Raw genomic sequence first — 50,612 nt, 5'->3', positions numbered from 1 at the left:
CCATCTCTTCTAACTGTTTAGAAATGAGTGTAAAAATGTAAGCTTCTATATTTTTAGCCTGAATTTAAGAAGTTACAAACTTCAAACAACTAATATATTGCCTCTTCCATAAAACTTTGTATTTAAAAAATAAATTTATCCAATGCTCGAGATCCTGCTTGTATACTTAGGCCCTATATAAATCCATCCGGTATCAATGTATTAAGTAGCAATAACCCTGCAAAAAAAATTAAATGAAAGAAGATTGAGATATACATATATTTTTGTCAATGTCGAGAAAAATTATTACTTTTCTTGTCTTTCAACGTTAATTGTTAATTTATTAGTAGTTGAAAGTTAGGCAATCTATCACTGAGTACCGGCACCTATTTTTTTTTTTTTTTTACAAAAAAAAAACAACACTTTATATACTTTTAGCCGACATGCCTTATTATTAACACCTCTATGTGCAAGTCTCAATCATCTAGAGTCTAGAGTCCGAGACAGTCATTGTTTTAGACTAGATTTAAGTAGAGTCTAGACCTAGATCTAGTAGGCCTATTAATATTTAAACAAAAAAATAATCAGTCATTAGACATCATTCGCAATTTTATTATTAGGCCCCCACCTCCGTTACATAGATGTAATAAAACGTGACCTCAAATCAGTGAACATCACTACTGACAATTGGGAAGACATGGCTCTAGACCGCATCAGATGGAGAGAGACAGTGACCAAGAAAACTATGGACAGTGAAAGTACATGGGCTCAGGAAGAAAAACGTACAATCCTAAAAACTACCAGCTCCTCTACCACCGAAGCAAAAGCCACCTTAACCTGCGCTATCTGTGGGCGGGAGTGTCTCTCCAAAATAGGGCTCCACAGCCACATGAGGAAGAGTGCTCTGAGATGAACCATTATCGTTCTACGACTGAAGGAGGCCAATGGAATGGAATAGTAAAACAGCACCTACCTAAATAAATCGTAACCAGAAATCAAAAACCTATATTTATTGTAGTATATATAGGTCTGTGGTCGTAACTTCTTCTATAGAGAAATGAGTTTTGTAATTTCTTTTACTGAAAAATTGGGCTATTCGCGTCTGACACGTATATATAATTTTTATCTTCAGCAACAAAGCCCATTGCGTATCTCCCCTTCACTATCAGTAATATTTAGAGTTTAGTTAACTTCACGGCCATGTTGACCTATCCACATTCCCAGCCATTCGCATTTTTGTTTAGTATCTCACTATCTGCACCTGAGATGAAAAATCAGAGCAGGAAGGACTCAATCCTCCCGTAGTGCTCTGGCAAGAAACTGGGCCGTTCGGCATAATGCCTCATAGTTACCATTATAGTTCGTCCATCGTGGTTCGATGATGACCACTTTGTCATCCAGGGGGCTGAGGGCTTTGCACTGGGGTTTTATGCCTCCTCATGTGGCTGGTGAGACCTATGTGAGCCCGGAATGTTCGGCCGCACACTGGGCAGGTTATTCCAGCTGGAGCTAGTGTCGTTTGTCTTGCTTTTCTGGCGTTTTTCTTCTGCCAGCGTTGTTCTTTTTTCCTCAGCAACCTGTGCGCCAGTTTTTACAGCGCGACGCCATGATGCTCTGTCATGTGCCTCTGTCTCCCAGATGCCTGGGTCTATGCTGAACGCCTTCAGAGAAGCTTTGAGGGTGTCCCTAAAGCGCTTTCTTTGCCCACCTTGCGAGCGCTTTCCTTCGCTTAGTTGGCCATACAAGAGTCGTTTAGGGATGCGGTGGTCTTCCATTCTGTAAACGTGACCTGCCCATCGCAGCTGGGACTGCATCAGGATTGTGTGGATGCTTTGCAGACACGCTCTTCGAAGGACTTCTGTATATGGTATTTTGTCTTGCCATTTGACATTTAGTATTTTTCTCAGACATGTCATGTGGAAGTGGTTTAGTTTCTTTGCATGTTTACTGTACACTGTCCACGTTTCTGAGGCATAGAGCAATGTAGGGAGGATGACGGCTCTATAGACCCCTAGCTTGGTGTTTGTGGTGATACCACGTCTGTTCCAGACATTTGTAGACAGTCTGCCATAGGATGCACTGGCCTTGGCGATACGCAGGTCGATTTCACTATCGATTTTTCCATTTCTGGAGAGTGTGCTGCCAAGATATGTGAATTTGTCCACTGCGTTTATATCCTGTCCATTTATAGTAATGCTTGGATCCGAGTAGGCTTTCCCAGGAGCAGGTAGATATAAGACTTCAGTCTTGTTCGTATTGATGGTAAGGCCAAAGTCTGAGCATGCTCTTGAGAAGTCACTGACGAAGCTCTGCAGATCGTTTTCAGAGCAGGCATTTAGGGCACAGTCGTCAGCAAATAGCAAGTCTCTGATTACTGATGCATTTGTTTTTGATTTTGCTTTAAGCCGCCTCGGGTTGAATAGGCCACCATCAAATCTGTATGATATATTTATCCCGTTGTTTTCTCTATTTGTAAATGCATCTGTCAGCATAGCGGAGAACATGATACTGAACAGTGTAGGTGCTAGGACACAGCCTTGTTTTACCCCGTTTGATACTTCGAATGACTCTGATGGTTCTCCACTTTCTTGGACACGAGCCTTCATGCCATCATGAAATAGTCTCATCATGATTATGAATTTTTGTGGACAGCCATACTTTGACATGATCTTCCAGAGTCCTTCTCTGCTAACAGTGTCGAATGCCTTTGTTAAGTCGATATATATTAAGAACAGGTTTTGTTCTTGGCATTTTTTTCTGGAGCTGCCTTGCTGCAAAGATCATGTCAATGGTTCCACGCTCTTTTCTGAAGCCGCACTGGCTTTCTGGTAGTAGACCATATTCTATGTGTTGCATGAGCCGATTTAGTAGGATGCTTGCAAGGATTTTCCCAGCAATAGAGAGAAGAGATATTAATCTGTGTTTGTCGCAGATCTGGCGGTTTCCTTTTCGCTTGTATAAATGAACAATTGTGGCATCTTTAAAGTCTTGTGGTATTGACGCTTTTTCCCACATAATTAAGAAGAGCTTATGAACTCTTTCAATCAGGGCTAATCCACCTTTTTTGTATACCTCTGCGGGAATGGAGTCAGCTCCTGGGGCTTTTCCGCTTGCGAGCTGTTGAATGGCAAGATCGGTTTCCTTTAGCGTAGGGGGGTCATCCATTTTTTCATTTTTGGTAATTGCTGTAGCCTGTCTATGGCCGCTTCATTTATGATGGAAGGTATATTGAGAACCTTTTCGAAGTGCTCTGCCCAGCGTTTTAGGATTTCTTCCTTATCTGTCAATAGGATTGTCCCATCAGCATTTAATAGAGGGGATGAGCCTGACTTTGTGGGTCCATAGATTTCGTTTATGGCATGGTAGAAGTTCTTCATATCGTGCTTGTCAGCAAAGTCCTGTATTGTTTCCACTATCTTGCATTTGGCGTAGCTGTTTTTTGCACATTTTTGCGGATGTTTGTGAATGCATCTTTAGTGGATTGGGAGTTTGGGTTGTTCAGACACAATTTGTGGAGCTTGTGCTTTTCGTCTAATAGTTTTCTGATCTCAGTACTGTTTTCATCAAACCAGTCCTGATGCTTTCTCTCCATAGGACCGAGTATGTTTAATGTTGTGCCATAGATAGCTTCTTTGACGCATTCCCAGCTTTTATCTACATTTGATTCAGTTAGAACGGTGGACTTGAGGCAGTTCTCTATCGCATCTGCAAGCGACTTTTCAGTTTTGTCATCTGCTAAGCTGGCCGTGTTTAGCCTTTTTAGGGGTTTTGATTTTTGCGGACGTCTCTTTGGTTGGATACGAATGTTTAGTTTTGTGATGATGAGGCGGTGGTCTGTTCCACATTCTGCCCCACAGCAAGATTTGGTGACACGAATGTCCTGACGGTCAGATTGTCTGGTGATGACGTAATCTATGAGGTGCCAGTGTCTTGAGCGGGGATGCATCCAGGAAGTTCGCTTTCTCATTGGGAGACTGAATATTGTGTTCGATATGAGCAGCTTGTGTTCAGCACAGGTCTGGAGTAGTAATAATCCGTTGCTGTTGCATTGACCTATCCCAAATTTGCCTAAGACTCCTTTCCAGATGTGATGGTCAGAGCCGACTCTTGCGTTGAAGTCACCGAGAATGAGTAGCTTTTCTGTTTTTGGAATATCAAGTAAGGTGGAGTTTAGTTCTTCGTAAAACTTTGCTATGACATCATCTGGGTTGGTCATGGTGGGTGCGTAACAGCTAACAATGGAAATATGTTTCTTTCCATTTTGTAAAGGCAGCTTTAGGGTCATGAGCCTATCACTAATTCCTTTGGTAGGCCTGAATAGTTTAAATACTATTGATGTTTTTATGGCAAAGCCGACTCCAGATTCACGTCGTACTTCAGTGCTTCTACCTCTCCAGAAGAAAGTATATCCAGCTCCTCTTTCGCAGAGTTCACCTTCATCTGCAAGCCGAGTCTCGCTTAGTGCTGCTATGTCCATGTTGTATCTGTGGAGCTCCCTGGCTACTAGTGCAGTTCGTCTTTGTGGTCTATCAGATGTGTCGTTGTCAAGTAGTGTGCGCACATTCCATGCGCCTATGGTAAGAGGAACTATCCTCGTCTTTTTCTTTGAATTTCGACCGCCAACTGCGGTAGGCTGGCTAGGGTAGTTTTGAGCAGGCAATTTTTGGGGCACCTTTTCTAGCCCTGTCCTCATGCTATGGAGGTGAGCAGTGCACTCCTAAATAGGGCTGCTCAGCCACTCAGGGGGCTGCCGGACTCCACTGCTGCTCTATGTCAGTGGTGAACGACCATATGGCCTGAGCCGCCTGTGTGCAGGGTTGCAGCTACGGCTTCCAGTGTGCCCACACCTACCGCTTCACTGCTTGCCTGTCGCCACAGGACTTTGGTTTGGTTGTGTTGGGGGGGGGATGACAAGTGACTTGCGCTGGGATTTGGATTAAAGTGAGGAGGATTCGCGCAACACGTCGACCTCACTCTCTCGCCCTAAAGCCCGTCCTTTTCCGGAAGCAAGATTTGGTCAAGACGTCCGGGGACAAGTTTGGGTGCAGTGGATGACCAGAGACTTTCTGTGTGTCTTGTCCTGCTATTGAGTACTCAACAGCACTGTGCTGGTACTTGCCATTCTGTCCGATTAGTCTAGTTTTGTGACGTTACGCACAGGCCGCCAAGTCCAGACTTCACATGCTAGGTTTGACAGAACCTCAATGTACTGAGTGCCATGGACACGTCAGATACCCTCTACCTGGTTTAGCCGGCCAGTCAAAGCCGTTTCCGGGGTGTGGCCGCTGCGCATGCTACAGCTTCTGGGAGCCACAGGTGAGAGTTGGGTACCGAGTGGGGACCAAGAGTGAGCCAAGCTACCCTCAAAAAGAGGGTACGACTGCCTGTCCACTAGAGGTGCTACCCCTCCTAGATACCCCATACACCCCTAGTTACCATACAAATAGAGTGACTGCTGAGACACGCCCCCCCCCCCCCAATAGCTCTCGGAGCTGGGGACACTCGTACAAGATATGCGACACTTTTTCGACGCTCTCTCCACAGTGACGGCATCGGGAGTCATAGTTGGGGCGGAACCGGGCAAAGTATACCCCAACAATGGAGAGCCCAGCTGTTTTAGACAAATTGACCGCAATGTGTAGGAACGATCGCATTTTAATGCGGTTCCTCTCTCTCCACTGGTTTACTAAGATTGTGGTAAGTAGCTTAGAGTTGCCCCTTTTATAACGCTTATAAGCCGTGAGTACCGCCCTCTCCCTCCTTAAGTTTAATGGGGCCACGTTAGTTAAGATTTCAGCAGCGTTTGTTGGGCTTGTCCGAAAGGTGCCACAAATGAACCTAAGTGCCTGTGCCTGTACTCGATCGAGTGATTCGAGGGTTGTTTTACTAGCATATACCTGAACTGTATAGCTGTACACAATTTGCGATTTAACTGCCCCTAAGTACAGTGTGCGTAGCATGTCAGCTTTGGCACCCCACTTTTGTGCTGGCCAGCTTTCTTAGTAACGCTAACTTCTCCGAGGCTTTTCTTTCGACTTCCTGAACGTGCTGGAGCATTGACAGTTTTCTATCCAGGGTCACCCCTAGATATCTTGGCGTGTTTTCACGTTGGAGTCGCAGCCCACCGAGTTGAAGCTCGAATGGAGCCTTAAGAATGTCGATTCCCAGGCTGAACAGGGACCAGGTCGTTTTAGCAGCATTGATTTGTATCTGCCATTTTTCGCAATACGAGGAGTTGGTTTGGAGGACTGCTTGCATTGCCGCCTGCATTTGGTCGGCTTTCTTCCCGGTTGACCAGAGGACAATGTCATCCACATAAAGCAGTTTCTTTGACCGCAGTGAGCTGGGCAAATCATTAAGATAGGCCATGAAAAGTGTGTAGAAGAGGACAGAGCCCTGGGGCAGGCCATTAAGTTGTTGTTTTGGCTTGCTAAGGGAGTGCTGGTATTTTGTACGTGTGCTCCTCCCAGACAGAAAGGATTGTATCCAATTGTATATCTTTCCCCGTACACCCATGACTCTAAGTTTAAGATAGAGACCTTGTTTCCACACGTGATCATAAGCTTATTTTATGTCTATGAATAGTGTATATGTGCTCTCGGACCTCTTTAACCCATCAGCCACCTCCTGTGCGAATATTGTGACCTGGTCGATCGGGCTCAAGCCTGTCCTAAAACCGGCCTGTTTTGGCGCCAGGATACCGGCAATCTCAAAGGACCAAACTAGCCGCTCGTTAACCATGCGTTCGGCAATTTTGCCAAGAGTTGAGGTTAGTGAAATGGGTCTGTAGGACTCCACGTTAGTCGCGTCTTTGCCCTTCTTAAGGACTGGTACAATGATAGCACTCTTCCAGGCCCCGGGCAGTTTGGACTCTGCCCAGGTTCGATTCATAAACTCTATGAGTTTACCTCTTGCTATTCCCCCGAACCGAGATGTTTTACCATCTCAGGGGTAACCTTGTCTGGCCCAGGAGCTTTTCGGTTTTTACACTTAGCTATCGCTCTGTCCAGCTCAGCACGACAGAAGGGCGCGTTGCACGTTGCTTGGCTTTCAGGCTAATCTGGCTAATCTCGAGTCTTTTACGTTTTTTATTGAGGGCTTTGGACATGGCTGTCTTCTTTTCGGACTCGCTAATTTAAGCAAAGTGTCGATTTAGCAAGTCGGCCATTTTGGTTAACGTTGAGACTGACCCTCCGGGCGTGAATAAAGGGGCAGCCGTTCGCGCTGTGTCTTTGGCCTCAAGGTTTCGTAGAAGACGCCATGCTTTCGATGAGTCCCGAAGATGCATCCCGGCACAGGCAGCGTTCCAATGGTCCGACCGGACGCGTCGGGCCAGTTCACTCGTTGCTCTACAGAGCCTATTGTATTCCCGCCGGTCTCCGGGCCTGCTTGCGTCTCAGGACCAGCTTGTTCAAATCCTGAGACCACACACGCTTCTGCCTGACACCAGGGTGCGTCCGTTGGAAAAACCTCTTGGCCGCACCCAACATTGCCGCTGTTATTTCGCCATATAATGTCCACGTCTTTTTCCTCCACCGCTAAGTTCATTAGGACAGTGTCGACTGCTGCCTCATATGCTAGCTAGTTCGCCTTGGTGTAACTCCACTTCCGTGGTACTTTTGGGGCTACACCCCTGGCCTCTGAGAGGGGCAATTGTGATTAATAAGGGCCTATGATCGCTGTCTATGTCGTCCAGAACCTAAAATTGAGTATTGGATTCTGAATTCGAAGTTATAAGAGTAAGGTCAGGTTTGGATTGGCTGCCGTTACCAGTATGAAATAATGTTGGGGGAGTATGTTTATTTTGTAAGCAAAAGAGATTTGTGCTCATAGACGTAAAAAAATATAGACTGGCCGAAGGAAGTAACTTCATGTAACTTGAAAACATGTATATCTATTGTATTCGGATTTCCGAATTATGAAAAGTTGCATGATCTTCATTCTTAGAGATTAAACAAAACTATTGTAATACTTATATAGGTTATGGCTGAAATAGATATGAATGCTTAACTTTTATACTGCTCATAAATGCTGTATAATAAAGTACACAAAATTGCAAGTCACAAATTTTTGTTTCATAAAACTCTTTAATCGGCCAGTCTATTTATTTATGTCTATGTTTGTGCTATTGAGGAGTGTCGTGCGCGTGAAGTTTTCTTTGCATTTAATATTGGTGTTTTAGCGTATAGGAAGTAGTTTTTTTAAAGTGCGTTTTGTTGTCTAGAATATTGTGTGTGTGTGTGTGTTTACGCCATCCTTAGTTCCCGCAAGAGAGAGAGAGAGAGAGAGAGAGAGATCTTCTTTGGTTAGCTGGGTAGCTGGTTTTGTTGGTTCCCCGTTGTAAGGGGTGTTAGGCTTGGGCTGTGGGAAAGTGTGTCGCCTTTCCGCCCTTGGAGCCGATCTTAGCTATCGTTGAGGAGATGGAGGAAGTGGTTGGTCTGTAAGGGCGTTGCGAACCCTATTTAACTGTGTATTTTAAGGTGTGTTGGAACTATTGTAAATTGTTTTATTATGTGTACTTACTGTTGTAACTACCATTCAGACTTCATCAATTTTATCATAATATGTGATCTGTTCATTAAATTGTTAAATTTCCGCTTGGGTTGTTAACTATTGTCAGTTCACTTATTGTTACATTAACAGTGTTCTTGTTGAACAATTGGCTTTTAGTAACTACCGTTTAGTTGACTAACGGTTATTTGGTGCTTGTATTCCTGTATGTTATTACCTGTTGGGTTGGGTCTTGCATTACACTGTTCAGGGTGGGGTTCCGGGACCGTACTATCATACCCTATCTAAGCGACTAAACCCACCTGACAAGCAGTTCATGTAATTTATGTCCTGACGAGTCAGTTACGTCATAGCCCTACTGTGGAGACTTTGCATTGAAATCGTCCGCGATGACATTTTGAGAATTGATATTTGTGCTGTCAATTTCTAGGCCGATTTCATGCTTGGGGGGGGGGGGATTATACAAATTACTTACCGTAAATTTTTGCCCTTGTTTGTGAATCTCGAGGGTGATGGCGTCGGCACGCCCGTGGACCGGGGAGTTGTAGGTAGGTTATCAGTCCCCAGCAGTCTGTGCACTTGCATTTCAATGCTGTATAGCCATTGATACTTTCGCTTGTTAGTCTCTTGTAGTGCTACTACGTCAATTGGACCTCTCGTGTGGAGGAGTTTAGAGATTTGCTCTAACAACTTGGGGATTACCCCACTGATGTTGAGTTGTAGAATCAAAAGGGACCTATCAAAAGGGACCTAGTGTTAATGGGCTTAGTCACTGGGGTGGGTTGAATCCCACTAGTGTCTAAATGATTATTTTGAGAGCTGTGGGCTCTCGTCACTAAATCGCTTCCAGTCAGTTCGGCCTGGCGCATAACATTATCGACAGGAGGTTGTGACTGACGTCCAACAACCTTGTTCGTATCGGACCTCCGAAGGAGGTACGAATGCAGTGTAGGCTGAGAAGAGGACTTTTGTGGAGGAATTTTAATCCATTTTTCGCGACCTGACAAATTCCCCCTCATCGAGGTCGCGGGACGACTAGTAGTGGACTTTTCGTGCCCAGGCCTGTCGCCCACTACCCGGAACGCGGAGCCTGTTCGGGTCTGCTTGTGCCCGCTTTTATTCATGTCTGTACTTGTCATTGATGTATGGTTAAGGCCGTTGGCGGTCTTAGTTACTTCTCCTATGCAGCAGGGTGCATGGCCTATACTCATGTCACCATGGAGGACAAGGAAGAACCTGCCTAAGCTATGACCATCACAGTTTGGCAAAAATAGTTTCTTGACATTCCCAGTATTGGAATTACCATTTATCGCGGCGAATTCCTCCACTAGCACACCAGGGAACGGGCTAGATAGAGCCTAGCTCTTGGACGCCAACTAGACCGCCCGACACAACCCGCTAAGGTCGCGCCAGTCAGTCCAGTCTTTGCTCAAAGACAGACCCGCGAATCAGCCAGGACCCAGGAGATCCCGGTTAACCCTCAATTTGGTTCCAGCGCTATCCGCTTTTCGGAGAACCCGTAAGTCTCTTACTCACCGTTGCACAGGGGCCCCACGAAGGGGGGGGGGGCTGGACATTACCCTTTGATTGCACTTTTACACTTGCTGACTGCTCATCCATCAGTAGCTAGCAACCGATTTAGAAACCCCATTAGTAACGAACCATACTGAGAATTACTCCCTTAGAGCACATGAGAGGTAGGGAGCAGTGAGTTTTAAGGTCGCCTTGACCCCGTACAAGAACAGCCTCTGTGTCGGACATGTACCAGTTATCTCTCTATCCAATCCTTGTCCCCGTACAAGGACAGCCTCTGTGTCGGACATGTACCAGTTATCTCTCTATCAAATCCTTGTCCCAATCGTCCTTCGTGCAGAACTCTGCATTCGTAAAGAATGTGCTCTATTGTTTCATCGTCCTCCATGCAGTGGCGACACCGTGTGTTGTAGTTTTCCCTCCACCGTCCGAGGTAAGCACCAATTGGACAGTGTCCGACCCAGAACTGGGCTAGGACCGCCTGTTCCGCACGATTAAGTTGCCACCATGCATCTCTTTTGTCTTTGTCTACTCATTGCTCACGTCCCTTGTTCGAAGAATCCCAGCCATCGTACCAAAGTGCCAACAAACGTTTGTCGGCCAGGGATCGTACACTTTGGTATGTGCACGGCTCATCATGCTCGAGCGCAGTTGCGACCGCGGTTTTTTGCGAGGTGGTCAGTCAAGTCGTGGCTGACCACTCCACAAAGGGCGGGCACCCATTGTAAAATAATGTAGTGGAACTGGTTTTTGATTACAGGTTTTAAAGGCCAGGTAATCAATGTAAAATTAAAACAGCCACGTCTCCGCCTCCCACAGAGTGGAGGAACATGGCTAACCTAGTAATCACTGTATCTGACTTGCAAGGTTAGGTACGGGGACGAAAAGAACGGAGCCCAGCGTTCTACGATACAGCGCGCCGTTAACGTTGGGGGACCTCGGGGCCAGTGTTTCCGGAAACACCGGCATTGCACTAAGTCGCCACGCCGATGGCATTGGTAACGAACGTTGAAAAAAACGGTCTCTAAAATTTCTCCTCTCTCTCTCTCTCTCTCGGGAAAGCAGGTAGCAAGCAACCTGTAGGCCTACCCTTGGCCACACCCCTGAAGAGCTGGGTGTTCACTCGACGACCACGATGAGGTGGTACTGGAACGCCGGGCACTATCTGCACCAGCTAACGGTCCTTTGAAACAAAAGCTCACCTGCTGTTGAAATCTTCAAAACTCTTGATATAGATCTTTTGCATTCCAATTCAAGATTGATTGCTCAAAAAAAAAAGAAGCCATTATTTTTATAGACAGCTTTTTAAAGCTTTACTCTGGCACTGTGGCACCATGTTGTGTTTTATAAATATTAAACAAGTGTTAAAGAGGAAGCGACATATTAGGAACTCCATTTATTGCGTAAACACAAGCGGCGTTGAACTGACGCGCTAGTGCACATCTAGGCCTAATACCAAGGTTAAACTAAGACATCGACTCTAAGTATAAGACCAAGAGTAAGGGCAATGGAAATTTTTTTTTATTATTGCCAATGTCAATGAATAATAACCTAGATCAAGATTATAGATCTAGATTCTAAATCTAGTTTGGTTGATCTGGACTCGCTAGTTAGTAGGCCTAGTTGATAGAGGCCGGGATCTATCTAACAGTGCACAAGCTAGAGCCCAGCACTTCAGCACTAACTTGAATGGCGATGTGCAAGGAAAAGTTATAGCACACAAATTGGATAAGATGAGGGCAACTCCATTCTCGTTGTCTTTCTTATCTTATATACGTCATGCATGGTAACCAATGACTTCAATTCTGACAATTTAAGTCACTGATTTTTCTGGGTGGCTCAGGCATGCTCTAATAGCACTAGGGAAAAAGGAGAATTTGTACAAATTTGTCCTTGCATATGTAACGAGAAATGTGCCTTTATCCTTGTGTCTTTCTGGGTATTTTATTAGATATTGTTTTTGAAGGTTATATATGGCTCAGTGTTTTAATTGGTAGGTCTTTAATTGCTACTTTACTTTTAAGTTCTCTCCTGAAGGCTTTCTAAATTTAGTGATTTTACTAAAGGTGTTACTCTAGTCAAATGTGAATATCCGTTAGTTATGAATCTCACTGCTCTATTTTGAGTCTGTTCCAGTTTCTTAATATTTTCTTGAATTGAGGGGGGTCCCAAACAGAGGATGCATATTCTATTATTGGCCTAACCAAGGTTAAATAACATTTTAGTTTTATGTTCTTATTTGATTTTTTAAAATAAACCCTAATGCTTTGTTTGACTTTTTAAGTTTTATCAATATGGTGATTCCATGATATTTTTTTATTTATTATAACACCTAGGTATTTTTGCGTTTTTAGTCTGTTACTTGTTTGCCATGAATAAGATAAGTGGAATTTATTTGTTTTAGTTTTTTTTGGTTACTCTTAATAACTGACATTTTTTCTGGGTGGAAAGACAAGCTCCAATTTGATTCCCATTTCTGTAATTCCTCTAATTCTCTTTGCCAAATGTCTGTGTCTGGTCCAACGAGCTAATAAGACTTCTCTTTGCCAAATGTCTGTGTCTGTAATAAGACTTCTCTCAGCGATGCACATCAACTGTTACATTTCTAGAAAAATCGTTATAGCCGTATTTGAGATCTGTGTCCAGGTTCCACCCTCCGCGAAGTTGTGACTTGAATAAAGGTAGTGTAAAATTACTTCTTTACTACTGTCATTTTCATTGGGGCCTCATTTAGTCGCTCGTTTTTCATGTGACTGTTGTGCAGTAGCATTAGATTTGGTGGTAGATGAAACAGCTTTCTTTTCTTCCATTTGATTTGGTGGTAGATGAAACAGCTTTCTTTTCTTCCATTTGATTTGGTGGTAGATGAAACAGCTTTCTTTTCTTCCATTTGATTTGGTGGTAGATGAAACAGCTTTCTTTTCTTCATTTGATTTGGTGGTAGATGAAACAGCTTTCTTTTCTTCATTTGATTTGGTGGTAGATGAAACAGCTTTCTTTTCTTCCATTTGATTTGGTGGTAGATGAAACAGATTTCTTTTCTTCATTTGATTTGGTGGTAGATGAAACAGCTTTCTTTTCTTCCATTTGATTTGGTGGTAGATGAAACAGCTTTCTTTTCTTCATTTGATTTGGTGGTAGATAAAACAGCTTTCTTTTCTTCCATTTGATTTGGAGGTAGATGAAACAGCTTTCTTTTCTTCCATTTGATTTGGAGGTAGATGAAACAGCTTTCTTTTCTTCCATTTGATTTGGAGGTAGATGAAACAGCTTTCTTTTCTTCCATTTGATTTGGTGGTAGATGAAACAGCTTTCTTTTCTTCCATTTGATTTGGAGGTAGATGAAACAGCTTTCTTTTCTTCCATTTGATTTGGTGGTAGATGAAACAGCTTTCTTTTCTTCATTTGATTTGGTGGTAGATGAAACAGCTTTCTTTTCTTCCGTTTGATTTGGTGGTAGATGAAGCAGCTTTCTTTTCTTCCAGAGCTCAACTCATTACTCTACTGCCTCTCTCCAGAGAGATCGGGCTAGGGCTAGATCTTCATTGATGTGACAAATTGATGTCCACTGTTTTAAGCTCCCGTTTGATTACGTAATGGAGGTTGGGCGACCAATTTTTCTTGTGCCACATGCAAGTTGCCTACAGAAGATGTCTTTGGAAATTAGTTCGTCCTAAATATGGCTGGTGGCCTTGTATGCGTTAAATTTCATTTACTTGTCTGAGTGAGATTATACCGGTACAATGTTATCTGCTATGATCAGTTTCATTTAGTTCTTTTTGAACAGATATTATCAGCTGTGTGAGATGTGAGAAGTTTTCTTTAGCTGAAAGAAAGTAGACAATCTAAGCTGTGTGTGAAGTGAGAATATTTATTTAACTTACATGTGTTGTTTAATGGCTCTAATTTTGCCAGCATTACACAAAAAGTCTTTCTAGTAGTCTGTAGTACATATGGCTTTATCATTATAAGTGGGCTAGTTGCACCATGATTTTAGATAAGCATACTCTAAGAGTAGGGTCAAATGAATTCTAGAGGGTTAGGCTCAAGTGAATTCTAGGGAATTATGGCCAAGTGAGTGGTAGTGAATTAACCATAAGCAATACTAATATTCTTTGGGTTACGTAGCTTGCATCAAGTGGCCAGAAATGTGACCATAGAGCTGTCAACTTGTTTTGTGATGAGCCTCACTTTCAATCAATCAATAAAAAAACATTTCAAGATACTGATCAATAAATATTGTATTCAAATGTTGAAATACAAAATTCAGCACAACACATGAAAACAACATTGGCAGACAAACAATCCACAATCTAATCATACAAGCCAAAACAATGCAACAAACTTCAATCTAATCATACAAACCAAAACAATGCAATCTAATCATGCATATCAAACAATCCAGCAAATTATCACTACTTTTTCTAAATAATTAGAACTTCTAAAAAGAATGTGTTTTCTAACCAAATCACGCACACAGTGAACATCCAATGTTTTCAAACTACTAGGAGCTGCATCAACTTTGTATCAAGATGTTGGCATTGCACCTGTAGCTCCATCAATGTACTAGTATTTTTAAAAAAATAGCTTTGATCTAGTGCAACTTTCATGCTTATAGCATGTATGAACAAACTCCATTTTGTTTTAAACTGGGAAACTATCTAGCTATCATCATAACAAAACTGTCAATGCATGAACAAACTCCAGTTTGGAAACTAAGGGTCAGGGACATTCCACCTTCTTCATGATTGTCAACTTGATCTGTCACTTCAAATCCCAAGTGTCATACAGATAAGTACATATGTGTTGATTGATTCTGCTTGTCTATCAATATCTAGGCAATGAGATTGTACTGTTCAAAGTAGTTGTACTGTTCAAAGTAGTTGTACTGTTCAAAGTAGTTGTACTGTTCAATGTAGTTGTACTGTTCAAAGTTGTTGTACTGTTCAAAGTAGTTGTACTGTTCAAAGTAGTTGTACTGTTCAAAGTAGTCTTGCTTAAATAGGATTCAACAAGATTGCAGCTCACTATCCATGGCATGTTTCCTTGAAGGTTCATTAGTTCCAGCTCACTATCCATGGCATGTTTCCTTGTAGGTTCATTAGTTCCAGCTCACTATCCATGGCATATTTCCTTGTAGGTTCATTAGTTCCAGCTCACTATCCATGGCATGCTCCCTTGTAGGTTCATTAGGCTACATTAGTTCCAGCTCACTATCCATGGCATGTTTCCTTGTAGGTTCATTAGTTCCAGCTCACTATTCATGAATGCTCCCTTGTAGGTCCATTAGTTCCAGCTCACTATCCATGGCATGCTCCCTAGTAGGTCCATTAGTTCCAGCTCACTATCCATGGCATGTTTCCTTGAAGGTTCATTAGGCTACATTAGTTCCAGCACACTATCCATGGCATGTTTCCTTGAAGGTCCATTAGTCTACATTAGTTCCAGCTCACTACCCATGGCATGCTCCCTTGAAGGTCCATTATGCTATATTAGTTCCAGCTCACTATCCATGGCATGTTTCCTAGTAGGTCCATTAGGCTACATTAGTTCCAGCTCATTATCCATGGCATGTTTCATTGTAGGTCTATTATGCTACATTGGTTCCAGCTCACTATCCATGGCATGTTTCCTTGTAGGTCCATTAGGCTACATTGGTTCCAGCTCACTATCCATGGCATGTTTCATTGTAGGTCTATTATGCTACATTGGTTCCAGCTCACTATCCATGGCATGTTTCCTTGTAGGTCCATTAGTCTACATTAGTTCCAGCTCATTATCCATGGCATGTTTCCTTGTAGGTCCATTAGGCTACATTAGTTCCAGCTCACTATCCATGGCATGTTTCCTTGTAGGTCCATTAGGCTACATTAGTTCCAGCTCACTATCCATGGCATGTTTCCTTGTAGGTCCATTAGGCTACATTGGTTCCAGCTCACTATCGATGACATGTTTCCTAGTAGGTTCATTAAGCTAAATTTACAGAGCTTAGTGTCCTTATATGCCAAGTGTCTAATGCTGAGGCTATAAAATGTTTAGTTTAGACATGTGTATGATATAATTGTTTATATAAGACACAACTAATATATATATATAATTGAAAGTAAGGAGTATGTATGTACGTATGTATGTCCCAAATAAAAATCGAAACCGTTTGACCAATCTTGATAAAACTTGGCATGAATGTTCCTTAGATCATGGCAGAGACCATCTTGAATGTGGTTAATGTCCCTCCCACAACCGGAGGATCCTAAAAATAGACAGAAAGTACCTAAGTTTATCTCCATTAAAGAAATAAACTTTTATTTTAACAAAGCGGGTAAACTCGTTTTCACAATATTGTATACTTGATATGAATATGTCAGCTGAACAGGCAAACCCATTTTTACACCCTACTTTTATTTTTGTGGCAAAATAAAAAAATGTGAAAGGAATATTCTCCATGTTTGACATAGATCTAAATTCAATCTAGTAGATCAGTAATACCCAAACTAAGGCGTGCAGGTCATGGGTCATATCCACTTAGTGTATGATATAATTGTATTAAGGATATAGACATACATTAGGAAATAATATAAGTCATGTACTGAGAGAAGAAAACAAAACAAACTTGATATTTTTCTGTGAAATTCTGAGAGAAGAAAACAAAACAAACTTGATATTTTTCTGTGAAATTCTAACTAGAACTATGTATTGCACTAAACCAGCTAAGGGCCCCAACACTACTGAAATAGATTGTATAAAACACATTTACTACAAAATGTTTCTCTTAAAAAATGTATTGACCAAAAATCTCCATTTCAAGTCCATCATTGACCAAGATGTTTGTCCACTTTATGTCATGACAATTTGGTCACAACTAGAGACTTCAAGCCCCTCATCTCCTCTTTCTTTTGCTTCCTTTTTTGTTGTTCAACTTGTCTCTCAAGCCTTTCCAGGCGTTTTGTCTCTCGGATAGTCTCCTGCGCCTGGCCAGTTAAGTCTTCTGAGATCTCTTCAGTGTCCCATGCATTCGTTTCATCTTCCCAGGCTTCCAGTTCAGAGTTCTGAAACAAAACAAGATTAAAAGGCTAGGTTCTGAAACAAAAAGTTATCTGAAAAAATACAAAGTCAAAAATGTATGTTCTGATATAACAAGATAAAAATGTATGTTCTGATATAACAAGATAAAAATGTATGTTCTGATATAACAAGATAAAAATGTATGTTCTGATATAACAAGATAAAAATGTATGTTCTGATATAACAAGATAAAAATGTATGTTCTGATATAACAAGATAAAAATGTATGTTCTGATATAACAAGATAAAAAAAGTTATGTTCTGATATAACAAGATAAAAAAAGTTATGTTCTGATATAACAAGATAAAAAAGTTATGTTCTGAAACAGCAATATTAAAAAGTTATGTTCTGAAACAATAGAAGATCAAAAAGTTATGTTTGAAACAACAAGATCAAAAAGTTATGTTCTGAAAAAATACAAGTGTGAAGAAAAAAGTTCCTTTAATTGTCACGAATTTAATAGTAACGTATGTACAAGGCTAACATTTCTATTCAAGCAACTACCCTACAAGCAACTCCACTCAATGTTTTTTTCTTGTTTACAACACACCCGTGACTTCCCGCAAGACCCTAACTCCCCGGTACCTAAAACTTGACCGTGTGTCACGGTTGACCACACATAGTAACCGTGTCACAACAACAAGATCAAAAAGTTATGTTCTGAAACAGAACAAGATCAAAAAGTTATGCTCTGAAACAGAACAAGATCAAAAAGTTATGCTCTGAAACAGAACAAGATCAAAAAGTTACGCTCTGAAACAGAACAAGATCAAAAAGTTATGCTCTGAAACAGAACAAGATCAAAAAGTTATGTTCTGAAACAGAACAAGATCAAAAAATTATGCTCTGAAACAACAAGATCAAAAAGTTATGCTCTGAAACAGAACAAGATCAAAAAGTTATGTTCTGAAACAACAAGATTAAAAAGTTATGCTCTGAAACAACAAGATCAAAAAGTTATGTTCTGAAACAACAAGATCAAAAAGTTATGTTCTGAAACAACACAAGATTATTCATGGGGGGAAATGTTTTATTAAAATCAAACATATTGCATTCAAGCTGCAGATGAGCATACTCAGTGCCAATGAAATTGTGTTTTAAACACAAAAGTGCCAGCTTTCAGAAGGAGCAAAACACAACAAAACATAATGGACTTGTTTAACTCTTTGACTGCTGTGTTTTTTTTCAAAAAAATGCTACTTTTTAAAAAAAAAAAAAGAAAATGTTCCAAATATGGCTAAAACAAAAATTTATTGCTTAAGTACCAATGATGCTATAATAGCATATTTGGTATCAAAGTAAAGGTAAATGAATGGAGAATGTGAAAATGTAAACATCTTTCTATTTAAATATAAGATACAAATTATAATCTAAATAATATGACACTCAGAAAAAAAAATGGATGCCAACTTTAGATTTTTTGAGACCTAAATTTAGATTTTGTTCTTTGTATTACTGTTGAAACAGCATATTCAGACTATTTACAGCATTTTTAAAAAGAAATGTGATAAAACAGTCAATAAAAGATGATGAATCATTGATTATATTATTATTTTTACCTGTTTTTTTAGTCAGAAAAAAAGTGAAAATTATTGCGCTTTTCATTACTACCAATAACAATAGATACCAGTACTAAATCTATCAACCAAATGCACTCAAATATTATGTACATTTGAATCAATGGGATATAGATCTAGATTTGTCTTCTTTTTATTTGCCTAGAACATCTTTCATTCTAATACTAAATATAAGATACAAATTATAATCTAAATAATATGACACTCAGAAAAAAAATGGATGCCAACTTTTGATTTTTTGAGACCTAAATTTAGATTTTGTTCTTTGTATTACTGTTGAAACAGCATATTTAGACTATTTACAGCATTTTCAAAAAGAAATGTGATAAAACAGTCAATAAGAGATGATGAATCATTGATTATATTATTATTTTTACCTGTTTTTTTAGTCAGAAAAAAAGTGAAAATTATTGCGCTTTTCATTACTACCAATAACAATAGATACCAGTACTAAATCTATCAACCAAATGCACTCAAATATTATGTACATTTGAATCAATGGGATATAGATCTAGATTTGTCTTCTTTTTATTTGCCTAGAACATCTTTCATTCTAATACTAGACCAGTGCAAGACATAGGCTAGCGAGAGATCAAAGCCTAAATCTCTAACTAGATGAAGGACAATAAAAATCCTAATTCATTTTACCTAAGATTTAGACATCTAATAGATCATTTTTACTGTTCCTTTGAGATAAATTATGGATTTAGAATAGTTTTATATTTTACTTTTATTTAGTAGTAAACCTTTTGGAGTGCAACTTGAACCAGTATAGTGATGGTGATGATTTTTACCAAAAAATGATTCTAAAAAAAAATGCTAGAAAATATACCAAGAAAAGGCCCAGCATGGTGGATGAATACTGGATTTAGATCTGCCATTTCTGTTGTTTTCATTTATCTAAGGCTTAGATCTATAGGAATCTACAAAGGTGTAAAGATAAAAGCATAGATCTAGTCAACCTTGATCTACATTCAAGACCTAGCCCTAGTCCAAGGCTAAGGCCTAAGCATATAATAAGGTAATACTAGATCTAAATCTAAATGCTAATAATGTCCAAGTCTGCTTCATCCTACGCTAAATCTTGATCAAGATCTTCATTATTACAATTCATAGAAGTATAAATAAAACAATAATAAAGCTTCTTCAGTAGTAAACATTGTGGGTGTGTCTTGGACAAGTATAGCCATGATGTTGTAGATTTTTATAGATAAACAATACTAAAGAAAAAAAAGAAAATGGGGAAAAAATGCCCACAGTACAGTAGATGATTATTTGATGTAGATCTACCATTTCCTTTCTTTTTATTTACCAGAAGCTTAGATCTAAAGATATATCTAGATCTAGAGTCCAAGTCTAGAGATAAAAGCTTAGATCTAGTCAATCTCGATCTACAGACTACACCTAGCCTACTGACAATAATAGATTTAGATCTAAATACTAATAATATAGATATAATCATATAAATACGCTAAATTTAGACCTACCTGAATCTAATCTATACATCTAGATCAAATTCTTCATTATTACTTTTTATTTGTGATAAATTTTAGAATAATTATAAAGTCTCTTTGGTAGTCAACATTGTGGGTGTGTCTTGGACTAGCGTAGTCATGGCGACGTTTTTTTACATTGTAAAAAAAGTAATAAATAAATGTCTAAATAAAGCCAAAAGCTTCTAATTTCTATGTAAACAAAGGATGAAGAACTCTTTTATAAAGTAAAAATAGTTCCACTGTTGTTAGTTAAAAATTTTAATTTAAAAATGCAACGAAACAAAGGTAGGGTAAGAACGTCTATGGGATAGACGTTCCGTGCGTTTAGGGCAGACAGACCGTCTATGGGATAGACGCTCCGCACTCATTGAGTTAAATCTCTTGACCAATAACAAAACTTGAGATTTTCCAAATCTTTATGTGACAAAAAAGAGAATCAACCAATGTGTCACTTACCACTATAGGTAGATCTGAGAGAGCAGAGAATCTGTTGGAGAGACCAGAGAAATGCATTGTTTCTTCTGAGTTTTTCTTAACAACTAGAATCTGCAAGTAGTAAAAATATTTCTCTATCAATCTCTAGTGTTGACATTTCATTGAGCTCAAACAAACATTAGAGTAGACAACACAATATTTCAATTACTTTTTTTAAATGTATGTATACCATAGATGTATATCTATATAAACTATGTTCAAACTGGACACAACAGATTTGTATCTGTATCAACTATCTGGACACTACAGGTACAGATTTTTATCTATATAAGTAAAAAAAAATAAATGTAAAGTTCCCCTTTCGGAACTTGTAAAATGTTTTACATGTTTCGGATGTTCCTTCAGAGTTGAAGATAGTTTACTTCCTGGTCCAAACCTCCCAGGGGATAGGAGTGGGCAGGGTTTGAACCCGGAACCATCGATAAATCCAAACGACAGTCTAGGGCGCAAACCACATGACCAGGCAGCCATATGGGAGAGACCTTGTGGTCTATAGGGCAGATGATGTAAAGGTCATGTTTCTGTGGCCTACAGTTAACAAGGGTGTCATGTGGCCAACACAATAACAAACCGCCTTTACTTATCCCCAACTAATGTCAGGTAGCCATTAGAGCTGGGTAGACTATGTGGACTAACTATGTTTATATTGGACACTACAGATTTATATCTATATAAACTATGTTTAGACTGAACACTAAAGCCAATTTTCTTGTAAAAATTAATGATCATAACTTTTTCAATAATGAACCCCCCCCCCCCCCCCCAAAAAAAAAAAAAAAAAAAAAAAAAGGATGGCAGATTATTCTGAGAACTTCTCAACCCTGAGAAAAATTAATTAAGGTTTTAAGCTTTTGAACTATTCCAATATTTTTGGATTAGGCTTGAATTTGGAATAGAACTTGCCATCAATTACAGACCTAAATATTTATTGAATCAATCTATTTTTAAATTATCCAGTTGTTTTTTTTTGCTGCTCACCCACTTGAAAGAGATCTTCAGACCCCCCCCCCCCCCCCCCATTGTTTTAATTGGGGTTTTAATTCCATTCTTCTCACTTGTCTGGAATAAACAAACAAATAAAATAAGCAGAGAATGGACTGTGTAGACTGTGTAGTCAAGTGAACAGAGAGGACTGTGTAGTCAAGTGAACAGAGAGGACTGTGTAGTCAAGTGAACAGAGAGGACTGTGTAGTCAGGTGAACAGAGAGGACTGTGTAGTCAGGTGAACAGAGAGGACTGTGTAGTCAGGTGAACAGAGAGGACTGTGTAGTCAAGTGAACAGAGAGGACTGTGTAGTCAAGTGAACAGAGAGGACTGTGTAGTCAGGTGAACAGAGAGGACTGTGTAGTCAGGTGAACAGAGAGGACTGTGTAGTCAGGTGAACAGAGAGGACTGTGTAGTCAGGTGAACAGAGAGGACTGTGTAGTCAGGTGAACAGAGAGGACTGTGTAGTCAGGTGAACAGAGAGGACTGTGTAGTCAGGTGAACAGAGAGGACTGTGTAGTCAGGTGAACAGAGAGGACTGTGTAGTCAGGTGAACAGAGAGGACTGTGTAGTCAGGTGAACAGAGAGGACTGTGTAGTCAGGTGAACAGAGAGGACTGTGTAGTCAGGTGAACAGAGAGGACTGTGTAGTCAAGTGAACAGAGAGGACTGTGTAGTCAGGTGAACAGAGAGGACTGTGTAGTCAGGTGAACAGAGAGGACTGTGTATCCTTCAATCATTGTATTGGCAATCTTCTGGTCACCTGCTTATGTATTTACACAAATATTTCTTTCAACTCTCCCCATTTTTTGTCAGATCATTGCAGCCCTGTTGAGAGGACCTAGCACACCATAGTTTGAGAAACGCTGACTTAGCCCTTAACTTGATCAGGTACTCAGTAACCATGATGTAGAGTCGAGCATCACAATTCTGATGCTTGATTCCAAGGTTTTGATAGTCACTTAGATACCCTTGGACTAGTCAATCAAACACAAATGAGAGGATTTACCTTGGGCTGTTTTGTCACCTGCGGCGTCATGTCTTCAAAAAAATTAATTTCTGGTTCTGTCTCAGATTCTGAATACTTTCTGTAGTAGGCAGAGTTAGTCATGTGGCCAGAGATTCTGGATTGTAACTCTCTCGTGTGTCCATTGGCGTTTTCACTGTTTGTATCTGGTTTAACTTGGTCTTCCCAGACATCCCATGACACACACTGTTGAATAAACTAGAAGTTAGTTCCCAGACATCCCATGACACACACTGTTTGTATCTGGTTTAACTTGGTCTTCCCAGACATCCCATGACACACATTGTTGAATAAACTAGAAGTTAGTTCCCAGACATCCCATGACACACATTGTTGAATAAACTAGAAGTTAGTTCCCAGACATCCCATGACACACACTGTTTGTATCTGGTTTAACTTGGTCTTCCCAGACATCCCATGACACACATTGTTGAATAAACTAGAAGTTAGTTCCCAGACATCCCATGACACACATTGTTGAATAAACTAGAAGTTAGTTCCCAGACATCCCATGACACACATTGTTGAATAAACTAGAAGTTAGTTCCCAGACATCCCATGACACACATTGTTGAATAAACTAGAAGTTATCAGATATTCTATGATTCACACTGTTTAATAAACTAGGAAGTTAATTAGTTAGTTCCCGGAAATTCTATGATTCACACTGTTGAATAAACTACAAGTTAGTTCACAGACATTCTATGACTCACACTGTTGAATAAACCATTCTCACACAGTCATGATTCACTCAAATGCTCAGCTCTGAGACTCACTCAAATGCTCAGCTCTGAGACTTACTCTTTTATTTTTTCTATTATGGAAGAGTACTAAGAATAAATGATAAGAATAAAAGATTGAGCTCTACAGAGCATACACATCAAAACTCTAGTCTAAAATAGAGGGATGAACTAGATACATTTATATAGAGTAAAGAATGATTCTCTTTCCCCTCTAACTAATAACATAACTTTTTACAAATCTGTTCATTTGACTGTAAGAACAACTAAAAAGGTGACTCATTACCAAGGCACCACCTAATCTACACACACATCACAATGTAACTATCCAAAGGAAGACTTCCAAGCTCTAGTTTGAAGAGGACAACAACATATAGGGGGGGGGGGGGGTGTGACCTAAGGATTTGTTTTTACCTTTTTAAAAAATGTTTCAATGAAGTAAAAAAAAAATAGTGTCATAACAAGTAGATGAAAACAAACCGGTACATTAATCACACAAAATATTCATTTCAGATTTTTTTATTGGTTAATTTTCAAAAGTAGTTTTTAATATTCACAACATTTGTTTTATTATCTTTACCTATCTCTTAGCCTGTTGGACTGATGGGGCACCACTCAAGATTCGTCGATCCTCTTTCTATATTCCTCTCGGTCTTTTGCGTTAGTTAGAACCTCTTTCAATGGAAAGCCTTTCAATTCTTTTATGTTGTCCTCCAATCGCTTTCTCTGTCTGCCTCTTCTTCTTTTTCCTGGTACTGTTCCCCAAAGGAAGGTCTTTGTGAGCCCCCAAGATCTTGTAATATGGCCATACATTTTTAGCTAGCATTTTTTTTTTAACGATAGTTAGCAGGTCATCATGGGGTCCAATTGCTGAAGTAACCCTGTCTCTAATCTTTTGGTTTTTGATGCAGTCTTTGAATGTGATACCTAAGATCCTTCTGTAGCATCTCAATTCCATTACTAGGATCCTACTCTCTAGCTCTGCAGTCAGCGTCCAAGACTCACACGCATATAAAAATGTGGTCATGACTAGGGAGTGCATAGTCCAATTTTGGTGCCGAGGGCTAAGCCTTTGTCTTTCCATATAATATTAAGTTTTGAAAGGGCTGCTGAGGACTGCAATTCGGGCAAGCAGTACAGGTTTCGTTCCCTCATCTGAGACAATAGCTCTGAGGTATTTGAAGCTGTTAACACTTGTCAGCTTTTTACCTCCAATACTGATGCACCTTTTATAGCCCTGTTGGCTATTGGTCATAATTTGTTTTTGTTTTTTCAGCATTTATTTGCATACCATATGCTGTGGAAGTCTTGTCAATGCTCATCACCAAATTTGATAAATAAGTATGTTATTAAATTTCCAGGATAGTTTTCAAAAGTCTTCAATAAAATTCTAAAACAACAATATCAAATCTATAAACAAATGATTACTTTTATAACAATAAGATTTGGGAAAAAAAGATTGCTTTTGAAACATGAAGTCTAGGAACAAATGATTACTTTTAACATATCAAGTCCAGGAACAAATGATTACTTTTCTAATATAAAGTCCAGGAACAAATGATTACATTTCTAATATCAAGTGCAGGAACAAATGATTACATTTTAATAGAAGAAAAAACTGAGTAAAATACTTTCTCATTGTTTGCTTAAACATTTTAGTCCAAAGTGATTTCAAACTAATCGTTTCATCTTTTCACTTGCCAAAACTTGGAGAACGTTCATTACATATATTCATTTTATTGATCAATTGATCAAGCGACTCACACACCTACTCTAAGACTATTGATCAAGATATCAAGCGACTCACACACCTACTCTAAGACTATTGATCAAGATATCAAGCGACTCACACACCTACTCTAAGACTAAGAGACTATTAGATAACAACCTAACACTAAAACTTACTTCATTTTGGTCTTGGTTATTAGAATACTGGGTTGCTGATGATCCAGACCCAATAGATATCAGCTCTAGGTCCTCTGACACCTTTTGCCTGCGGCATACTAGTCGACGCAAAGGACGCAAGATGGCTAAAAAAACTCCAAATATAGATGAAACTAGTTTCCACAGATAGTGAATCATTGTCTAGTCATGGCCAACACAAAGAAATATAAGACATATGTATTTAGATCATAAATAAGGAATTTGTTTTAGGGCTATGACTGATGGTCCTCATAGACTGTTTCATGGAAGCAAGTCAACAAGATTATTTGATCATTTCCAACTGACAATAGTGCAAGGACTGGGGAAACCTACCCCCCTCCTTTCTTTTTTAAAACTCAAAGTTTCATCTCTATCTCTTTTGATGTTCATCTCAGAACTAGATTGGTCTATGTGTCTGTTCTCATGGGGAGTACAAGACCAAGCCTTCTGTGTTGAGTGGAACTGGCAGAGTGTCCATCTTTCTGAACAAACAACTTTCAAGTAGCATGAAATCACAGAGATAAGTTACAGCAAAGAATTCAAATATGGTACATGCTATTTAAAATAGGATGTTTTTAGAATACAAAATATGCACTAAGTTATATAAAGTGTTACTTTGGCATCATCATTAATAGTTGAAATAGGTATGGGGATGCATTAAAATACATTATTTATTGAGATCATTCACATCAATGGAGAGATTTGCCACCATTATTCATTGATAAAGTTATAGAATTTTTATTAAAAAGAAAACATCCGTTGATAGTTAGATTAGAGATTACATGTACTATAGTCCTATTGATTTTCTGCCATGATATATAGTGTTTATTATAGCCTGAACATCTAGTTAAATACTGTCTAAGTCTAGATTTGAGTCGCTCTTGATCTAATTTTAATAATCCTTATAAATTTAAAATGCAGAGATAAAAAAAAATTGAATCATAGAGATCTAGATGTTATCTAGAATTCTAATATAGATCTACTAGATCTATAATACTGTTATAACTCTGGATAGGGATAGTAGTGTGTGTTAGACAGCCGATGCAAATTGTCCCAAACCAGCGCTAGATGAGCGGTCAACCATGACAACTTGCAAGGGTCAGCCACGACAGGTGACAACATGGCAGTTCAGGAAGGATCTGTGCTGTGAATAGTATCCAGGCCGGTCACGTCGGATGTAGTCAGGTGATCAGCCAGAATGGTTAAGCGACTTTCCGTCAGTTTCTAGAAGGCCAGATGACTTGGTTCAGTAGTGTGTTTCTGTATGGTGCATTATAACATCGTCACAATTTTGGGCATTCAAAAAATTGATACAACATTGTGCAATTTGTCTCATAACTTGTGCAAGTTGTGTCAAACCTTGTGCAATGTGTCTCAAAGCTTGTCTCTAATGAAGGTTCAAGGAATAGGAAGACAAGGAGAGAAGCTCTAAGGACACACCACTTTCCATGCTGTACTTTATGCAATGGTGATGTTCATGTTCACGTATGGTCCAATACCCCCATTTGAATTTTCTTTAAAATGTTGGTGAAATGGACCATTTATAATATTCCGCATTCAGTTATTAAATCTGAACGATAAGTATCCACAAAAACCCGGTTCCCATTATCCGATAAGCACAGAACATGATGGTTTATGTTATTTTTAGAATCAGATTTTTCATTGTCCTTGTGCTAACATTTGTAGGATTATTATTAGAGGAATAGATTTCTTCTACAATATTGGCCTGAATTTTTTTCAAGAAAAAAATGTTGAAACCTGGATCAAATCTCAAACATAGAATGAGATCTGTGTACTAACCTCCTAGCTAGCTCTGTCTTTACTATAATTGGTGAATTAAGATCTACTAGTTAGACTATTTATGTTAGGAAAACTGTGTTGCTCCCTAGTAATAAAAAAAAGTTAAAATGTTATTTCGAGTCTAGTGCATCAAAACGCCAACAAAAAGTGGAGAGTGCAAAGAGGTGCTTTAATAAAATTTCAATGTCAGCATTGATTATTTTAATAAAACCGAACAATTGAAATTGTTTATGGTGTTAATTTTTCTTTTTATTTAGGGCCACAAAATTCATTTCACTTAGGGCCTCCAATTACCTAAGGCTGGCCCTGCCAGCACAAGACCAATCACCTATTTTTCTAACTAATGTCAGATACCAATTAGAGTTGGCTGGACTACTCAGAGGAAGTCCCGAATTTAAATATTCCAATCTTCAATAGTCTTAACTGATTCGGAAAAATAAGACTAGATCTAGTTTCTAGGAATGAGACTAGATCTAGATGATAGATATCTATCTATCTATAATAATCTATCTCTATTCTAGAGTCTACATCTAGAATAATCTGACTGTTACACCACTAGTGGATCCAGAACTTTGGAAAGGGGGGGGGGGCGATTTTGTTCCAAACCCTAACCCTAACTCCCAGTAAACCCTGACCCTATGCATAAACATGTGTACAGCATATATATATATGAGAATAAAAATGCAGTGTTTCTCAACCTTCAGCAAAAAAAACCCCAGTCATGTTGAGGCCTTTCTTTTGCAAGCTTGGGAGTCTGGGGAAGTGCTGTAAGCTTCCCCAGTGGGGTTCGGGGCAAAGCCCCAACGCCAAAACCATTTTCTTGCATTTTCATTGCAGAAACACATTCTCATGACATCTACAGCTAAATATTTATCATTCGGGTTCGGGGCGAAGCCCTGACTCCAAAAGAGTTTTCATGCATTCTTTACTGCAGAAATGCATTCTCCTGACCTGCAGCTCATTATTCATTCTATTAAAAAAGGACCTTTTGAATAATGTTTTACTTGAAAAATATTCTAATATAAATTTATAGGGCCTTAATACATTGCAAATAAAACCAATTTTTTCCTTGAAAAGATAAAGATACCCCAAATATTTAGATTAAGGCTTTGAGAATCGCCACCGAAAAAAAAAATTATTCGAAAAATAATATTTTTAAAAACTTGTAAGTGATACATTATGTTCATTGGGCATGTTGGTAACATTGTTTTGTTACAAAAATGTAATTCAAAGCTCTAAACAAAAAATTTCGGAAGTGGAAGGAGAAATTAAGTGGACCAATTAGATTCTACTCTAAATGTTTTTGCATTTTTAGGATTCAAGCATAAATTGTGAGTTATAGTCCCAAATTTATTTTACTACAAAAATATCAGATTGAGTAAAGGTTGGAAAAAGGCGACCAGGAAAAGAATATTTGGATTTAGAACTCCTCTAATTCGTTATTCTTATACTTCTAAATTTTCCAAAGCAAAGTCTTTAAATAAATATGATAAATTCATGTGAAATTACATAAACTCTGTCGCCATTTTTGACTATTCTGTTTTGAAAAGTCATGTTTTCATCTGAGAAGGGGTGGGGGCTTTAGAGTGAAAAGGATTAATCCTCGCTCCTTTTTATAATTTCTGCCAATGATTGCATTTGGCATTAAAGAATAGGGGTGGGGCAACTCGATATGGGAATTAAATTTATAGAATATATAAATTATATTAGTGAAAGTTTGTTTAATTTTGTAATTTCTTAACTTGTCCAATGGGCGGAAGGAGATTTCATGTATCGCCCCTCCCACCTGGTACAACCCTTTTTTATTTTATATTTACTAATGATAAAATTTGAGATTAGAGTGTGGTGCGACATAATATACAAATTTGTTCACATATCAATATGTAGCTTATATAATATAGATATTAAACTAATTTTGTTCACAAACTATGATTTCTCCATATAAGGGTTTAGGTGGGAAGGGTAGAAGAGGTATTCGCCCCCACCCTATCGGCTATCAGGGGAACGACATAATATAAAGATTGGTTAAAATATCAATAACAAGTTTTAATCATATAGATATTTAATTGATTCTGTTAGCAAGCTGTGATTTCTACAAATAAATTGGACCGCCTCCCACCAACTTGAAGGGTTATAGGAGGAGCGGGATTAATGCCATCGCCTCCTCTCGACCCCACCAAATCGGCCAACATACTAGAGGAGGGGGCAAAATAATCTAAAAATAGGTTGAAATATAAATATTTAGTATATATCATTAACATAAGTAATAAATTTGTATACAAATTGTATTAATTCTATACTAAAATTCACCCCCCTCCCCCCCTTAGGATCCGCCAGTGAGTTAGACTCTAGAACATAAGACTTAGACTAGATCTATATTCTAGATTCTATTCTAGATTTATTATACTAGATAACTAGATAGGTGTACCAAACTAGATTTAGATCTAGATCTAGTAGATACTATCGTAGATCCTTAATTCCAAACACCGACTTTCAGAAACTAGGACAAATTTTTATTTTAAAATATTTTTCTATTTAGTGAAGGCTTAACATACAAAAAAAAAAATGAAAGCAGATTCCTCTTCTTCAATGGACAATAAAAATAGCTGTGTATCTATGTATTATTACTAATACTACTCCTAGTTAAGGTATTATTTTAAAATAAATTGGTGTCACTTCATTCCCCTACACAGTTTTTGTGCTTTCCTTCTGAGACACCACTATGTGTATTCTCTCTCTCTTAATTCCCATGTAATTGCTAAGAAATTATATCTGAGTTCTTTTAAAATGATTTAGATTTTATTAAAAGAAGTAGATTCACTTCTGAAATATGTATTAATAGTCTATAGTCTCCTACCGCCGCAAACCGACTATGAATTATCTAAAGAATGAGATAAAGCCTGGACATTACTGGTACAGCTATGGTCGAATGATGTTGGCCAAAACAGCAGCCCCCCCCCCCTCCAAATGTAGCTGGTGTATCCAAAAGAATAGTAAATGTCCATACATTTTGGAAAAATTAATTTTGGGATCTGAGGCAGCCGGCTCTGACAAAATGTAGCACTGAGTACTGCCTGAGAGTCTCCAGCCCCCATGACTGACTCTCAAAGCCTTTCCCATGGAGGGAGGGTGTGGCACTATCTAATGGAATGGTCAACAAGAGGCCTCAGACATAACAAATGCTTCTAGATAGAGAAGTCCCAGGTATCAATATAATATAGGAAAGGTGGAAGTATCTAAGTTAAGGATATTTTTTTAAAATAATGCTAATAAGACAACATATAGATCTCTCTCTCTCTTTATATATATATATATATTAATTAATTAATTAAAATTAATTATTATAATTTAATAAACATGACATTTTCAACTACATGTATTTTCTCTCTCTTTTTTAATTCCCATCCATGGCCTCTCTTCCTGTTTTCACAATTTGGATGTTTCGTTTTGTTGCACCATACCCCCCCTCCTCCCCATATTAACGCTTATAATTTTTTCATGACTCTCTCCCCCTTCCCCCTCTGCCTGTTCAATAAGTTGTGACACTACACGCTTAGTCTATACCTCACCACCAGCTCACCTGCAATGAGCATGGTCTGTGGCTTTTTTTCTTTCATTCATAAATTATGTCTAGATATCTTAATCTAGGTCATGTTTATTCATAGAACAAATAATAGATTTATTAATCCCAATAATATTTCAAATTATGACTTTGCAGTGTTCGGGAGCAAGAATGAGTTAAATTCATTATTATTTACAGAACACAGGTCTCCTTTTTTCATTATCTTTAACAGCTAACAATATAAGTGTGATTGGAATGTCTTTCTATAGATGAATGGAAGCTTATTTTGATATACCCATATATGGGTGTGAGTTGCCGGGAAGCCTAAAACAATAGCTTGACATTTACATATTGACTCAGAAAATAAAAAAAAAAACTGACATCAATCCATTAATATCGATTTTCATTGATCTTACTCTTACGTATTAAATACATATTATAGAAGTATTAGAAGACTTAGAAATAGATTTATCAGTCTTATGTACTAACTTAGTGACAGTTAGATCTAGTCTAGTTAATCTTCAATTTATTGAAGTCTAATCTTTTCTAATCATAATGCTTCAAAATAGTGCAAAATGATAATACATTTAGTGATCTAGTCATATTAGTAATAGTATTAACCTTTAAAAGTTATCACTTGGGAGCTTTGGTCTGACTCTATTTGACTACGAATGTAAGTTGTAAGATCACGGTCTGCGCATTTTGATTTTCTTGGACCTTTTTGGGGCTAAAAACTAGATCTAGATTTGCTAGACTAGAACTAGATGAGATCTTCTACTAGAGTCTACAGTAGATTCTTATATCTGAACACTGACTTTAGGGAACTAGGTCAAATTTTTATTTTATTTTTTTATTTGGTGAAGGTTTAACTTACAAAAAAACTGAAAGCAGATTCTTATTCTTTAACTAATGGACAATAAAAATAGCTGTGTTCCTTTGTATTACCACCCTTAGTCAAGATTTTATTTTAAAATAAATTGGGTCACTTCATGAACACAGTTTTTGTGCTTTCCACTTCCTTGGACACTGAGCACTGTCAATGAACACCACTATTATATTGCTAATTATATCTGTGTTAATTTAAAATTATTGAGATTGTATTAAAAGAAGTAGATTCACTTCTGCAATATGTATTTATAGTCTATTGCCTCATATACTCTCTCTCTCTATATATATATATAAATATATATAATTTATAGTTTATTTATTTATATACCTATATAATCTATTTGTAGAAACAGACAGAAATAAATCTATATAGACTATAGATCTATAAATTAATTACTATAATTTAATAAATGTGATATTTTCAACTAGGCTACATGTATTCTCTCTCTTCTAATTCCCATCCAAGGACCCTCTTCTTGTTTTCATAATTTGGATGTTCGTTTTGTAACATCTTAACACCCCCTCCCTCCCATAGATGCTTTAATTCTTTTCATGGCTCCCCCCCCCTTTCCTCCACTGTCTGTTGGATAGTTTGTGACACTACACGTTGAGTGTATACCTCTCCGCACCGCCAGCTCATCTGGCGTGATCACCTGCAGTGGGCATGGTCTCTGGCTTCAAATTAGCAGCCAGCACTTTTTCTTTCATCCATAAATTATATATTCTAGATATCTCGATCAAGGTCATGTTTATTCATTGATAAAATCATACATTTATTAATACAGGGTTAGTAGCACTTTTCCATGACAAAATTTTAGGAGATTTTAGGAGGTTTTTTTAAGGATAAAATGTATGATGTGTGTGTTTCCCGTCCGTTTGTGTGATACATAGTAAAGCATACACAAAACTAAGCATTTATTAAATCAATTATTGTTGTCTGATTTTAAAAATAATAAATATCTTGCCAATATGCCACAGAAACAATGTTATCAGCTGTGGTATGTCCACAGAAAATGTAATGAAAGTTATCTTTTAATCAAGTAACAACTTGACTGTCATCCCAAAACCTTAAACAACCATTTTTTTTTCAAAGATTTATTTGAAAACATTACAACTGGTCGCAATTCCATTTTTTAAAATAACAAACATTCTTAGAGATGCCTTCATAATGTGTATTCTCTGTGATGGAAATGTACATTATTAGTTCTTATGTGTATCTTATAGATACTAGAGTCATGGTGTGCATTTGAGGTAATGTTTTATTCTTTTATTAGCTAACTTAAATCCTTCTCATAAACAGAGCCAGTAATATATAGGGCAATATTGGCCTATTTGAATGTTTAGTTGACATTTGCTAACTAAAAAATGGCTTTTGGATCTACAGTAGATCTAGACTCTTGATCTAAGTCACTATAATGCGCAAACTTTTCACGGCTGTGAGAGAATTATCTTCACTGAATTTACAGTAGATCTAGACTCTAGATCTAAGTCACTAAAATTCTCGGACTTTTCGGGGCTGTGAGAGAAATATCTTCAATATATATATATTCTAGTGATTTAGCGTAAATCTAGAGTCTAGATCAAAGTCACGAAAATTCGCTGACTTTTTCACTGCTATGTGAATATTATCTTCACTAAATTTACAGAAGATCTAAACTCTAAAGCTAATTCGCTAAAATTCGCTGACTTTAACTCTAAGTCACTAAATTTTGCGGACTTTTCATGGCTGTGTGACAATTATCTTCACTAGATTCTAGTGATTTCGAGTAAATCTAGAATCTAGATATAAGTCACGAAAATTTGCGGACTTTTCGCGGCTGTGCGCAAATTATCTTCACTGAAAATACAGTAGATCTAGAGTCTAGATCTAAGTCACTCAAATTTGCTGACTTTTCGCGGTAGTATGCGAATTATCTTCACTGGATATACCGTAGATCTAGAGTCTAGATCTAACTCACTAAATTTGCGGGCTTTTCACTTCTTTGTGCTAATTATCTTCACTATATATAGACTCTAAGTGATTTAGCGTAAATCTAGAATCTAGCGTATTTCTAGAGTAATCTAGACATTAGATGTATCAAGATCATTAAATTGACTAAAATTCACGGAGTTTTCAGGTTAGGTGCCAATTATCTTCACTAGATCTAACATAGATCTAAATCTAGATCTAGATACTATTACTAGATACTAGCTAGATTTAGAAGATTTACCGACTTTCCACGCGAAGTCACTCTTACACTTACAACAAGAAGATTTTAGGTGAGGGAGGGCCCGGAGGGGTGTAGCCTACAAATTAGTCTGGTAATTGCTCTAATTATAGACAATAGTCAATACAGACTAGATCTAGCGCGTCTTTAGTGGTAACAATAAATGAAAACAAACATTTCTACGTTGACTTCAGAAAAATACTGCCAGGTGAAATGCTTGCTTGAGCCAAGGCCATCTTCAATCACGAGGTCGCGCTTCACAAGTGGGTGAAAGGCGGTGTAGAAGCGTCACTGGTCAGCTCATTAACATAGCCAGTCCGTAACGTCATGCGATCAGAATGCCTAGTTACGCTGTTGTTTTTTTTTCCCACACATTTTTAGCAAGAAATAAGCAAAATTATATTTAAAAAAAAATATTGGGTAAAAATTTTAGGAGAGTGGACAAAATTTTAGGAGATTTTCTGCAATTTTTAGGAGAATTTTAGGATTTTAGGAGACTTTTCATTTTTTTAGGAGATTTTAGGAGTTTTTAGGAGCGCTACGAACCCTGTTAATACCAATAATAGTTCTTATTACGATTTTGTCGTGTCCAATGAAGGAGAATGAGTTAAATTCATTAGTATTCATTGGGACACCTCCTTTTTAAATTTTCTTTAACAGCTAACAGTATAAATGTGATTGGAATGTCTTTCTCAAGATGATTGGAAGCTTATTTTGATATGTCCATCAGCCTACGATCAAACAGGTTCATAATATAGCTCTCATCCCTTATATGGGTGTGAATTGCCCGGGGAGGTTAAAACAATGGCTTTACATACATGGTTACAGAGAATCTAAAAAACTGCCATCTGCTTAGGAAAAGCAGAATAAAAATACCAGAACTTATCTAAAATTCGACGTCGTTTTAAGCTCCAAACATAAAAACAAATGAATTACAAACAAAAAAAAGTGATGCATTCAATGAAGGAGAATTTCTTGGAGTGTCCCTTATATAAGAGCTTACTCTAGATTCTAGTAATTTTAAGTAATTCAATCTAGGCTGTTCAGTCCGCTGTTTTTGTCCCGCTTCGCCGGCGAAACAAGGTTGGAATATACCATTTTCTATTTAAAAGCCTCTTGTAAATATAAGTCGTGATACACCGTTGTACACAGAAATGGATGACCTGTCAATTCCTGTTTGAAATTTGAAGATAACTTAAGCCAGTATGAAACTGTTGCAGATTGAAGTTTATTCTTTGTAATATCTTCGTATTCTGTTGACCCCTAAGAAAATTTCAAACATCATTTTAAAGCTCATCAATTGCCGATTCTATGTGTATAATTAGGTTTTTTGTAAGTATTGACAATTCCAGTAGCTTTTGATTGAAAGTAATCTTTTATTTTGGTCCAATCAAGTCACTCGCGAAGCCCCCTTCGTGTCATTCGCGATGTCAATTGTAGGTCATGTGACTGGGCCCAGCCAATCCTCTTGTGCTTACCAGCTGTATAAATGGGTCAAATGAATTTTTCTTTTATTGTGTTTATCAATGTATTTAGCTGTAAAAACAAACAATTTAGTTGATTTTGTATTTATTTCATTATACATTTAATTTTAGGCCATTTTTTATGACTTGACTCATAACTCCAATAAGTCAGATCATGCACATTAGAATTAAATCTAGGTCTAGATCTAGACATTGCCAGGGGGGGAGGGAATGACCATGAATGCCATGATGAACGTATTTTCTCACTTAAAATATTATTTCATAATGTTAATTAACAGTTAAATAACATATTATATTTTATATGTATAAAAAAATCACAGTAATATTAATTTTAATTGAATCATAAAATGTTGATATATTATTAAAAACTAAATAATATTTAGATATATATAGATATAGAATATAGATTTTTAAAAATTTAAAGTGACAATGTAAGACAAGACGACAACCAAAAGTCAAATAAACTCAAATAAAGTGGGACAAAAAAGTAAGTAAAATACAAAGGCAAAGAAGAGATCAAAATAATTAAACTAAAAAATTTATAACTTTTGAACTAATTATCCGATTTTCAGAATTCATTTTGGCAAATTTTGGGTCATTTATATCACAAAATTATCTAGTAGATCTATCTAGCTATAGTGGTTTCATAGCATATAAAATTATAAGTAAATAACTATTTTATCACTGAAAGCCCTGCCTATATTCTATATTCAAGCAATTTGAAGAGACTAGAGAGAGAGTTGACTAAAGTCAGTGTCTAGCTAGAGATGACAGACTCTCACAGTCTCAGTCACAGACGCCGAGACGCCATACAAACATTTCAAACTAGTAACAATACATCAAAGAAACCATATCAATAATTATCAACAAAAAATAGATTTACATCACAAACCTATATAGATTCTAGATCTATATGATAAATAATATATACAGTCAAAATCTAGGTATTCGAGACTAGAGCTATCGAAAATCTAGATCTATTCCTACGTCTGTGAGTGTGATAATGATTATGATACAGTAAGCTGAGTAACAGAGGCAAAACATCGGAAATATGGCAATTTCGTATTTTTTACAACTGAAGATCATAATTGTATCCCATACCCATATGTATTATATAGGCCTGTGAGTTGTATATATATGTATGTGAGTAACTATTAACCGTTAGCTGCAACTTTTAGTTTGCTCCGTAATGGTTAGACCAGGGGTGGGCAAATTACGACCCGCGGGCCACATGCGACCCGCTGAAGTGTTTTATGCGGCCCGCGAATACCTACAGAAATCATGTGTACCCACTAATCTATTAAAAATAATTCTAAATTTCCCTACAAATTATGGAAACTCTCTCATTATATAAAGTCAAAGACACAATCTCAGGCCAGTATTTCTTCAATGCTTTGAAGAACTGTGTTGAGTGTTGGGTATGATTGGAACAAGATGGCAAGTGTAACAACTGATGAAGCTCGATCTTTGACTGAGAAAAACTTTTTTTTTAAAGAATATCCCAACCATAAACTCTAAACAGAAAAGTTTGCACAAAGCTGCATGAATTCTCATCATATTATGCCAAAGAAAAAGCGTTAATAAAAACATCAGACTTACGGTCATAACCACAGGCAGTATAGAAAAGTACTTGTAGATATATATACTAAATATTCCGATGCATCCGCTGGCTTAGCATGGGCAAGGTAATGAGAAGAATATAAATTCTCAAAGCAGAAATGTCCATATTTTTAGAAGGATATTGACTGTGACTTTGAAACTAATATTTCTAATGAACAGTGGAAGATATTTTATGTTTTTCATGGTAGCTATTGCAATGGGCTGCTTACTTATGTAATGCATGTTAAATTTTTCAAACAAGGCTTTCCAATTTCTCCAGGCCAGCAGGGGAAAATAGGTTTTGTCATTTTCCTTTGTTGAAAGGTGAAAATATTTCTAGTGAAATGGTTAATATTACCAGACTTATTTGGATTCCTTAATTATGAAATTTACGTCAAGAACCAGTTTTCAATACCATCAGCTCACCATTTAGTGCAGAAGCTGATTCAGCTCCAGAGAACATAACGCCATGCAAATTATAACCTGTAAGAGAAGTTCAAGTCAGTACTTCCACGGTAGCTTAGTGGGTGCCAGAAGCTGTATTTCCACACTTTAAAAAAATTTTGCAGCTTAGTTTTAACATTATTTTAGTACACATACATGTGTGAACAAGTATTTTTCTTGTGGAAAATAAACAAGTGTAATCACAGGTCGATGGTGAATGACTATAATTTGACAGCAGTCACAAGTATAACAACTAGAAAGCTAGATCCACAATTCAGGAACATTACGCACGAGTGTAAATAGTTAAATTCCTCACATTAAGTACAACTGTACATTTGTGGTGAAATGTAATATGAAAAGACAATAGTAAATTTTTAAAAAAATTGTTAAATTGGTTTCAGAAATTGCTAACTCTAGTAATTCCTCAATTTGGAATGTGAAAAAAAAGGAAAAGTGAATGTATAATACAGTATAAATATGAATTAAAAGACATTATACAGTTAACTAGCGTATTTTTCTAAGTTGTAAGTATACACACACACACACACACATATATATATATATATATATATATATATATATATATATATATAATCTTTATTATCCGTAAGGAAATTTGTCTTACAATTTGTGCATTACACCAAACAAAAAACATTATAACTATATGCGGCCCTTCATTCCCAAAATTTTGTTAATGCGGCACTCGATACAAAATGGTTGCCCACCCCTGGGTTAGACCTATGGTAGGTATGTATAGTTCGATATCCGCGTATAAACACCGGAAGTAGTATTCCATTTTTCCTTTCAAAGTCTGCCTAGGTCCAAAACGATGGTATTTTAAATTTCATAGTAAAATTATAATTTCTTATTTTTTTTTGTATAAAATTTGTGCTCAATGTGACCTGGAATGTTGATATTTTTAAAAGGAATGTCCCGTTTACGCCAGTGTTGGCTTGTTTTTATTTGTTTGAAGATCAAATGACTGCATATTTTTGTTTTTATGTTTGTCATATGAATTAGTCCACTTGCCAAGCTTTTGAAAAAAGAGGTATTAGGGCATTTGCTTAAAAATGCGTAATTAATAAGTTAAAACCGTATTCTTTACCTCATTCAATTAAAAAAACGACTTACAGTGAAGTCCTCTCGATTCACTCAAATTTGTGACCAATTATCGATAGTTAACATTTTTAGCACTGAACACTATATTTTATGACAGAGTTGTCAGAAATATTTTTATCCATTAAAAAAAGAGCTTTGTTAGAACATATATACATCCATCACTGTCAGTACACATTTAAATCCTTCTCAATCGGCCCCCTATTTATAACCATCTATGATTTGAATTAAAGAATGGACAGGCCTGCCACTGAGAGAGGTTCTAAACAAGGCAAAAAAAAGGGAGGAATGGAGAAAGACGGTCGACAAATCTTGCCTGGTGCCCCAACGGTCCAACAGACTAAGGGATAGGTAAAGGTAAGGTAAAGGTAAATGATTTGAATATTTTCTTTTTAAAAGCAATTGATTAATCTACATATAAAACTAATTATTTTTACATAAAGTTAAATATTTTTCTAATTATTCCAATTCAATACAGGATAGGATTTGATGTGATCTATTAGGGTAGTTCTGTATAATTTTAAACAAAAATTCTTAGTTATCTTTTAAATTAGTTTGTACCACTAGTAATATTCATAGAATTTAATCTTTGTTTTCATCACATAATGATCAACTACTCTAGATAAGTTATTATAATTATTTTACTATTACTATTATTATTATTATATTTTATACTATTAATTTAAAGATTTTTTTATTAACAATATTATATAGCTATTATTGTTTTATACAAAAATATAATAAATTTAATTACATTTTAAAGGCAATACTATGATAATTTTTTCATATTTAGGTGAAAGATATGAAGGACCCTTTACATTCCATTAAAAATTGCTAGATTTGCAAGAGTTGCTATTTAACTCTCTGATATAATAATAATAATAATAATAATAATAATTTTATTTATAAAGCGCTGTTAACAAGCAAAATGTAGGCTCAAGGCGCTGTCCTCTAATTAATTATTAAACCATGATATCTACTAATAGTAAACTCCACTCAATTTTTAAATAAAACTCAGTCTACACTGGACATACTAATGAGACAGTTTCCTCATTACTAAGGGATATATCAGACCCATCAGTGGGTACAAAATGAATGTGCTTCACAACACAATGCTTGGGCTGAAAGAATCTGAAGTTTCTTAATTTATTATAATGAAAAGCACCAAATGCTAAAATGGCTATTTTTAGATGGTAAGACAAAAGTCAAGGGCAACAACTTTCATTATCTTTGCACTAAAAGAGAGATGAGCCAAACACAAATTTTCATTTTGTTTATTGAGAAAAAGATTTGGGGAAATTATTACGGATTGATTAATTGAGAGTGGACAGATGAGAAAGAAATGAAATGGCAAATGAAATAAAAGCTGCTTTGAAAGACAATGGTGTGCCTAATCTTCAAACACATGTTTTGATCAAAGAAAATATATTGTTTACAAAAGCAAATAATCTAAGAATCTGTGACATTCGCAATATCTTATTGGGAAAAATATGAGGATGATGCTGAGATTATATTTATTCTTTAATTGTGATGCTATTTTACATCTCTCTAAATGTATTTTAATTTTATTTGATTGATTTGCTAATGAGTGATAATTGTAAAGTTTATTAAAAAAAAACATTTGTTGGAATCAAAAAATAAATCTACATTAATTAATAATCAACCTATAAAATAGAATACTTAGACATTTTTAAAAAATAAAATCATGCATTAGACATTAATATTTAGAATGTATTTAATATTTTGATGATACCCATTATGTTCTTCATTAAATAGTGTTGCAGATTTTATATAGAATTGATATAGATGTAAAAATTATTTACATTTTCATGCATCAAAAATTACTTGAAATCAAAGCATTACTTTTCATTTTTTAAATAATATTTTCAGCATAATAATTAATTCATACTTTAAAAGTATAGATACCAGACACTAAAATAACATTATTTATTTCTCTTTTAAGATTTAAATTTAAAAAATGACTTTTTAACAAACTTAAGTAATTTTTCAAATCCAAAAAGTGTTTTATTATATATTCATTAAGAGTACACTTTTTTTTCTTTAAATATAATTAATAATCCTATCCATACATTCAAAATTAATTCCATGTTACATGCAATAAAAAGAAACTCAAAAAATAAATTAAAAAAAAAATGATGTTCATTCTTGTTTCAAAATTAGCTCAATTGGCAGCACAATAAAAAAAAAATACTCTTGACCTATTTCCCAGTTTGATTCAACTTCCGGTAGTGAACAGAAATGACATGGATCTAAAAAATCAAGACTTTTCCCCTCTCAAATAAAAATTAATATCTCCCCTTCCACTTGTCATACAATGATAAATTTAGTATGATTGGAAATATTTTTTCAAGCCCTTTTCAACCATATAGGTTTATCAGTATATTGTGAGTTTGAATTTTTTATCGAACTACCCGGGGGAAAAAGTATCTAGGAATTGTCCATCCATTTTCGGATACAAATAGATGCTTTGTTTAGTTTTGAAACGCATAATTAACATTGTATATTCAATACGACTGTGATACATTTTTTTTTTTAGAAATAACAATAACAATAGGGTTCTTCCGGATTTCTGACCTACTTTTCAAAAAGTCACGTGGCGACGTTGTTTACAATGGCTGGTGACCGGCTAGTCCTTGTTATTTCCACTACTTTTCAACTTCGAATGTCATAAGATATGTGATGTTCACCTTTTTTTTTAAATGTTAAAGTGAAATGAATACATTTATAATTAGTACAATTATTTTACGCATGTTAATGAAGGATAACTGATGCTAAAATTAGTTGAGTTTTTTTTTGTAGGCCTATATCTCAAAGTAATATAGGCATAAATGCCATAAATATATAGGCCAACTTTTAGCCTCTGTCATGAGTAGGCCCATGGGCGTAGCCAGGAAGGGGTTGAGGTTCAAACCCCCTCCTCGAAATGAAATCCCCCCACGGGGGGAGGGGGGAGCGGACTTAAGTGACTGATTTTTTGTTTTGATTTTGTTTATTTTAGGTGAGATTTTAATACTAAACCATCCCTTGCCGCAGCGCAGCCAATGGGGTTTTGAGTTTAAAAGACCCTAACAGGGGTTTTTGAGTTTAAAACTCCCTACCGGAGATTTTGAGTTTAAAACCCCTACCAGGGGGTTTTGAGTTTAAAAGACCCTAAGAGGGGTTTTTGAGTTTAAAACTCCCTACCGGAGATTTTGAGTTTAAAACCCCTACCAGGGGGTTTTGAGTTTAAAAGACCCTAACAGGTTTTTTTTTAGTTTAAAACCCCCTACCGGAGATTTTGAGTTTAAAACCCCCTACCAGGGGTTTTTGAAGTTAAATCCCCCTCTTCTATAAAGCAAAACTTTAGATCGCAAACTAAAAATGTGTGAGCACATCCAGGATGTTGTAAGAAAGGCCTCAGGGAAACTTTGCATTGTGCGGAAGCTGGCATCCACGAAGTGGGGAGCTCGAGCAGACATGCTCCGATCCCTGTATTTAGGAGCAGTCCGATCACAGATAGACTACAGCCTACCTGTGCAAATTTATGGCTCTAGGACTGCTCTTGAACAACTTGATAAAATACACTCCCAAGCACTAAGATTTGTCTGTTGAACTTTTAGGACAAGCCCAGTAAATGCGGCTGAAATAATGGCTAATGTAGGTCCACTAAACCTTAGGAGGGAAAGGTCAGTAGGCCTACTGACCTGCTATGAGCGGTATAAAAGGCTGTATGAATACCTCCCAGCTAGAAAACTAGTGGATAGTTGGAGATGCAGAAGACGTATGCAGATGCAGTCTTTTATGCATCATGCCACTAGACTATCTGATGAAGCTGGCCTCTCCAACAACCGACAAAAAAATCCAACGCTTTCATCCCCTTCCCCCTTTGTGTCGCCCAACGACCCCAGACATACGCTTGAAATTAGTAGACCCTAATGCCACTAAGCAAAGTCGTTCATCTAACGACCTTCAAATCCTAGCTCTGGAGACCATTAATACCTTCAAGCCCAGTGCTATTTTTGCATACACTGATGGGTCGGCATCAATAGATTCTGGAAAAGCTGGCTATGGAGCCTACATCGACTTTCTTGGCTCTTACACAGTCAAAATCTTTGGACTTTGTAATAATGCAGTGGGTACCGAGTCACATAGGTGTGACTGGCAACACAATTGCAGACTCTTTGGCCCACCAGGGAGGGCATATCCCACCCACCGAACAGGCTGTAAGCTTTCATCAAGCCCTGGCTATAATACAAAAAAAAAAAAACAGAAATGGAAAAGTGATTTTAGTAGTGGGATAAGTGCCAAAAAGCCCGTGGAGTCTGGGAGCGCATGAGGTGCCCTGACCGCACTTCCCCGTGGTGGAGGCTGTCCAGGCCTGAGCAAGCTATTATAGCACAGTGCAAGACAGGCCACTGTCCTGTTGGCTCATATTTCTCGCGGCTATGGCCAAATTTTGATTCACGGTGCCCCCGCTGCGGGGAAGAAGAGGAAACCATGCCTCGTATTCTGTTTGACTGCCCCGATTTAGAAACCCCATTGACAACGAACAACATGCTGGGAATTACTCCCTTAGAGCACGTGAGAGGAAGCGAGCAGTGAGTCTTAAGGTAGCCTTGTCCCCGTACAAAAACAGCCTCTGTGTCGGCCATGAACCAGTTATCTCTCTATCTAAGCCTTGTCCCAATCGTCCTTCGTGCAGAACTCTGCATTCGTAAAGAATGTGATATATTGTTTCGTCGTCCTCCGTGCAATGGCGACACCGTGTGTCGTAATTCTCCTTCCACCGTCCGAGGTAAGCACCAATTGGACAGTGTCCGACCCGGAACTGGGCTAGGACCGCCTGTTCAGCACGATTCAGTTGCCACCATGCATCGCTTTTGTCTGGTCTACTCATTGCCCGGTAAAGCTCACGTCCCTTGTCCGAAGAATCCCTGCCATCGTGCCAAAGTGTCAACATGCGTTTGTTGACTAGGGCTCGTACACTTTGATAAGAGCACGGTTCATCATGTTCGAGCGCCGTTGCGACCGCGGTTTTCGCGGGCACCCATTGCAAAGTAACGTTCACGCCGAATCGTAGGAGACGCCCTCCGACCGTTAGGACGTCCCATACCCTTCTAACACCTTCATCAAGCCCTTCTAAGGCCTCTAGTGCGGCCATCGAATCCGTGAAAAGGACTATGTCGTTCGCCGACGCAGTCCCGTTACGTACCTTCGTTGCCACCCAGTCCAGTGCTTGGAACATTGCTTTGAGTTCAGCCTCGAGGCTGCTTTTCTACTAACAGGATCCACTGAGCTCGTCACTTTTGGGATTGCCAGAGAGTCGAACTACCGCCCCGTACCCAGCTTTCACAGTTCCCTCGAGCGTCTGCACAGAGCCGTCTGTGTAGATGTTGGTTACTCCGGCTGGATATGATGCGATAGTCTCTCTGGCTGCTTGTAGTAGCCGTGTGGGGGGCTCTGCCTCGTCACCACTGGGTCAAGTAGGCCCGTCCTTATCGTCGGCATGCCGAGGGCCTCCATCGGGAAGATAGAACCTGACGGGGAAAGAGCAGCCCGCTCCACCGGCAGATTCGCCTCTCTGACCAACCCGCGCGCCACATACATGAAGCAGGGCCGGTTTTTGAGGCGTCTCCTACCCTCCCAGTTGTCGACCAGACTTCTGAGTGGGCATCCATCTTCCAGCCGCATATTTCTCTCTTGAGCTTGTATGACGGCTCGCTCTCTGCACAATTTCAACGGTGGGATGTTTGCCATAATCTCGCCAGCGGCAATTGGCGTTGTCCTAAAGGTTCCACAGATTAGTCTTATGGCTTGGTTCTGAACAGCATCTAGGCTTGCTAGAGTCGTTTGCGAAGCCCAGATATGAACAGGAAGACTGTAGTCCAAGTGAGAGCGTACTGCACCCATGTACAGTCCTCTCAGCACATCCGCTCTCGCTCCCCACTTCGTTCCAGCTAGTTTCTTTACGATGTTCAGCTTCTCGGAAGCTGAGACTCTCCTTCACCTGCTGAATATGATCGCACATAGTCAGTTTCTGATCGAGAATTACTCCAAGGTACTTGGGCTTTTTATCCCATTCCAGAATCTTGCCATCCATTCGTAGCTCGACAGGTTCCTTCAATATATCACGGCCCAGCGTAAACCAAGAGTAAACCGACTTCGAGTGGTTTACCTCAAGGCTCCACATTCTGGAGGAGCTGGATAAAGTTGTTAATGCCTGCTGGAGAGTGCCAATGAGCTGTTGGCGATCCCTCCCTGACTCCCACAACACGATATCATCTGCAAACAACAGCTTCTGACAGCTGAGCGTACAGCTGAGTGCCGATCCCTGCGGCACCCCCTGCCCGAGTGGAAGTTTCCTCGACAAGTGCTTACCAACACGAGTCTGTACCGTTCTTTCCGTGAGGAAACTTTTGATCCACTTAAGCATATATGAACCGACACCTAAGTTCATCAGTTTCAACAACAAGCCGGGATTCCATACCCTGTCGTAGGCCTGCTTGAGATCGATAAATACCGCTAGCGTCGACTGACCAGGTCGATTTGTGTTGCCCCACTGGAAGCCATCCGCCACTTTCTGCATGAATAACGTCACTTGATCGATCGCATTTCATTGCCTCCTGAACTCGCCCTGTTCAGGAGCAATGAGACCCTTCGTTTCTAGAAACCATGTGAGCCTTCTGTTGACCATGCGTTCGGCCGCCTTCCCGACGTTGGACGTCAATGAAACGGGTCGGTAACTTTCTGCACGATCTGGGACCTTCCCCTTTTTGAGCAGGGGAACAATCGTTGCCACTCGCCAAGCCTTAGGGAAATCCCCCTTAGTCCAAGAACGATTGATCAAATCCAACAGTTTCCTTCTGCCAATAGGACCGAGATGCTTCAGCATTTCATTGCTGATCTCATCTGGCCCCGGTGCCTTGCGCAATTAGCACTTCCGAAGTGCAATATCTAGCTCTCCGTGGGTAAAAGAGTTAATGAATGTGCTCGTCTCGTCCTCACCATAGACGTAACTGCGTTTCGCTTTAGCCTTCCTGATGCCGTCTAGAGCTTTCGACACTTCGCTCCTCTCACCCGTCCTAGAGATGGCCGCAAAAGCATGGTTTAGAGCGTCCGACCGTTTAGAGTCAGTGACCACCAAGCCTTGAGCCGTTTGCAGGGGTGCAGCTGCTTTTGGTTCTTTCACCCTGGTTAGGTTGTTGAGAAGTTTCCATGCCTGTCGTCCGTCCGCAAGATCCAGGTTAGCACATGTCTTCGCCCACTTCTGTCTCGTACCCTCCGCAATGGCTTCCTTCACCTTCGCCGTAAGCTTGTTGTAAGCTCTTCTGGTTTCATCGGTTTTTCGACGACTATGCTGCCTACGTGCAGCCTGCCTAAGTCGGATTAGGCGTGCCAGACCGGGAGACCAAAAGTGCCTAAACTTGCGCCCCCCGTAGGACCTCGGGATAGCTTTTCGAGCAGCACCTAAGATGGCTTTGACAAAGAGTCCGTAAGTCCGGTTAATGCAATCTGCTTGGATATCCAATCCGTTCAGAGCTACATCCGATGCACTCCTAAACAGATCCCAGTTAGCACGATTGTACACCCATTTTGGTTCTGTATATGGGGTACTCACGTTGAGCTTCTCGAGTTCGATTGTGACCAAGACCGGCAGATGATCGCTACCGACGTCGTTGAGCACGTCCACTCTCGACTGTGTTTATTAAAAATGTTTGTTTGACATATTTCGGATGTTCCTTCAGAGTTGAAGATAGTTTACTTCCTAGTCCAAACCTCCCGCAGGACGACGGGGGATGGGAGCGGGCAGGGTTTGAACCCTCGACCGTCGATAAATCCGAACGACAGTCCAGCGCGCAAACCGCACGACCAGGCAGCCATCCTGTGACCTTAAGTCAGTTGACACCAGTGACAAATCTGGTCGCGACATGCCCCCATGCCCGGTGTGCAGAAAGGTTGGGGGGCTGTCTTTGCCCTGCAAAACAACCAGATTTGTTTCGTCACATATCTCAAGTAGTCGGCGCCCTCGGATGTCTGTTTCCTGGCATCCCCACGCTGGGGACTTAGCGTTAAAATCACCTGCAACGATCATCCTTGTATCAAATGGCTCACGCAGTTTGAATTGCAACTCAGACTTAGGTGGATTGTAGAGGTTTACGTATGTGAATCGCTGACCATATTTGTACACCTACACTGTCAAAGTGTCAGTCCCACCGGGTCCCGCAATGGCGCTGGATTCCACTACTCGGGCCGTAAGCCTATTTCGTACGAAAGTTACTAATACCTGGCACCTCGAGCAGAAACACCGGTAGGCTGTGAAGCCGTAAAGAAGAGGTGGCCCCTCGTCTGAGTCTCTTGACACAGTAGGACATCTACCTCGTATTGCTCTGCTATCGTATAGACCTCGATCCGTTTCAGCGAGAACTGCCGATTCAGATTGAGGTGGATAATCCGTAGCTGTTTGCTTCGGTCGTAACCGGGTGGGAGTGCACCACTCTCCCTCGCCTTGCCTCCTGGTGCGTTCACCTTTCGGGTTTTGGTGTATGAGGGTGTACCACGTCCTCTAGCCTTGCCTCCTGGTGCGTTCACCTTTCGGGTTTTGGTGAATGAGGGTGTACCACGTCCTCTAGCCTTGTCTCCTGGTACGGTCACCTTTCGGGTTTTCGTGGGGGGCCCAACTCCCCCGTTTGTGCGTGAGGCCATCGTGGCGCTCTGGGACAGTGGGTTGGGCTTGGGCGTCGCGCCCGAGGGATGCTGGCCACCTGACTCACATCCTAAAGTATTGCCGGTCTTTGAGGGGGGCACGACTCCCCCCTATGTGCTGGAGGCCATCGTGGCGCTCTGTGATAGTGGGCTGGGCTCGGGCGTCGTACCCGAGGGATGCTGGCCACCTGACTCACATCCAGAGGAAACCGTTTCCTCCCGTGTTAACTTGTCCGATAGTAGCACATTTTCCGACCACAAACCTATCGTTGCCGTTGTGTGGTCGGAGCCTGTTTCACCGGTAATGCTCGTACCCGCGTTTTCGATTATTGTCTTTTGCATAGATAGAGAGAAATTTGCCCCGGGGGGGGGGAGCATACTGGTTGCATGTAAGACACATAGGTTGTCCCAATCGTTGAGACAGTAGCTGAATGTCTTGGACTGGTGCCCAAGACCGCTGAACCCATTGTCGGCACTGCGAGTTTGCCCTCGAGAGGGGAAATTTTGGAGACCGTCTTTTTCAACGTTCGTTACCAATGCCGTCGGCGTGGCGGCTTAGTGCGATGCCGGTGTCTCCGGAAACACTGGCCCCGAGGTCCCCCAACGTTTGCGGCGCGCCGTATCGTAGCACGCTGGACTCCGATCTTTTCACCCCCGTACTCAGCCTTGTGAGCCGAATACAGTGGCTACTAAGTTAGCCATGCTCCCACTCGGTGGGAGGCGGAGACGTGTGGCTGTTTTAATTTTACATTGATTACCTGGCCTTTAAAACCTATAATCAAAAACCAGTTCCACTTAGCCAACCCCACATGGGGTGTTCACGCGACAACCACGATGAGGTGGGATCTGGAATTGCCGCGACAAAAATGGGTTTAGCCAGCTTTCCTTCCTACCTACGCTCTGTTGCCAGAGGTACGAGGCTGAGGTACATGTGAGGGGGGGAGTGGGTAGGGGGATGTATGTACGTTGCCTTTGCCCATAAACGCTAGTTGACCGCCCGGAGGCAGTATTGTCGTGGACTTTGACTGTGCCAGTCGCGCTAACAACGACTTGAATGTTGGACCACCGTGGTCCTCGAGCTTTCGGCCTGGAGACTTTTTTCACCCCGACCTCACATCCGTGGCAGTTCCCCGCCTTCGAGGTGCCCCCCGGGGTATCGGTGACATCCTTCTACCGTTGCTGGACACCTCCCCACCGTGGACTTAGGTGTCCTAGGAGAGGGCTACCCGCTCGCGCACCAGACTGATCGGTCTGGCGGACAGGACGGTACCGCCACACAGGGCTCGGCCCCGGCCGACGTAGTCAGTTTGCCGAGTGGACATTCCGCCCATGCCAGCCAGGGCTACAGCCCGCGCCCTGCTCATTAGTTCCCCTCAGTCCGTCCGCTAAAGCCAAGAGGTTTCCCAGGCCTCCTAGCCCGCTTAACTCAGGCTGGGGTTAAGCGAGACCACCACGACAAGGACTCAGGGCCTAGGTCTCGACAAAAATGGGTTAAGCCAGCTTTCCTTCCGACCTACGCTCTGTTGCCAGAGGTACGAGGCTGAGGTACATGTGTGGGGGGTGGGTGGGTAGGGGGATGTATGCACGTTGCCTTTGCCCATAAACGCCAGTTGACCGCCCAGAGGCAGTATTGTCGTGGACTTTAACTGTAATAATGCAGTGGGTACCGAGTCACATAGGTGTGACTGGCAACACTGTTGCAGACTCCTTGGCCCACCAAGGAGGGCAAATTCCGCCCACTGAACACGCTGTAATTTTCATCATGCTCTGGCTATAATTCAAAAAACAGAAATGGAAAAGTGGTTTGAGTGCTGGGACAAGTCCCAAAATGCCTGTGGAGTCTGGGAGCCCATGAGGCGCCCTGACCGCACTTCCCCGTGGTGGAGGCTGTCCAGGCCTGAGCAAACTATTATAGCACAGTGCAGGACAGGCCATTGTCCTGTTGGCTCATATTTCTCAAGGCTAAGTCCAAATTTCGATTCACTGTGCCCCCGATGTGGAGAGGAAGAGGAAACCGTGCCTCATATTCTGTTTGACTGCCCCAGACTTGCTGATCTCCGTCTCGACAGGTCTGGGAAACCCAAAATTCTCGACCTGTACGGAGACATTTATGCACTACGCAAGACATCAGGGTTTCTGTCCAGGGCTTTTGCAAGAGAGGATTTGAGCCTCTCAAGCCCTCACTCTAATGGAGTTTGATGATGATAATGATGATGATAAAGCTAAACAAAAAAAAATGCAAACGACAATCCCCAAATTCCAAGAGCACAATTAAGGAAGATTTTGATTTTAACCCCCCCTCCCCCATTTCCATAATTTACGACTCTCTTCAATATGAAAAAAAAAAAAGAAAATTATGCACTCAAAATGTTATGAGCGTAGCTAAATGGGCTTTGACTCAGTTTTAAGTTTGAAGCTAAAAAATACATCTTCAATTAAAAAAAAAGCAAATTACACACTCTAAAATCTATGAGCGTAGCCAAAGGGGTTTTGAGTTTAAACCCCCATTCAGAATGGTTTGATGCTAAAAGTACCTCTTGAATCTAAAAAAAAGCAAATTACACCGTAAAATTATTTCAGCAAAGCCAAGCCAATTGGGGGTTTTGAGTTTAAATGCCTCTCCTCCAGATGGTTTTGAGTTTAAAATCCCCTACAGAGCGTTTTGAGGTGAAAAACCTCTATCTTCAATCATAATCGTAATCACTTTCTTTTTTTGAAGTAACGTCTGTATTATATAAGATAAGATAATAAGATTCTAAAGCAAACTACAGTTACCAAATTCCATGATCGTAGCTAAATTGGGTTTTGAATAAAAAAAACGACAAAAGTCCTGAGATTTTTTAGTTTAAAACCCCCAACAGACGATTTTGACGATAAAACTTCCCTTTTCTAAAGCAAACTACAGTCACCTAATTCCAAGAGCGTATTTAAGAGAGGTTACACATTTCTACAAGTGGCGGGGCTACATTAATAAAGTGCAGTGAATAGTCATCTGCCGAAATTGAAAAACACTAAATGTGGCTCAACAAAGATGGCTAAGACAGATTTTAGGAGTCAGTTATATAGATCGGGTATAAATCAAGAAAATCATATGCTGAACTGGGAGTCGACCCCTTAGTAAGGTTGTGACAGAGCGTCGCATGAGGTTTGCGGGACATGTTCTTCGATAAAATGAATTACGCATAATACGAGTTGCGATGACAACCTAGTACAACTTGGCTCCACACATTCATGGAGGTCTTCAGAGCAGGTGGGAAGAGGCTTCAGACATTACCAGTGACAGATTTTTGTGGAAACAGCTTGACGGCAAATGAGCTGAAAGGCGCGGAAGTAAAAATAGCAGATTGGGTTAAGACTTTTTAATAGCAGGAAAATGCACTGTAGATACCTCAGAATATGCATTTTGTTGACATTCAATACCAAAAATAGTGCTTGGCGGCGGGGTTCCGCCCCGCGCTGGGAGAACTCCTAGCGCTCCCCCA

At 39.3% G+C, this 50,612-nt stretch overlaps 1 protein-coding gene across 11 annotated transcripts; it reads right to left on the bottom strand.

Annotated features, from left to right (window-relative positions):
• Positions 1-14,246: 14,246 nt before the first annotated feature.
• LOC106059517 (receptor-binding cancer antigen expressed on SiSo cells-like) lies at positions 14,247-36,307 on the bottom strand. Of its 11 annotated transcripts, none has more exons than XM_056015647.1 (6): positions 36,161-36,302; positions 25,767-25,821; positions 25,310-25,724; positions 22,647-22,850; positions 20,616-20,705; positions 14,247-17,069 (listed from the first exon to the last, which is right to left on the bottom strand). In XM_056015647.1, the coding sequence occupies exons 3-6, from the start codon at positions 25,484-25,486 to the stop codon at positions 16,863-16,865; spliced, it is 678 nt and encodes a 225-aa protein (XP_055871622.1). In that variant the 5' UTR covers positions 25,487-25,724; positions 25,767-25,821; positions 36,161-36,302; the 3' UTR covers positions 14,247-16,862. The 11 variants fall into 11 exon arrangements, with proteins under 11 accessions (XP_055871622.1, XP_055871623.1, XP_055871625.1 ...); XM_056015648.1 differs by having other exon boundaries at positions 25,767-25,809; positions 36,161-36,300; XM_056015650.1 differs by having other exon boundaries at positions 36,152-36,293.
• Positions 36,308-50,612: the final 14,305 nt, after the last annotated feature.

Source organism: Biomphalaria glabrata, chromosome 17, assembly GCF_947242115.1.
Source record: "Biomphalaria glabrata chromosome 17, xgBioGlab47.1, whole genome shotgun sequence".
Lineage (NCBI taxonomy): Eukaryota > Metazoa > Mollusca > Gastropoda > Planorbidae > Biomphalaria > Biomphalaria glabrata.
This window is presented reverse-complemented; position numbering and strand designations above follow the sequence as displayed.

Coding starts and splice junctions, on each gene's coding strand:
- LOC106059517 (XM_056015649.1), bottom strand. CDS start 25,486: ATGATTCACTATCTGTGGAAACTAGTTTCATCTATATTTGGAGTTTTT. Junction 20,706..22,646: donor AGGTGACAAAACAGCCCAAG/GTAAATCCTCTC, acceptor TACTACTTGCAG/ATTCTAGTTGTTAAGAAAAA. Junction 17,070..20,615: donor TCTCAGATCTACCTATAGTG/GTAAGTGACACA, acceptor GTTTTGTTTCAG/AACTCTGAACTGGAAGCCTG.